The 71705-nt window shown below is 35.9% G+C and overlaps 7 protein-coding genes across 7 annotated transcripts; 4 read left to right on the top strand and 3 right to left on the bottom strand.

Moving 5' to 3' along the window:
* Nucleotides 1-19451: 19451 nt before the first annotated feature.
* Nucleotides 19452-23498, top strand: LOC127809935 (leucine-rich repeat receptor-like serine/threonine-protein kinase BAM1). Its single transcript, XM_052349114.1, has 2 exons — nucleotides 19452-22154; nucleotides 22775-23498. Exons 1-2 carry the CDS (start codon nucleotides 19559-19561, stop codon nucleotides 23239-23241), a joined length of 3063 nt encoding a protein of 1020 aa, XP_052205074.1. The 5' UTR covers nucleotides 19452-19558; the 3' UTR covers nucleotides 23242-23498.
* Nucleotides 23499-33589: 10091 nt separating this feature from the next.
* Nucleotides 33590-36087, top strand: LOC127809133 (uncharacterized). Its single transcript, XM_052347835.1, has one exon. It carries the CDS (start codon nucleotides 34961-34963, stop codon nucleotides 35897-35899), a length of 939 nt encoding a protein of 312 aa, XP_052203795.1. The 5' UTR covers nucleotides 33590-34960; the 3' UTR covers nucleotides 35900-36087.
* A 124-nt stretch (nucleotides 36088-36211) lies between these two features.
* LOC127809134 (cytochrome c oxidase subunit 6a, mitochondrial) lies at nucleotides 36212-38581 on the top strand. The gene is made up of 4 exons (XM_052347836.1): nucleotides 36212-36379; nucleotides 37666-37772; nucleotides 37963-38005; nucleotides 38199-38581. Exons 1-4 carry the CDS (start codon nucleotides 36271-36273, stop codon nucleotides 38231-38233), a joined length of 294 nt encoding a protein of 97 aa, XP_052203796.1. The 5' UTR covers nucleotides 36212-36270; the 3' UTR covers nucleotides 38234-38581.
* A 1290-nt stretch (nucleotides 38582-39871) lies between these two features.
* On the bottom strand, nucleotides 39872-42339 carry LOC127809829 (uncharacterized). The gene is made up of 2 exons (XM_052348960.1): nucleotides 42067-42339; nucleotides 39872-41864 (listed from the first exon to the last, which is right to left on the bottom strand). Exon 2 carries the CDS (start codon nucleotides 41824-41826, stop codon nucleotides 40171-40173), a length of 1656 nt encoding a protein of 551 aa, XP_052204920.1. The 5' UTR covers nucleotides 41827-41864; nucleotides 42067-42339; the 3' UTR covers nucleotides 39872-40170.
* Nucleotides 42340-45618: 3279 nt separating this feature from the next.
* LOC127809838 (EPIDERMAL PATTERNING FACTOR-like protein 2) lies at nucleotides 45619-47071 on the bottom strand. The gene is made up of 3 exons (XM_052348970.1): nucleotides 46276-47071; nucleotides 46153-46187; nucleotides 45619-46067 (listed from the first exon to the last, which is right to left on the bottom strand). The coding sequence occupies exons 1-3, from the start codon at nucleotides 46385-46387 to the stop codon at nucleotides 45846-45848; spliced, it is 369 nt and encodes a 122-aa protein (XP_052204930.1). The 5' UTR covers nucleotides 46388-47071; the 3' UTR covers nucleotides 45619-45845.
* Nucleotides 47072-53402: 6331 nt separating this feature from the next.
* On the top strand, nucleotides 53403-55878 carry LOC127809833 (probable xyloglucan endotransglucosylase/hydrolase protein 6). The gene is made up of 5 exons (XM_052348966.1): nucleotides 53403-53733; nucleotides 53847-53947; nucleotides 54072-54268; nucleotides 54810-55103; nucleotides 55435-55878. Exons 1-5 carry the CDS (start codon nucleotides 53541-53543, stop codon nucleotides 55529-55531), a joined length of 882 nt encoding a protein of 293 aa, XP_052204926.1. The 5' UTR covers nucleotides 53403-53540; the 3' UTR covers nucleotides 55532-55878.
* A 7497-nt stretch (nucleotides 55879-63375) lies between these two features.
* LOC127809835 (homeobox-leucine zipper protein HAT22-like) lies at nucleotides 63376-65026 on the bottom strand. Its single transcript, XM_052348968.1, has 3 exons — nucleotides 64437-65026; nucleotides 64018-64097; nucleotides 63376-63903 (listed from the first exon to the last, which is right to left on the bottom strand). The coding sequence occupies exons 1-3, from the start codon at nucleotides 64854-64856 to the stop codon at nucleotides 63627-63629; spliced, it is 777 nt and encodes a 258-aa protein (XP_052204928.1). The 5' UTR covers nucleotides 64857-65026; the 3' UTR covers nucleotides 63376-63626.
* Between the last annotated feature and the right edge of the window lie 6679 nt (nucleotides 65027-71705).

Raw genomic sequence — 71705 nt, 5'->3', positions numbered from 1 at the left:
TCCATTTTGTCTCATTAGTTAGGACTACCAAATACAAACATTAAATACATATTAGGCATTTGGTTTGAGCTATAATTAGTTTGCTTGGCCAATAATATTAATTCTCTTTGTTGGGTAAGTATATTCATTCATGTTTATGAAATGAAATTTGAGATTGAAAACTTCAATGCCCTTACCAACTCCTTTTAAGTTTTAAAAATTTGGTACACTAATTGTACCAAACAAGAATTAAATGAAAATACGATGATTATCTTTGAGATTTAAGGTAATTATATCAAATATTCCTGACTTTTGACGTTTAAAAAAAATATATTGAATACCTTTGAGATTTAATATTGTGTTATAATTTTTTTCTTATATTAGTTAACCCTAGTTAAATAATTTTAAATGGTTAAAATATCTTTATATTTTAAAAATTTTCTCTCCCCATCTCTTTGCAGATGATTAAACGATCGTCATCATCAAGAAATTGTTATCCATACTCTCTACATGCGGTGGTCAACGATGACTAGTCGTTTATTATTTATTTTATTTTTCTAAATTGAAAACAAAACATGAGAGATAAATTGAATAAATAAGAGAGAGAATAAAGGATAAAATGATTATTTTATATATTTATTTAATAATAATGGAAATTATTGCTATTTTTAAAATATGAAAAGTGGTTTTGCAATTACATTAAAATTTAGAAGTGATTAATATAGTCTTCCCAATTAGTTAATTAGGACAACTTTTTTATTCAACAACCCCACACAACTATATGAGAAAGAACAATACAACCACAACTAAACTAAGCAATTAGCATAAAATATGTCCATATTTAAGATGCTTGCATTAGTACGTATTATATTAGTATTCTTCCAATTATTTATGGTAAATAAATATTGAAGGAATCATATTAAAAATGCCCGCGTGTAAGTTGTAGCCACCGTCCATATAAAAACTTTACAATATCCTAGTAATTAATATATAGTTTGTAATACAATAAAATTATCAAGAAAGAGTACTGAACTTAACATCAAGGTGTAAAAATTAAGGTTATTAATTTTTAATTTGTTATAAATTGATTAGTGTATTTTGATTTTACTATATTTTATATTTTTAATTATTCTTAGAATACTTTTAAATTTTACTAAGAGAAAATTTCGTTGAGTTTATCTTGGACTTGCTCGATCTACAAAAAGAATGTGAAGTTCTATCTTTTGATATGTTTTTAGACAATTAAATTAGTCATGAGATTCAAGTTAAAGTGATGCAATCATAATGTAATTAATATGATATTTAATTCTTGAAACTCGTGCCACGTTGTAAAGTTGGTGAAGGGTCACAATTGCACTAATCAGATGCAAACCTGATGAATGAGTACAAACGGTTGGATTTGAATTCATGAAGTAATCTTGATGAGAAATGATACAATTTGGATCTAAATTTAGTCAAATATTTTATCTCAACTTGATGTATGCACCCAAATTAGATCTGGACTTGGAGTTCAAATCAAATCCTTAATATTGGCCCAAGTCTAAAATACCCATATTCCAAAAAAATGGCATTTTTTTAGTAATTAATGTGTTCCTCTCAAACAATGAATGAATCTAATAATAATTAATTAAGGAAGGTGTAAGTTAATTAAGCATATAGAATGTGACCCCAGCATGCTGCTAGTGCTTATATAATGACAAAGGCAGCCAGGTTGGTAGATGCTTGATTCACATAATAAATGACTAGGATCCAAAGATAGTAAAAGATTGATTAATGATGTTTCACGATTTTAACTATTCCTTTGAATCGATTTCTACGGCCCTAACTTCGTGAGGGTTTTAATATTATTTGTGGCTAATCTTCTTATCTAATCTTGTCTTTATAGCAATTATGAGCACAATCATTGACCTTTTTGATACGAAACGCTCGCGTGACAGAGAGAGTGTGTGCCAAATGAGACAAAAAACCACAATTTAGTATGTTATGGTTTCTTTATTGAGATTATTATTATTATATTAGATTAAGTGCGCGGTTGTTGTAAGTGTACTACTCCCTTTGATATATAGTCTTGTTGGGTGGAATACTATTTCTAACTATTTTTATTAAGGGTGAAATTAGAATAATTGACTTAATTAGTAAAAAAAAAAAAAAAATGATCTCCATCAATTTATATTTTACATATATAAATTTAACGAGTGTCATGTAAATAAAAGTCACTAAAGTAGCAATGAAGTCACTCGCACGATTGGTGAGCTCTTTGTCTATCACCCATTGAGAAAGGCTTGATAATGGATAACACTCATGATCTTGGTAGCATCCTTGACACGCTACCCTTTAATTGTAAAAATCTAGTTTGCCTTAATTTTATTATTTTTATTTCAATGGTAATTTTCAGAGTTGATTCGTTGCCTCTTCTTGACGCGAGCTAGCAAGGAAGTGAGGTACGGCCTTACCCCAATAGGGCCCACACTCTTCTCTCAAATTATTTGTATCGAGTAATTGTTATATTGTCAGATATAAATAATATAATAATTCTATTATAAATTTAGGGACATTTGTTAATTAATATATGGGGTGAAAAAGTTAAGATATGGAATGCATATCAAACTTCTATCCTTTACAACATGTTTGTTAAATTTATTTGAAATATTTTAAAAAAATCATTAATGACTCATTATCTTGATCTTTCAAGATATGCTTATCTCTCCTCCCTTCAAGATAAGCATATTTTAGTCTTTATAGATAAGAAAAAAAAAATACATCAGTTTAATAAAAATCTTAGAATACTTTTCAATCTTATCTTGATCATTCTATATCTTGATTCAAAATATATTCTAATCTTATTTTAATATTTTTTATTTTACTCGTTTTAACATACATCCCTTAAATGATAGTAATAGACAAGACAACAAGTATAAAAAAGCTCAACCCACAAGTGTTGTTTAAAGTCTTTCCCTTGGTCCCATTCTTCTTTTGTCTCTTTTTTTTTTCTCCAATAATTAGATTCCTTCCTCTCATTTTTCTTTTGTTTCTTCATTCTCCAATCAACTTTTTTTGTGCGTTTATTAGAATTAAGTATGAAAAAAATCTTTTTAGGAAAATCACATCGGACTATTCTAACCTAATTATTTTGCAAGAAAATTGGTCAAAACTGACCAATCCAGGCACAATTTGTGATGTGGTGAATCAAACTTGTGACAAAGGCACGCAAATTCATTCACCAATGACTAATTTGGGTGACATTATTACATGGAGATTACATTGATTAAATCAAAGAGAATTTAATTAAAAGAAAAAAAAACAAAGAGGATACTCATATATACGGTTAATTACACCAATAATAATCCAACTTTGTATTTTATTACTATTTGATCACTGAACTTTGAAATGTTACGTATTAGTTATTGATATTTCAAAACTGTTAATGCTTAGATACTGAACTTTAAAATGTTATCTATTAGTCATTGATATTTCAAAACTGTTACATTGAACTTTAAAATATTATCTGTTAGTCACTAATATTTCAAAAATGTTCCTCATTCGTCACTCGTGAACTTAAAGTTCAGTAACTATCAAGTGACGGGTGAAAAATAATTTTAAATTATCAATGACTAACAAATAATATTTTAAAGTTCAGTGACTATCCAATAACAGTTTTGAAATATTAGTGACTAATAGGTAATATTTTAAAGTTCAGTGTCTAACAGATAACAATTTTGAAATATCAATGACTAACAGATAATATTTCAAAGTTCAATAACTAAGCAGTAACCGTTTTGAAATATCAGTAACTAACATGTAGTATTTCAAAGTTCAGTAACCAAATAGTAATAGAATACAAAGTTGAGTTATTATTAGTGTAATTAACCTATCATATATATAATCACTTGTATTGATTGAGGCACAATAATTAATAAAAAATAATAAATTTATAATCAATAATTAGGATTATGAATAACGTTAATCATCTTTCTTAAGGAATATTAAATATATATATATACTTTAATAAATGTGTATTTATTATATTTTATTTTTAAAATTTAATATTTCCTAGTTATATTTTATTTCAAGATTATTTTTAATTTTCAAATGATCCTATCAATTAATTATATATTTTAAAATACGATATGTTTCTCATTAATAATAAAATTATATCTTGCTTTTAACACCCAGATAATTTTATTAGTCTAGTTTAAATTATTTAATTAATTAATAAAATTATTTAAATGTGAAAAAATAAAAGATAACAAATATATCTTATTTAAAATAAAATAAAATATATTTATAATCGTTACTGTTAAAGGAATAATTAAAAGATCAGCTTTTCGCCGGTAGAAATGACAGACGAGAGATGAATGGTCTCTGATGGCGAAGCATTTGGGGCCCACCACCTCATAATATGGACACGTGACACACTCTTGAACACGTCACCTTCACTGAGGATTAGTCTGGTCTACTGCCGTGTTGCACGAGAGCGCTCTCTAATGGGCGGCTTGGATTCCCTTATCTTCCCACCCACCTAGCAACACACATTCGCCGATTGGGTAATAATTTTAAAAGCCCTTCCCACGGGTTTTTATTAACTTTAAATCAAGTCACTATAGTATTTGATAATAAAAATAATATATAAACACAATGATTAAAATGTACTAAGTGTATTTACTTTTTAGACAATATTCATTTTTTACCCATTTTCTTCTATTACAAAACACTCTTATCTTGTTATATTCACAAATAATTTTAATAAATAATCCTTAAAAATTTATGTGGTACATACAAATTCATGATAGTCCCATTTAAAATTAACAATAAATCTACTAAATAGTATATTTATTGTTAATTTTAGATAAAATTATTATAAATTTAAGTTTATAATTGTTATCGCTCGAATATAACAATAAATTTATAAGACTAAAACATTGTTGTTAAGTAAAAAAAAAATATTCAAAAGGCGTAGAGAAATCTCCGCACAAACATTTCAATTCTTATATTAGACACTAAAGATAATAAACACCTGATAACAATATTCACACTAGTATCAGAGATATACATTTTCATAAATAATAGTATGTTTATTTATGGAAGAGCATGAAACAATTTTAAGCCTTTTAGAATTAAATTTTTTACAAATAATATTTATTCTGATATTTTGAAACTCACTAAAATTATAACTCTTATAAATTATATTTATCTCAATATTTTAAAATCTTTTTAAAATTAGAATTCTTATCCTTTTTGTAGAACCTTTAGAGAAATGTTCAAATATTGAAATCATTAAATTTACAAGCTGTGCGTGACCCCTTCTTTTGAAGAAAAATTTACACATTTTTAACTCAAAAAATTATTTTTAGTATTTGGACTTTTTTAATCTTTTAATGGACTTTTATTTAGGACACAACAATAACGTTACTCTATAAAAATTACTTATCAAACGTATTTGTGGACTTAAAATTTCTTCTACATTAAAAACAACAAAAATTTAACAACCTAAAGTTTTTCCAATTTTAAGAGTCTTGCCAAGGCTGTGAGCCACTCGTGAGGCTATCCTACCAAAGTGAGTGAAAATGGACGACTTGACTCCCAGTCTCCCATCATCATCTTTACCCCAACCAGTGGCTAAGAATAAATTCAAATTTCACTTTGTTAATCGTGTGGTAATTATGTCACATTTTTTTAAAAATTTTGTAAGTTTCAATGTCTTATTTGCTCATTTTACTATGATTTGATTACCACAATCATTATTACTATTATATGTTATATATTTGTTTTAATCTAATTAATTAATCCTCCTAATTTTATCCCTCCCAGCCAAGACCATAGAGTCAACCACTTGTTATGGCACTTGCTACTTAATCATACTGCCATAACATCACCTTTTGCTTTCACCCACTAAACTCATCACAACTACCCCTTTTTACCTTCTGCTTTTCTTCTTCCTCCTTTCCACACTTTTTTCTTTCTTTTTTTTTTGGTTCAAATTTTAATACTACATAATTAATTTTTAATAGTAAATATTTATTAGACCAACCAAAAATAATACGTGACCGCCACCTCAATGAATTTCTAAAACTAATGGATTCACCGATTAGAATGTGTAAAAAAGGTGTTTTGGTGTTGTCACAAGGGAAATATGTGATTAAGACTTGACTTCGACTCTCTCTTTTGAGTTGGGTTTGTAGTGAATGTTTGTATCATGACTTTAGGTGAAATACCCTTACTATTTGAACACAGTATTTTAATATTATACTTTGATATTTATAAAATTAAAAATATTTTTTTAATAATTAATAACACTTTTTTGTAAAATTCTCAACTACTTTTTAAAAATTATAAATTTTTTTATTACTCGTGAAAAGTGTATAATATTTTTATAAAAAAAAAAATTATTTGGTTTGTGCTTTGCTCATGCTTATTTGCTATTTAATTTTACAAATGAATTATTATTTTAAATTAATTTTATTTTTTATATAAGAGTTGATGAGTTAACAGTTATGAGATAAAGAATGAATTATCTTATTTGACAAATTGAACAAAAATAAAAGTAGAAATGCCAACCGGAAGTATGGGGTAGCGATGGGCCAGACTGCGGTTGCTAAATAGAAAGTGGTCATGACAAGCCCATCGGGTGGAGATGGGCCTGGCCCAATATTCCATTAGCAAAAGATAGTAACTATTGTATCCATTATGTGTTTTGATCGTGTATCAAGATCAATGAAAATTTGTTCAACTATCGATGGTGATGGGGCGTACGATCAGGGCCGGCTTAAATCACTATTGTTTTATTTTATTTTATAAAAATACCATTGTGGCATGGCTACTATTGGGCCGAAATAGTCGCCCAAGCCCGTCCAAATGGGTTTCTATGGGCCTATGGCCATTCACTACAACTCGAAACTAATTAAATCATAATCTGTTATGTATGACTAACAAATCACTAATTTAGGTTATCATAATAATACTAATATAATTAGTAGTAAAAATATAAATTTTAAAATTTATTAACAATAAATAGTTTATATCCTATTATATAATTCTTAAATCCTAAGATATGTGGCAAGCGCAATTTGGATAGGAACTGACAATTAGAGAGAGAATTAGACTGAATGAGAACCTCGTATTTTTTTTTAGAGAATTTCTTAATTATTCCATAGTAACTAGAAAGAGATTCTTTAATTAGAAATAATTCGATTCAAATGTATGGTACATATCCAGAAATTTTTGCATGTGACACTATTATTTAAATTTTATCTAATGCCCATTATTGTGTTAAGTTTAAATTATTTTAATATTGAAATGCAGAATAAAAAAATAGTGATTTATATAACTAAAGTTAGTATACAACCTTTAAAATATTGAAATATATATAATAATAATGTTAAATTGTTAATATATTCCTTGTGTTTTTTCTAAAAAAATAATTTACTTTGGAAACGTAAATACTCTAACCATACACAAACTGGTAAAATTCATAATAATACTATTTGAAATTAACAATGACTAATACTAGTGAGTAGACAAATATTATTAATATTTTTTCTCTGTAAGTAAGTATCTTATAAAACAAAGACTCAAAACGGCTATAACTTTAAGCTAAAATATATTGCGAGCCTCAAAATGAAAACTAAAAAAAACATAACTTTAATCTATCAGTATATATACATTCATCAAGAATATATACAAATATTAGAAAAATATTTATATGACTCCATCTGGAGATTATAATTGTTGTTATCAAAATATAATAATTAAAATTTATAATGTGGGGTCCACTCGAGCTCGGTATCGGGTGAAGTTAGGTTGTCGTAAGAGATGTCGCCTAAAGGGAGATTGCCGCTAGGATGCTCGCCACAAAGATTCGCCACTAGCTTTTACCACAAGACCTCGCCACTAGTTTTTGCCACAAAGTTGTCACTAGCTCTTGTCACAAGGCCTTGCCACTACCTCTTGCCACAAGGCCTCGCCGTTAGCTTTTGCTTTCGCCACGAGGCCTCCCCACAAGCTTTAGCCTTCGTCGCTAGGTCTCGCCACAAGGATTTGGTCCTATTGATGCTCAAAAAATAGATTAGAAGGCTCGTGGGAATCTTCCCCCGCGAAGACCCTCTGATGCCAAAGTCAGTCTCCAATCTCAATCACTATTCATGAAAATAGTAAAAGTGTAATCAAAGTGTTTAAATTTTATTGAAGTTGGAAGTCTTGTTCACTATCTTCTAGTTGGGTATTTATAAGGCGCGATTTTCAAGGGTATATGGAGTTGACACGTGGCAGTTGTTGAGTGGGCTTAGGCTTGGTCGAGAAGAGGTTTTTGCAGCCACTCTTTAACCGGGGGGCAGCTCGTTGCATGCTGCCGTAAGGCAGCCTAGCCAGCTCGCAGCAAGCAATCACAAGTTGGTTGTCCGTAGCTCGCGGTAAACAGCAGCGAGCAGGCGTGCTGTCGCAAAGTAGCTCGCAGTAAACAGCCACGAGGCTGACGCTTGCGACTGGCCTCCAGTCGCGAGGCTTGCACGCGGCAAGCTGCCGCTACCTTGCGGCAAGAAGCTTGGTACGAGGCTCGTATGCTGCCAGCTGCCGCGAGGCTGGCACGCGGCAAGCTGCCGTAGCCTCGTGACAAGCTCCTTGCCGCGAGGCTTTGCCCTTGCGACAAGCCACCACATAGCCAGCTATTGCGGCAGACTGCCACGAGGCTGGCGGCTGCGCATCAGCTAGCGACAACCCATTTTGTCGCCAGCTTTTTCTTTTTCCATTTTTTCTGACAATTCCTCATTTTTCTCTCCTTCTACTTTTCATGGCACAACAATTGCCCCCCACTCTTCTGTTTTGTCTTTAGACAAAATTGAAGAGTAAAAATATTAGCTAAGGAGTCGGGTCTAGCACTTTGACTCAACCAAGTGCTCTAGAATGCCCAAAAGATCTTACTTTGACCAAGGGCTGGAGTACCAAATTATCTCTGGGCAACCATGCCCTTGATAGATATACTTCACTACGGAATTCTTACCGAGTGTCCGAGCTTGCCGGGAGGCCTAGGCACCGGATCAGCCAAGGAGTCAGGTCTAGCTTGGGAGCATAGCACTGGACTCAGTTAAGGGATCCCGACGAGCCTATGGGCACAGTCTCCGGAGCGTTCGTTGATCCCATGATGGATCGTAGCGCTCTAGCTATTGTGTTCTCCATGTCCGTCTTTCAGGGTTAGCCTACTTCAGAGAATCTAAGTTTGGCCACTGGTTCGGCGCGAGATTCCTGCTAGACATCCAAGTTTGTAGGGAGACCTAAGCGCCAGATCTACCAAGGAGTTAGGTCTAACCAAAAAGGCATAGCACCTAACTCAAGCGAGGGATATGAGTGAGTCTGTGGGCATAGGCATCGAATGTTTTGGTGATCCCCGGCCAACCCATGGTCATAAGCACCATATTACAACTAGATGACTCAACTTCGATAAGCGAGATCATGGTAGAACTGTCATAGAGCTGTTGTCTTTTCATGCCTTCCTTGGGCCAGTCTACCTCAGGGGATCTGGGTTTGGCCAGTGGTCCGGCGTAGGATTCCTACCAGGCATCCGAGTTTACCGGGAGACCTAGGCGCCAGATCTACCAAGGAGTTGGGTCTAGCTAAAAAGGCATAGCACCCAACTCGAGCAAAGGATCTGGGTGAGTCTGTGAGCATAGGCATTGGATCCTCTGGTGATCTCGGGCCCGCTCGTGATCATCAGCACTAGATTTCCACTAGGTGACTTGACCTTTGGGAGCGGTCTTATGCTAGAGTTTTCAGGTGATTATTTCATTTCTTTTCCATCTTCATGTGGCCAATCTACCTCAGGGAATCTGGGTTGGGCCAGTGGTCCAGCACGAAATTCCTACCAGACATCCGAGTTTGCCGGGAGACCTAAGCGCCAGATCAACCAAGGAGTTAGGTCTAGTAAAAAAGGCATAGAACCGAACTCAGCGCGAGGGATCCGGGGAAGTCTGCGGTCATAGGCATCAGATGTTCTTGTAATTGATAAGGGACAATATTTCCTATATCCTAATGAATTATATCCCTATTTTGGCTTTATATTTATGCTTAAAGTAAATAATTATTCGTATTACATATTATTTCAGGATGAAGCAAGGAAGTTGGCTTCTACAATTAATTAGGGGCATAATAGAAGACATTGGATTACCCATTTTTTATTGCTCAAATTCAAAGGCCAATTATGGAGTCTAGAGGATGTTTCAAGTGCACTTGGTCCAACTATCAAATGGAATCCAACCAAAGGCCCAAGACCAATCAAAGGCCCAACAAAGCCCAATTTGTAGAAGACTTTTCTTTGTTTTGTATTTTTTTTTATAAGTGATTTACCACCTAAAGTCTTTTGTATTCTTATAAATAGTCCACCACCTAAAGTCTTTGGTATTTTTTGTCTTTTATTTAATTTTCTTTCATTAGTTAGGTGAATGTTTTGTGAGTGCTCATTAGATATAATGGAATCTCTCTCTCTTTCCCTCTATCGATCACTCCATTCCTCCCAATCTCTCAGCCCTCCCTGCTCTCTCTCACCCGATCTCTATCTCACTCTCTGATCCTCCCCCTGTCTTTCCTCTGCTCTTCTTCACTCGGCCAGAAGCTTCAGGAAGCTTCAATTTCTTTTGATGCATAGCACCAACACACGCGCACCGCCTCAAATTAAAACACAAATTAATTAATTTAATTAATTTAATTTCATTTATTTAATTGGGGATATTACAGTAGCTCTAAACCGCTCGATGTATTGCTTTAAGGATTCATCTGACTTATGCTGTAAACTCATTAGATATATTGCACTCTTCTTCTTTGGGAGATAGACGGAGAATGCATCTAGAAATTCTTTCTTCAACTGTTCGAATGATCGTATATGTCCTGCCGGTAATTTAGTGAACCATTGATGAGCTTGTTTACCCAGGGAGAGTAGGAAAGCCCTGCACCTAGTGACCTCATTCCATCCACGTAACACGACCACTACGACAAAATGCCATAAGTGTTTCTCGGGGTCTTTCCTTCCTGAGTATACCGAAAGTTGTGGCAGTTCAAACCTTGGTTGCCTTTGGAGTTTCTCAGATAGAGGGAACCCTTTCGAGGAAGTTACCCTTGGTATCATCATTATCTGCTTCTCTTCTAGCACCTCTTCTATGAGGCGTTTGACGTCAAACACGTTGAGTGTTTCCTGTTTCGCTTCATTTTGGCAAATAGATGGGTCATAAGGGACTCCTGGATAGGTGTTTTCTACTATCTCTCTATACATGAGAGTTTTTCTTGCCTTCATACTATTTTTCTTTCTCGAGTCTGTTACTTCCGGGACTTAGCTATTCAGCCCTAGAGTTCTGATTTTTATCCCCTACCGAGGGACCCTTGGGATCTTCGATGTTCTCCCATCGTATCAATTTGTCCTATATGGGGAATGTGAATGTCCGGCACTAGTTCATGTAACAAAATAGTGACTTCCTGTAGTTTTCTCATATTCTCCTCATTGTTTATCCTGAGTTCATCATTTTGTTGCTTCAGCTCCTCAATTTTTTTTTTGCAATAGTTCATAATCTGAGAGTAAGATTGTTGGTGGAGTTATTCTTGAAGTTCCCACAAGGTTTCCATTTGAAATTGAAGATTGCCCAAATGAGTGTTGTTCATGAATAGCGGGCGTTGCATGTGGGACTTCCTTTTCTCACCCTGTCGCATATCTCCTCAATCCAGCTACGTGTGCTTCTCCTTGCTCTGAACGCTCCATGCCCCCCACTCCGATGGTATGGTTGCATTCGAGCATATGAAAGTTCCCGGAACGCACTTCGTTGTTAGGGTGATCTACTGAAAATTCTAGTTGTAATATCCCAAGAAAAAAAAAAAGAAATTGAAAATGATAATAGGGATAATATTATAACCATAAAAAAATAACAAAAAAGTAAATGAAATTAAATTAGTTAAATCAATTAATTTGTTAAAACGTGTGGCTGTGCAGTGCGCTTGGAGAACAAGCATCAAATCTGATATTTTTCTCACATTGAGAGCAGTGGCCGAGAAACAGAGAAAGGTTGGGGGAAAGAGAAGTTGCGCGCGAGAGAGAGAGATGAGGGCTTGAGAGAGATCGAACGAGGGAGAGATGAGGAGGTGGCGGCCATGGCAGCGAAGCAGTAGCAGCCGCTGGAAGGCGACGGTGGCTGCTGGTTCGGGTGAGGAAGAAGACGCAGGGGAGAAGAGGGAAGCAGCGGCCGCGGGGAAGAAAGGAAGAAGAAGGAGAAGAAGAAAGAAGGAAGGAAGAGAAAGGAAGAGGAAGAAGAAGAAGAAGAAGAAAGAGAAGAAGAAGAAGAAGGCGCGCAGAGCAGTGCGCGGGAGAAGAAGGGAAGAAGAAGAAGAAGAAGAAGAAAAAAGAAGAAAGGAAAGAAAAGAAAATAAGGAAAAATAATAGGATTTTTGGGATTTTTCGGCATGAAAAGTGATCAGGTACGTGGGTAAAAATTAGTAGAAGCATTATATGTTTAAATTATAAATTTTTTGCGATTAAAATTAATTAATTTGAGTCCCGATTGTGTTATGTGCTAGGAAATGATTTAATTTGCCTCGGGAGCTCGAGAGAGGTCGGAATCAGCTAGTTTCAGGCAAGTTCCTAATGCTTTCCTCGTATTCTTTAATTCCCGTGAGAAACCCTGTGATTTCTCGTATTTTATACCCTCCCTTCGTCTGTTTCGACTCGTTTATTAATTATGGAATTTGGAGTCGTTTGATTTAAATTTAATTTATTAAGCTGGCTTTATTAGCGTGATTTAATTTAAAATAAATATGAGACTCGTTGAGATTTTAATTGTGGTGCGCTTACGAGGGATTTTAGACAGTTAAATTATTTATATTACACGGTAGATTTATTTAATTAAAGTCGCGATTTTATTTATTGCCAGCGAACGTTTACTTCGCAGCGGGTGCACAAGAAAAGCAAAGAACGGCCGTGTAAAGGCAAGCTCCTAACTCTCTCTTCGTGTTCTTCAATTCCCGTGAAAGACCCTGTGATTTCCTGTATTTTATCACCTCCCTTACTTTAATTCGGCTCCTAACCTTATTTGTTAAATTATTATTCATCTGTTTCAATTTAAATTAAATCCGAGACTTTTAGCATTTTATTTGTTGTGAGCCTATGGGGGTTTGTACCGCCCCCATTCCTTTTGGGAATGATGTCGGACCCAGCTTGGGAACTAGGTTCCTAGACGGGCGAGTTTATTTATGATTTTATCAGGATTATTTACAGTTTTTCTCAAATTTATTTATGGTTCGGTTAGAGCTATCGAGCAGTAGGGCAGGGGTCGATTGTTGGTGACGTTGGGGTAGTCTATTGTACGGCCCTGATGTGGACCGTCGGGTGGACACTCCTTGTCACTGACTGTTGACCGGTGCCGAGCACTGCTAACTAGCTCTGCCGGTTTGTGATTTACTGCATGATTAGATACCTTGTATTACTGTTCATGATTTGATATGCACATGGGTACGGGATGCATGTGGGATATTCATTTATTGAGTATGCTTGCACACGGACATTCTAGATTCGTTAGGTTGCATCCAGCGCGGCATATGCATGGCGTGTGGTTTACTATGTGGGCGGAGCATGGCCTGATGCCTGGATGTATGGGCGCCTTGTATCACGTTGATGCTCATTACGCCATTGCATTCTTATGTGCATTGCATGGATACTGGTAGTATTTAGTTCTCGGACGGGAGTACCGTTCCGAGGGAGCCTATGGCTCGGTTGTCGGGAGTACCGACGGATACAGGTGACGGGAGTACCGGCCTGGGACAGCGCGCGCAGGTATGTGGAGACATTTGTTGCCTTTCAGGGCAGCGGCAGGTTGGTATGGGACTTGGGTGCCAAGTGTCTTATGTGGGCCCCAAGGACCGGTATGTGCTTTTATTTTGTTATGCTATTGAGCTGTTGTGTTGTAGTGTCTCATGGCTTGTGTGTACCTGAGGGTTTATTTTGGGGAGAGTTTTCTGGTTATGTTCAGCCTTCAGCCTTTCTTTCTTTATGCTTGCTGAGTCTCTTGACTCACCTTGCTTTCCATCATTCCAGGTAGTGGCGGCGTGGGCCATAGCAAGGGTGTCAGCTTTAACGGCAGAGTCGGTATGGTGTACAGGCAGTCTCGTCAATCCCTATCCACTCTGATGTCTAAGTAGAATTTACTCTATTATTTTGTACTGTGCCGGGTGTTTTCTCGAGTCTTGTGTATGTCGGCACAGGAGTTTGTGTTTATTTATTTATCTTGTGACCGCTGTGTTAGCGGGGTACCCATAGTGCATGCATGTCTTGACCTTTGCTTCCGCTGTTCTTATTTTTTGTGTATGCATGCCGGGGTGGTCTTTGTCTCGTGTTTATTACTTTTCTCCTCCCGTAGGCGCTCCCGTTCGGGTAGTCCGGTTGGTTGGGGATATCCGGGCGGGGGTGCTTACAATGTTGGTATCAGAGCGAGTTAGAGTCAGTTTTTGTGGGACGAGTTCCTGTACACCAAGGTTGTCGGGTAGAGTTAGGGATGTCTAGGTGAACCGAATAGGGTTAGACTGTGTCCCAGTTGTGTTTTGCTGATTCGTGTAAGAGATCGTGTCCCAATTTATATTCGTGCAAGGGTGATAAATGCACGTTAGGAAGGGACTGTGAAATGGTATGAATAAGGTTTATTTAGGACTTGTGCCTGCCCCTAGGTGGTTGGGTAAGATGGTGGTTTCGCCTTAATATAGCTGCCTGATGTTTGGTGATGTATACAGATTTTGAGTTTTCCCAATAGGACCCGAAGGCCTAGATCCCAGTGTACCCTTACCCAACTCGGATGATCTCTCAGTATTGGATTGTTTATGGTGTCAGTGGGAACAGGAGTTTGCCTCTGGATAAGGAGGCGAGCAAGACGAAAATGAGTACTTAGCGAGTTGTATGTATCAGTTTGATGAGGTGTTTCAAGAGACGATTCACGAGATTTTTGGAGATTGTCGGAGAGACAAGTCATGTTCGCCCGCGAGCACATGAAGGACATGTGGAGGCGACTGACTAAAGTAGTGATGAATGATGGGAGCCTTACTAGGGATTGATACAGAGTGTGCCCAGGATTGGAACACTACCTGACACTCAGTCAGTCTGAGCCACTGTGAGGGTGTCGTCATAACCACCGGAGGGACTTGTTGGACTTAGCTTACTTGGCAGATGATTTGCCGGGCTAACTCTGAGGTGTTTTCTAAAGAGGTCTGGAGTTCCTTGGTCTCGCTAGGTGTTGTCGACGTCCTATTAAGACTAGCGTCAATGTCATGAGAGATGAGGTCATGGTAAAATGTGAGATGGAGGTCCATGATTGGATTTTGCTAGGGGTGGTACGGGAAGGTCCCACCATGTGAAAATGTGCTATAGGAGTTCGATGGTTAATGGTAGATCCGTAGGCACCGAGATGTGTGCTTGGTGTGAATGTATTTACGATAAGGCTAGGGTCGATCTTATTCCAAGAGAGATCTATGATGGGAAGTAACTGAGGGACTATTACAGGAATTATGGACTTGGAGTTTACAGTGGTTATGTTATTTGGAGATTTAGCATCACGACCTAAATAGGGTATAGGTCTTTAGTTCTCACAGGTGAAGTAGAGTTCAGGTGACGCCGCGATTGGCGTGTCGAAAGACTAAGGCTGTGAGGTTCTGTAACAAATAGGGTAAAGTAAAGGTGGTAACAGGTGTTTTAGGCTATCGTGGTGCATCCGTGATAATGTAAATTAGAAGTAAGGAAAACCCCTCTACGTTTGGTGTTGTGGGAGATACCCCGGTGTATGGCCACGGCCGAAATTGGATACAGGTCTAAGTAACTATTGGGTTCTGCTGCAAGGATAGTAGTTGCTATGAGTACGCGCGGTGCTAATCACGGACCACATGCCCTAGGGTCGGATTATTGACCGAGAGAGGAGATGAGACTCCTTTGGGTGCTGGTCAAGTGGTACATCGGCAGAAACATGAGATGGCTTGTTATGCCAGTCAGAGGAACGCTTAACCCACATCTTTAGGTTGCTTTTCGTTTTTGAGGCGACTTATGAGATGTCGTGGGAATGGAATAGTTTTTGATACGGTGAGGTGTTTTTAGTCGTACAGGCTATAGAGTAAATAAGATCGGTTCTAAAGATCGAGTCCCAACTACCGTATAAGGTTTTGAGGAGGTCAGGGTTAATATTTAGTGATCGAGAAGAAGTATGGCCAATTAGCTATTTGGAGTTAAGATCGGCGGCAGGTCAAGATTGAGGGTTGATGGTCACCGAATAAGTCAAAATTAGGTGTGTTGATTCCTTTAAGGAGGGGAGACCTGGCGACATTTAAGATCTCGAGGTGTATTGAGGGGGGAACGTGTAACCTTTGATAGTTCTGATTAAATGGCTACTCATGTTTATTAACAGGACCCCGAACGTACGCGGCAAATTGTGGGAGAAAGTACTGCCGAGAAAATGATGTGTATCTGGTTAAGAATCAGTTGGCAAAAGTCAGACTAAAGATGGGTTAGAAGGCTCTCGGAAATCTTCCCCCGTGAAGACCTCCGATGCCAAAGTCAGTCTCCAATCTCAATCACTATTCACGAAAATAGTAAAAGTGTAATCAAAGTGTCTAGATTTTACTAAAGTTGGAAGTCCTATTCACTGTTTTCTAGTTGGGTATTTATAAGGCGCGATTTTCAAGTGTATCTGGAGTCGACACATGGCAGTTGCTGAGTGGGCTTAGGCTTGGTCGAGAGCTGGCCACGCGGTGGCTTGCCGTATGGGCAAAGCCTTGCGGCAGACTGTTGCGAGGCTGGCGGCTGTGCATCAGCTGGCGACAACCCCTTTTGTCGCCAGCTTTTTTTTTTTTCCACTTTAAATTTGAAAATTCCTCATTTTTCTCTCCTACTTTTCATGGCACAACAATAATTCTCCATCATTTTATGTGTTAATTACCTCTTTAAAAATTATAAAACTTTTGATACGAATACTAACACTACAAGAATTTGAGGGTTTTACCCACACACCTAAGTGTGGGTAAAAATTACCTTATGTGTCAACTATAATTTTTCCTTACACATAATGCAAATGTCAAGATGTGTGGGTAAAAGGTGGTAGAAAATAACTTTTACCCACACATATATTTATGTGTGGGCAAAACTTAAGATATTACCCACACATATATGTGTAGGTAAATATTTTTGTATTTGTAGGTATTTTTATGTCGGGAAGTTGTAATTGTGACGTGGTTGATGACGTGGCTAATGACGTGGCTGTTGATGTGGCTTTAATTTTAGATAGTAGATAAAATTACTGTAAATTATTATTAATTTTAAATAAAATTATTACAAAATTGATGTGACATGTTAATCTATAAGAATTATTTTGAACTATTGTGAAATGTTTCTTTTAGATCTAATTTTTGTTGCTTCCTTTCTAATTCAAAAATAATAAGAGCACCATCATATCAATTAAATATGTATATATATATAATTTTATTATAATGTCTTCAAGTCCAAGTGTGAGCCCACCTTGGTATGAAAATTGATATAAGAAGCTGGAGTAAATTATACTCTTGCTAATTTTGTATTTCTTAATAAATTAATTAATTAATAAAATTTAATTATTGTTATTATGATTATTCACTTTTTATTTTTATTACAATTCAATCTGCCTTTTGATTTTTTTATCAAATTATGTTAATGAAAACTAACATGATACATATTAATATAAACTTCAAAATCATCTGATCATAGGATTTATGTTAATTGTGATATAAAATAATTATTGGACACATAATATAATATAATTTTCAGTTTTTGTTAACAAAAGTTTGGATTTGGTGAAACACCAAAAGAATAATAATTAAATTATAACAAATACTAAACTTATGATGGAATTTACCCTCAGTCACAGGTTGAGATGCCCAAATCAAAGGGCCGAGTCATTCACGAGTGGGTCAAAATTGGTACAGAGATGGATAAATCTGCTTTCGGTAGCTGATGCTGACTAACCCCCTTAATTAAATTACTAATATTCCTTGTGTTATGTGGCCATGCCCTTCAAATTTAGTATTGTATATTGCCCCAGTTGAAAATATTTTTATCTAATAATATGCAAAATTGATTTAGAGAAAACTTTTTATTATTAATTTGTTATGTTATGTGACATGTAATAATAATATTTGTAAAATTTATATGTATATATAAATAAAAAAGTAAAAAAGTTTATATATAACAATTTTTATTTTTTAACTTATATATAATTATTATTATTATAATAATCAATATTAACACACTATCTCACGATTATTATTATGGACTTTGCTACATTGTCCAAAAACTTTACATACACACATGTAATAACGAAAATACTATTTACTTTTGATTGTTTTTTCTTTATTCTCTCTTATTTTTTTATAATCGTATTTTTCTCACTATCTCATCTTGTGTCGATCGTTGTTACATTTTTTTTTTTTAAGCCACAAAGAAAGAGAATGTAATGTCGATCGATACAAGATAGGGTGACTAGCGATGACTATAAAAAGAGAAAAAGAGATAGCGATGACGGAAAAAGAGAAAGTAGAGAAAAAACGTTAAAAAAAATTAAGAGATATTTTTATAATTTTATTATTAAAATATTACATACAGTGATGCTTTCAATTGAAAGTAACAATTTCGTATTATTATTGTTATTATGTGATGGCTAATTTGGCTACACAGAGAATCTTGTTCCTAATTTTCAAATCAAAATTAGAGATTAGCGGGCGGGCTGGAAAAATCAGTAGAAATTTCTATGTGCATTGCCGATTTCTAGATTTGGTCAATTTGTGGGGACCACGTGGGCCCCAATCTGCTCTGTCACCTACCGATTTTCTAATGTTACCATAAGATCCCCCGGAAGTCGCGTCGTTTTGTGGTCTTCTAGGGGTAAAGGTGGAATTTCAAATCGGAGTCATGCGGATTAGGTTCCATGGAGCACACCATCCTCGTGTTCAGTCGACTTCATTTGACTAATTGACCAGTGCTTTATTTTCTGCCCTTACGAATATCATTACCGCCGCTAAATAGCGAGCGTAATTAGTACTAATTAGTAATTACTGATCATCATTTTGTTCCCTTCTCATGCTGTCGGCGTTAATGATAGTGTTAAGGTTAATTTTGCGACATAAGATTCGGAAATAAAAAGAGATTATTATTGTAAGGATGTCAGTGGTTACTAAAACAAAGACCAGATTTAAAAAATTTATTCTAATCGTTACTATTGCCAAGTTCTTGTAATGTGGTGTACTTTTAGATTTTAATCTATGATTAAGTGAAAATAATCGTTTAAGAATATGTTTAATCTATGATTAAATTGAATAAATTATTTTCTTTAAATAGAAGAAAGCTTCTTGCCTTTAGATGATGTGAGGTTGGCCCCACCGATCTTTTCTTTTCTTTTATTTTTTAAATAAATAAATGAAACTGAAATACAAAATAGAAAAGCTCTCGTCGGTTTCACTCAGTAGGTCTTATGACTGAGAGCTCTCTCTTTCCCTCTCCAAAAGCCAGCGAAGAGTAGAGAGAAATACAGAGAGAGAGAGAGAGAGGAACCGCCAAACTAGAATGCGATTCCTTCTGGTACTCTTCCTCCTCCTGATCCACCGGCAAATCCACCATTCATCGGCCGGGGAACCGGTTGCGGTGCCGGAATACAGCGCGCTGCTCTCTCTGAAAAGTGCCATTACCGGCGACCCGCTGTTGGCGTTATCGGGATGGAACGACTCCACCAGCCATTGCACATGGTTGGGAGTCAAGTGCGACTCCGACCGCCACGTGACGGCGCTCGACCTCTCCGGTCACAACCTCTCCGGGATTCTCTCCTCTGACGTCGGCCACCTGCGCTATCTTGTGAACCTCACCGTAGCCGCTAACCGGCTCTCGGGCCGTATCCCGCCTGAAATCTCGCTCATCTCCGGCCTCCGATACCTCAACCTTTCCAACAACGGCTTCAACGGAACCTTCCCCGCGGAACTTGCCCGCCTCCAGAATCTCCAAGTGCTCGACCTTTATAACAACAACATGACCGGTGACCTGCCTGGCGTCGTCTCTGAAATGTCGAATCTCAAGCACCTCCATCTCGGCGGTAGCTACTTCTCCGGCACTATTCCGAAGGAATACGGCCGCTTCCGCTCCCTTGAGTACCTAGCGGTTTCCGGCAACGCGCTCGTCGGCGCCATTCCTCCTGAGATCGGAAATATATCGACGCTTAAACACCTCTACATCGGCTACTACAACACTTTTTCCGGTGGACTACCTCCGGAGATCGGAAACTTGTCTCAACTCATCCGATTCGACGGCGCGTACTGTGGTCTCTCCGGCGAGATTCCTCCGGAGATCGGGAAGCTTCAGAACTTGGACACTCTGTTTCTGCAAGTGAACGCACTGTCCGGGCCTTTAACAACCGAGCTTGGTTACTTGAACAGCTTAAAATCTATGGACCTGTCGAACAACATGTTCACCGGTGAAATACCTTCCTCGTTTGCCGAGCTCAAGAACTTGACGCTGCTCAATCTGTTTCGTAACAAGCTCCACGGGTCGATTCCAGATTTCATCGGCGATTTGCCGGTGCTAGAGGTGTTGCAACTCTGGGAAAACAATTTCACCGGAAGTATCCCACGAAGTTTAGGGACGAACGGTAAACTTCAGATTGTGGACCTCTCATCGAACAAATTGACTGGAACTCTGCCTCCAAATCTGTGTTCTGGTAATCGCCTTGAAACGTTGATTATTTTGGCCAACTTTTTGTTCGGTTCCATCCCGGAATCGCTAGGCCAGTGCCAATCGCTAAGTCGAATCCGGATGGGGGAGAACTATCTAAATGGCCCGATTCCTAAAGGACTCTTGAGCTTGCCTAACCTCACCCAGGTTGAACTACAGGACAATCTTCTTTCTGGAGAATTTCCCCAAACAGATTCGATATCTCCCAATCTCGGGCAGCTTAGCCTCTCCAACAATCATCTAACTGGTTCTTTACCCGCTAGCATTGGCAGGTTCTCTGGCGTCCAGAAGCTTCTGCTCGACGGTAATCGGTTCTCGAGCAGCATTCCTTCTGAAATCGGGCAGTTACAGCAGGTATCAAAGATCGATTTGAGCCACAACAACTTCTCTGGCTCAATCCCGCCTGAGATCAGCCGCTGCAGGCTCTCTACAGTCATCGATCTCAGTCGGAACCAGCTCTCCGGTGAAATTCCTACCGAAATCACTGGTATGCGGATACTGAATTACCTTAATTTGTCTCGAAATCACTTAGTTGGGACGATTCCTGGGTCGCTAGCTACAATGCAGAGCTTGACTTCTGTTGATTTTTCATATAACAATTTATCTGGGTTAGTCCCTGGCTCTGGTCAATTCAGCTACTTCAACTATACTTCTTTCCTCGGCAATCCTGACCTCTGTGGCCCCTATTTGGGACCTTGCAAAGATGGTATTGCTAATAGCACTCACCAAAAACATGCCAAGGGTTCGCTCTCATCTTCATTGAAGCTCCTGCTTGTTGTTGGCCTGCTTGTATGCTCAATTGCTTTTGCAATTGCTGCAATTATAAAGGCACGATCGCTAAAGAAGGCGAGTGAGGCTCGTGCGTGGAAGCTGACTGCTTTCCAGCGCTTGGATTTCTCTTGCGATGATGTCTTGGATTGCTTGAAGGAGTGTAACATTATAGGGAAAGGAGGTGCTGGTATTGTTTACAAGGGGGTGATGCCTAATGGTGATCAGGTTGCAGTGAAAAGGTTACCTGTGATGAGTCGTGGGTCGCCACATGATCATGGGTTCAAGGCAGAGATTCAGACTCTTGGGAGAATTCGACACCGCCATATTGTTAGGCTATTGGGTTTTTGTTCAAGCCATGAAACCAATCTTCTAGTCTATGAGTACATGCCTAATGGGAGCTTAGGTGAAGTGCTTCATGGAAAGAAAGGGGGTCATCTGCACTGGGACATAAGATATAAGATAGCTGTGGAGGCTGCGAAAGGTCTGTGCTATCTTCATCATGATTGTTCGCCATTAATCCTCCATCGAGATGTGAAGTCCAATAACATCCTGCTTGACTCCAATTTTGAGGCGCATGTTGCTGATTTTGGCCTTGCCAAGTTCGTGCAAGATTCAGGCACTTCAGAATGCATGTCTGCTATTGCTGGTTCATATGGATACATTGCACCAGGTAAAGGTCGAAACAAAAATGAATATTGGGGTTTAAAGTAGATAATTCGCTTCTTAAATTTCTTAATATGGCAAATGAACTTGGAAGTTCAACAACTAACTTTTGACTGAATACTGTTTTTGGTTGCATATGAGACCTCACATTGATTAATTTTTGTACTTTCTGCTTATTGTGGGCTAATTTGACAATGTTGTTTCTGTTGGTATGAGACATGTGATCCTTGGTGGTCTTTGGAAGCATGTGTGTTTGTATGAGTAGTCTTTTTCTGTCTTTGGTATTAGGGGATTATCTGTAAATGGCTCACATGGTTTGTGGACTGATGGTTCAACATTGGGTCTATTGTGTCCCTAAATGGGGCCTCATATATGAAAATGATTTCTAACTACTTGCCTACAGTTCTTGTTGGGATTTAAAAAATCTACATGCTTTTGAGAGCAAAATCAAAGTCATTTTAGATTGGCAAACTCAAGATAGGTACAATTCAAATTGGGTCAACCAGTGTTCTCTCACTCAATTGTCTTCTCGAGAATTACTTCCGTCAAAACTTACTTAGTGAACTACTGTCCCAGGTTTGATCAATTCAATTGAAAACTCAACCTTTTTCTTCCCTTCTATTGCAGAATATGCCTACACGCTTAAGGTTGATGAGAAGAGTGATGTGTACAGCTTTGGTGTAGTTCTGCTAGAACTAGTAACTGGTAGAAAACCAGTTGGAGAGTTTGGTGAGGGAGTAGACATAGTACAATGGGTCAAGAAGATAACAGGGGGGAAGAAGGAAGATGTACTGAAAATCCTCGACCCAAGACTTTCCTCGGTTCCCATCCACGAGGTGATGCACGTATTTTACGTGGCAATGCTCTGTGTTGAAGAACAGGCAGTCGAACGCCCTACAATGCGCGAAGTTGTTCAGATGCTAACGGAGCTTCCAAAGCCATCCGACCCAAAACAGGGCAGTTCAACAGTTAGCGATTCATCGCCACCACTAACCAATCCTTCAGAGTCTACCATGGCGGCAAGTAAAGATAGGCAAGAACCCCATCAGCCGCCATCGCCCCATTCACTGCCTCCTGATCTTCTTAGCATTTGAAGGATTCTACCATGATGACCACTGCTTGCTATTAACTTTCCAAACGGATGCTGTTAGGCATGGCATCTGATTTTGTGTTCTTCATCCACCGTCGGTAAGGTAAGTTTCTGTGGGGGCTTTACTTTTCGTAAGCTGTTGTTAATGTTAATGCTTGAAGCTTTGTATGTACAGCTTGGACAGTTGGGGTTTCTTTCGAAAGATTTTGCCTTTTTATTGGCATGTGCTCTATCTATCCATCATCTTCCATGTTTATGATTCGTTATGGCACCGCTGTTTTTGCTCTACCCTGCCAGCAACGAAAACTCAAGCCTGATGGGTTGGCTTATGGATACATAAAATCATAAATGGAGGATGGTCCCCTGAGAGTGGATGGCTCTCTTGTCCTGTGGCCTTCTCCGTCAGAACTGGACCTGTATTAAATAGAACTGTTGCCTGGCATTGAGAGCGAGTAATGAATGCTGGCTTTGGCTTTGGCTTTGTCTTTGTCTTTCTTTCCCCTTCAAAGAAGCAATGCACTCTCCCTCTTGTTGATTCTACTTGACTCGACTAGGACAGGCCTGTGGCTGGGGGGGACCATGAGCCCCCAATCCTCATTTTGGAGGGAAAACAATTGGTCGGCCACAAAATTTTGTCTTTTCAAATTATATCCATTGCTTCTTTCTGGGCATTTTTCAAAAACTCTGTTAGGATTATAACTTCAAATTTTGTGGACGATATCGCGTGAAAATAAAACCAGATCTATAGAATAGAAAAGACTAACAAATCGTACAATTCGTATAATTTATAATTGATCGCCCATCCACTTCATTATAGCCACTAGACGAGCAGCATTATTTTAGGCCATTTAAATAAATAAACGAAATATAATAATTTTGTTAACAAAAGTGGGGTCGAGTTGATTGTCCTGATTCGCATTGCTGTGGTGTAGTTTTTTTGCCTTACTAGGCGTGCTGGCTGGCATGACAGATAGAGACCCAGAAGAAGACCCCTTCCTCAGTGTTGGCCTTCCAATTCTAGGGTTTTTGTAGCATATACTGGTACTTGTTATATCCCTTCTAGCATGAAATCTGTCATCTTTTTTAAATTATATATCGTATCATTTACTTTGCTTTTATGCTTCTTTTCTATTTTATGCATCAATAATCTTTTCTCAGTAATTTACATGGCCAACTTCATTTTTTTTTAATATATTTTTAATTTTTTTTTGTGTGTGATCACTTCAACCTTTTATTATTTTAATTACATTCTATTACTTATATTTTTAAATCAAATTAATTTTTTTTATATAATAATTCAAACTTTTTGTTATTTTTATTACATCATTATATTTGTATTTTTTAGTTAATCTGATCTTTGTATTTTAACATATAAAAAAAGTGGGTTATATTGATTCATCTCACTTTTAATTTTTTTTACGCATCAAAATATGAAAGTTAAATTAATTAAAAAATACAGATATAGAGATTTAATTGAAATAGCGAAAATTTTAAATTGTTATAAGAGAGAAATATTAAAATATAAAAATTAAATTAAATTATAAATATAAGTAGTGATGTAATTAAAATAATAAAAAAATAAAAAATGTGTACACCTTTGTAGTACCTAAAAAAATAAAAATAAGTAGTGATGTTATTGATATATTTTGAGTTACACAAAGGTGTATTAATGACAAAAATATTTCTTATAAAATGTATAAGGACATGTGAAATGCATGGAGATAGGGAATATTTTAATTATAATATTTTTTTATATAATTTAAAATATATAAAAATGATGTAATCTAAACCTGATTCATAGATTTAACCTATTTAGAGATGGCATCTCCTGTATACAAGTAGTAGTACATAAGAAGATATTGTACCGGTTCTGGCTTAGGTTTGCAAACAATGATTTGACACCTTGAAGGTTCTTGCCTCCGGTGTATAATAATTCGCGGTCCGATCCATCTGCGAATGATAGATACCATTCAGTTCAATTCAACTCAACGCTAAAGCCTTCCTCGTAAGCAGGACCCGACATTATTGATTAAATCATACCGGCCTGCCCGACCCTTTATTTAATAATGTCAAAATAAGATTTTCTACTTGGACGACTATCATTGGACAGAGTGTATAAATGAAAATAATGGTTTGGTTTAACCACACCCACCAAAGGATACCTACCCACCCTAACATCACTATCTTTTTATCTTTCAAATATTTAATGTCGGGTTTGAGTTTATTCGACAAATTCTTGACACGAAACGCATCTCCCAATTAGCTTTTTCTTGTAAAAAATTAAGGAGGGTTTTTGTCCTTCACAATTTTTTTGACACATAAGTTAATTATTATGTTTAGAAATAAGACATTAACAATGTAATAAATGTGTTACAAATATTATACCTTATCCATTGATCAGCACATCTTTATATAGATAATTTGTCTTGAGAAGATGACTAAGATGAGACCACAATGATCGAGTTGGGATCCTTTGGATGGGTTGATACATTGGTTATGGGCCTTTATTTGGGCTCTAATATATTTTGGGACACCTTTGCGTTTGTTATTATAAGGGCTTGAAGATAAATCTATCTCTTATCGAAATCTTTTCTATGTTGAAGCTCAATTTTTAAAATGGGGTCATTCTAGATTTTGTAAAAATACATATCATCATCAGTATTTAATACACTTTGTTTTTAATATTTGAATTTTTTTATTAATTAAAAAAATATTTTAAAATATGATATAATTATTATTAACTAATAAATGACTTTTGTGATACAATTAATTGGACGCTTGCTGGAGGCGACTAATGATCCATCCATGCGGCATGTAAATAGAGACATTTGCGATCGCAGATCATTTGTGAGTCAAACCGGGGAAGAAGGCAATTGGGGTGATGTCGGGAAAAGCCTAAACAACTTTAGAAAAAACAAAAAAAATAAAAATAAAATAAAAGCCTAAAGATGACTGACAGGTGACAATGCCTTTCTAACTTTTGGAAATATTCAACCCGAACACTGACCCACCTAGATATATATATATATATATATATATGATTCAGGTCCGATAATTGCGGACCCATTGTGACATATTTTTGTAAATATAATAATAGATTAAGTTTGTGTTAGTCTGTTTTGTAATTATTTTTTTTTTGATTTGTTTAGTCTCTTTTTTTAATTGCTCGAGATATGCTCTAACTTCATTGTTGTCGTCTTACTATTTTTTCTGTTAATATATTTTTATTTAAAAGAAAAATAAAATTAAGTGCCAAAACATTAAATTCAAGAATTTGTAGTCCCCAAAGGGTTAATGGGCTAACTCATGATGGGCCTTTCCGGCTTTGCAGTACCCAGAGGGTTGATGGGCTAGCCCATTAAACAATCCAACTCATCTGAGCCCAATTCGTGATGGGCTTTTTAGAGAGCAACTGGGTTGCGTTGGTTATGAAGAGGGTCTGTCCGCTTCAAGCTTCCGCCGTTCGGACAGCGCAGCGATGTTGGGTTGGGTTGGGTAATAGCCCAATAATAGGAATTAGTAAAATAATAAATATTACTCTTTAATCTTAAAGTTTATCTTAATTATAGAAAGTACCCCTCATGTTTTGCAAATTGTAAAGATCACCCTTTCCATTAAAAGATATTGCAAATTCACCATTATAGCTCTAGTTCTTCTCTATAAACTATATATAAATAAATTTTATTGGACAAAAATCTATGGAAAGTACAACTTCCAACAAAAATATATTGTAAAAAATTGCTTTAGTTAAGAGCAATAAATACACATTTAATTTAGAAAATATACATTTATTATATTTTATTTTTAACATTCTAACAATTTTTTTGACAGGTGATAAATATATCATGTTTTGAATAATTTAATTTATCAATAAAATTATTTGAATATTAAAAATAAGATTTAATAAATATATTTTATCTCAAAATAAAATATAATAATAATAACAAAATTTTTCTTAGACAAAATATGTCCTATTTATAAGATGGGAGATCTATTGATATGGCTTTCAACCTATTAGGAGTACCCACTCGAATGAATGTAAGATATATATTTGAATGTTCACTTGAGTTAACGAGGAATTTGTTAAACAAACATAATTGAATAACGCCTTTTAAAAAGAAATATGAACAACGCAAAAACCAGTATTTTCTTAATTTTATGAAATCATTAGTCAAGAGTGAATCTTATTAGTGTTGTGTGTCTTTATGCTAGATTTAGATGACATCTAGCGAACTTGTTTTAATGTATTAATTATATTTTTGTATAAATCTATAAAAAGTAAAGTTTTATTTATTAATATTTTCTCCAATCAATTATATGAATGGGTTCCTAGATCTTTTGTGTGAGAATCTTATTCTCGAGGTGTTGAGACTGTGTGACAGGATCCTCTTGTAACAAAATATCTTAAATTATTCTTAATCCTTAGATTCTTTGGATGAGGACTTTAATTAATTAAGTATGGACTAGCACATGAGTTACTACTTCATTCGATATAAGGATACCAATGGGAGGATGGTGTGTCACGTGCCATATGACAAGTAAACCTGTGGGTGGTCATTAGGGAATGATCAGCCGAATGTGACGTCGATGACTAACCACATGACATAGTGGATAATGGTCATGTCATCAGGTTGCGATGGTGTGTTGATCCTTAGATTTGAACTGGTATGGTTGTTTTGTGTATTGATGTGTGTGATTTGCTAATGAGCTGAACCATCTAATTGAGAGGTGAGAACGTTCATTTATGTGGTTTCGTATTGCTGGTATATGGAGACAGGTGTTGGGAATATGATTTGTTGCCCTTGTCGGTATTTGATGGGGTGAACATCCTATGTGATATATTATTTATGTGACATGACAGTCCCTGGCTAGGGCAGATTGAAAATCAGGAAAAGTATTTCCTGATGAGGTGTCGTATAGTCACATTAATGAGGTCAGATACATAGTTATTGTGTTTGTGAGTTTGCCACTCCATGACTCTCGCTCAGTCGGAACGTTGGATGATGGAATGATTATATATAGTAGACGGTAATTGTCAACTATAATAAGTACACTTGAAGTGAGACTTTACTATCACCTATACTGTCATGAACCACGACCAGGTGCTATTTAGGAACTCTTGGAATACCATCAGGATTTGAAAAAGTTCCGGTGATGGGTCAAAGGGTTGACCGATATCGAAAAGGGTTTTGGTGTTATTTGATTGTTAGCGGGTAGTAAATCTAAAAAGTCACACACCATATACTGTTGCGTTTGGTATTGACATCGTGTACCCGATATGTCTTTAGAATTGAATTAAATAAAAAACAGAGACTGTCTCTACCTCTCTTCTGCCTCTCGCTTGACACATTACTTTCTATTCTTCTTCTTATTAATAATCACATAAATTATGCGTGTAATTGTTACGCGTATAATTTTGAGACACAAGTACCAATAATACGTAGATCCTCTGTATCTAGCATAGGAAAATGTGACCGAAACGATACCCTATTGCATACTAGGTGTGCACTGACTAGGACCACAATATCTTGAGATAGATTCTGTCTTAATATAGAAATTGATTCTATATTTCATCCTTTCATTAAACAACATGCATATATTTATTTATGCATTCAATTATTGTAAATGCGTATTTCTTAAATACCTAAATTATGTATAGCGTGTATGTTATATTTCGCTACGTATATCTGATATACAATAAAAAAAAATTTACCTATAGGGGGCATTTGGTACGGAAGCAGTTTTTTAATTCCTGAAATTCATGATTCTTGAGAATGTTCTTGGAAATCTTTGATTCTCAGGATTTATGCAATTCTATATTTGGTTAGATTTAAATATTCTCAGTTGAGTATTTTTTTCTGAAAATTTTACATTTCTATATTTGATTTAAATATAACATTCTTGAAAATTCATGTTCTTTTTTTAAAATTATCCTTATTTAATTTTTTATATAAAAATGATAAAATTTTCTACTATATAAAATATTGGGACCCACAATATCTTTAGAAAGTCAAAAAATATCATTTTTTTACCAATTATGTATATATATGCATGTGTATATATATATATAATATATATACATAATATCTATGTTTGTATGAACATCTATTTTAATATATATAATATTTTATAATAAATAATATAAATATATTATAATATATTTTTATATTTAATATATAATATATATATGTATATATAATATATTTAATATAAATATATTACATATATATAATATGTTTGTATGGGGTTATAAAAGGATAAGGGGTGCTTTAATTTTTTTATTTGTTAAAAATATTTCCAAGTTTATGAAACTTGGATTCCCAACCCCCATAAAAATCTTTTCGTGGAAAAGTTGCTTAAAAATTATTGCTGAAAATCTTATTTTTTCAAGATTTTTTTATAAAAAAATTATACAAAATATGAGAATACACATTTCAAACTTAACATTTTCAAAAATCTTAAAATTTCTCCTATACTACACCGACCCATAGTCTTGTAGTAGTGATTTCTTGAAATCCCATAGTCTTGTAGTAGTGATTTCTTGAAATCCATGGATATTTGATGGAAGGATGATGAAAGGTAGTCTTGTAGTAGTGATTTTTTGAAATCCATGGATATTTGATGGAAGGATGATGAAAGGGAAAGGCTTAAATGAATAATGATGATGATAATGATAAATGGAGTGCCATGAAAAGCACGTAATTCACAAATTGCTGCAATTAAATTAATTAATTTAATTAATAGATGAACTGATGAAGCCATATCCGGTGTTTTTATGCCATCTGTCTGTCGGCAAATCTCTTAATAGAAGGAACGAATGGCTGTGAAGAAAACATAAGATGCACGTGAAGAAGTCAGTCAGTCAGCAAGTGGGGTTCGAGTTGCGATCCAAAGAGGAAGAAGAAGTGATGGGTGTGTGTGTGTCTCTGAATGAATATGTTCAAGGAACATCATGATGCTGCTATTTGTCAACCAGCCGTCCATCCTCCTATCATCATCTTCATGCTACCCTGATTAGCTTGTTGATTTGAAAATTTTTTTAAAAAAAAAATTTATTTGTTCAGCCTCATAATCCTATAATCATACGTTCGTGTGAGTTTAGAGTGATGAGTGGGCGTTACTTCTTTTTCTCGTGAAAATATTATTGATGTATTCTTAGTAAAATTTTATTAAAAGATAAAAATACGATCTCTTAAACACTAAAAAATACTTGTCTTGAGGAGAACATAGTCTCCCAAATACCCAAAAACGATTTTGGGAGATCATTTCTCTAAGAGATTGACTCATCTTTAGACGAAAAGAATCAGTCACGAAGACACGATTTTCTAAAGACCTGAAAAGTATAGTCTCTCAAAAACTGATTAGGGAAGCTTTTACGGTGTTTTGGGGATTGTAAAATTTTGGAACCGATCATGTAAATTTTCTCTTGATTTAGAAGGGTCTCCAAACATAGAGCAAATTGGATAATTTCAATGTCCAAAGATTTAGTCAAAACTTTTATAAAAAAAATAAATATTATTTATAATAATAATAATATTAATAGGCCTGGAGTATTTGCGCGAGATTGGTCTGCGCCATTTAACCATTTTCTTTCTTGTATAGTCTGAGCACATTGATGATAATTTTTTTAATTAATAAATTTATTATTATGTTTAATCGATAAAAATAACATTTAAATAAAATTATGTATCCATAATTTAAACGAATGATACTCGTCACAGAATATAATCGTAAATTGATTGCATCATTTGGCACTCTGTGTTGGAGAGCCAATTCCACACCAATGCCAATTAATTATGAGCTATTAAAATAAAAAATAATTTATTACAAAATATAAATTTAAAAAACCAACAGCATTAGGGAATCTTAACATTTTCTGTCTCGAGTTAAAAATTTAAAATAATATTTTTTAATAATTAACATACAAAATCTTAACATTTTTATATATTAGTGATTAAATATTATATTTTTTTTAATTATTAAGAAAGCACAAGAAATTAGTTAGTCTATTTAAATATTATCAACTAATTATTTATATAGCGTGTCATTTACAGAAATATGTATGTTCATACACTCATTAATATTTTATTACTAAAGATTTAAAATAATAATTTTTAATAATTAAAATATTAAATCATTTTATATATTAAAAATTAAATATTATATTTTTAAATTGTTGAAGGAAGGTTGGATGTATTAAGCCTTCATTTATTTATCGGATCTAACGGCAGCCGGCATGTTTCATTAAGCAAGACACACAATGCAACCAAATGAAGCATTTTGGCTTTATTTCCTTTTTTTTTTCTTTCTTGTTTCTTCCTAAGGGAAGAAAGTTCTTTTCCCTTGCCTTTCTCTATCAGCATATACTCATCATTTTCTATTATAATTAAAAGAAGGTTTTATTTGTAGCTAAAAAATGTTCCATTTAAATCATAATAATCATTAAATTAAGTAGATCATATCCTAGCTCCACCAACATGCATAATGGTGATTAAATGAAATTTTTTATTTTTTTTCTAACTAGAAATGGCCTAATGCCTCATTCTTGATGTGATTTTGTCCATTGACATCCTAACTATATAAAATATCACATTAATGATAATTTTCTCTATTAAATCTATAACTATACATGATATCAAATTATTTGAACCATTATAAGTCTCATACTTATGGTCACATGACTCCAAAAAGACAGTCACATGTTTTTTAGTGCTCTTATTTGAAGCAAATCGTTATTCACTTTTGAAGAGGCCAAATTTGAATTGATTTGGTCATGGTTTGATATGTGTGTTGTGCCTCTAGAAGATGGAGTGGCATGAGTTCGTGGGAGGCTTGTTCTTTAAGATATGGTCTACTACATCTAGTGGGAGTCCAACAACTAGTGTTTTTGTAGTCAAGAGCATTCAATGAATTAGTTGGTTCATCTGATCCAAAATACTATTTGGATACGGCTCTCTACTTTTTAGTTTTTCCAATCCCTTCGAGGGTTGGACTTAGTCCGCTTATGGCACATTTCTTGAGATTGTCTTAATCTTTTAGTTTTCCCAATTCCTTCAAGGGTTGGACTTAGTCCGCTTATGACACATTTCTCGAGAAAAAATACTATTTTACTTAAATTAGTTGATGTACAAAATGATTAAAGGCAATTAAAAGCATTAAAAGACAAAAATATCCTCACATTGAAATTGCTGCTTCACTTCGAAACACGCATCCAAATAAAGGTCAGGCGGATTTCATCATAGATGAAGTCCGCCTTAACTGAATGGGGGAACTTCAACTATGTTGATGTTCGCCTGCCCAGTAGCGGGCAGGCTGCTGGGCGGATGAAGTTCGCCCGCATAGCAGCAAGCGAACTTCAACATTCAAATTAAAGTCTGCTAGCTACAGACTTTATTTTAATTATTTTTTATATTATATTTATATTTATAATTTAATTTAAATTTTATATTATAATTTTAATTATTTTTATTTTAATTTTTATTTAATTTTAATAACAGTGTGCTGAGCGGATTTCATCTTAGATGAAGTCCGCCAAACTTTGGTCAAGCGGCCTTCATTTCGTTCGATCATTTCGTGCGTCAACTATTCGAGCACTATAGCACGGTTCTTTCTCGAGATTGTCTTAATTTCTTAGATAGTCTCTTATACCTTTGAAATTTTTCCTAAACTTTTAAATTTTTGTTTCTTGTTTGAGATATGCTCTAGCGGTATTTATTTATAATTTTTTTTTATATTATAAAATTTTCAGTTGTAGAAAAAAAAAAGTCTCGTACCGCCCAAATTCATGGGGCAAGTAAAATATTTTAAGAATGTTAGAAATATGGTAAAAAAAAAAATCAAAATACGTAGGCTTCATGTTGTATGGAATATTCTTGCATTAAAGAGTCTCACTAAGGCCATACGAAGAGGCTGAGCTAATTAATTATTCTACCATTGGAAGAAGAGAAACAAACCAAAGGTAAAGTTAAAGAGGCCCTTTCACCGGCGGCGACCCTCTGGCACTCCGCCAACCTTTCGTCTAAATAATATATTATCAAAAGAGGCCCTTTCACCGGCGGCGACCCTCTGGCACTCCACCAACCTTTCGTCTAAATAATATATTATCAAATTTTAACATCAATATAATAGCAATTAAGTAATTTCCAAAACAGAATGGTTACCATTAAACTAACAGTTTAGTCTTGATAATGTCATAAACTGGAACCCACGTCAGAAGATTCACAAAAATGATGTGCCTAAGCCGTGTTAACCATTAAAGTATTAGATAATGGTGATTTGCACCGTCCGCTGGGTCGTTATATATAAATATATATAATCCCCTCCGTCACCACTACACTGCTGTAATATGTAAAGCCAGGGAGGGAGAGAGAGAGAGGGGATGGAAGGGGGAATGGAATGGTGGTGAAATTGAAAGTTGGGGGATTTTATAATGATAGGCAGTACTGAAAAATGGGCGAAGAGGACAAGCTGCACTTGCTCCACTTTATCAATCAAAAAGCCAAGCCGCCCCCACTCCCCAACATTCCTTAGCAGATGAAAGGTCACTGTCCCTCTCTTCCCTGTTCTCTCAACCACCACAACTATGTAGACCCCTTCACATGGCATTGAAATCAGGGCAAACAAACCCCCCCTCCCCCCAAACAAAAAAAAGGCAGACAGAATGGAGCCAGGCATCCCCTATTTTCCCCTGTTTTATATCACTTTCCGGGAAGAGAAAGAACCAGAAACAGAAAGGAGAAGGAGAAGGAGAAGAAGAAGAAGAAGAAGGAGGAGCTGTCTCGTGGATCTTCGGAGCGTGCACCAAATACCCACAATCTTCTTGTGATGTATGTACATGGGTTCTTTGAGTAGTTGCTTCTCATGGCCTATACATAAGAGTGAAATATACAACAGATCTTAATTTGTCTATCTTCTCTGTTCTTCTCTCTTTGAAAATGGTTGATTTTTATGCTCTGTGGATGATGATGCCTTGTGGGTTGGTTTCTTGATTTGGGTTTCGGATATCCATCCATCGATCAAACAAAGCGCCTCATGCGATCTGATCAGTGTCTGAAGTACACTTGTCCGATGTTTGAGATCTAAACATTCTGCAGCTTTGGTTAACTTTACGATGCCAAATTCTGTTTCAAAGCAGAGCATTAACATAGATTTGCTGAATAATAGAATATTACTTCTCATATTCATTGTGTATGGTCGAAGCTGGAGCCGACGACGTTTACCTCTGTTTCATTGGCTTGTGGGAAGCAAGAAGTGGAGTGGCAAATGGGGCCTTGTTTTATTTACTTCGGCCAACTGTTCTTTCCATCTGAAATCACTCTGCCAACCCAACTCCGAGTTCCTGCAGTTGACGGAAGATAGGAAACAATAAAGAACAGTAAATATTAACAATAAAGAACAATAAACAATTTCATTCTATGGGTGTTTACATTTTAAAATTTAAAAATACCATTAAAGTTATTTTTTAAATAAAAAAATTAATATTTGTTTTTATAATTATCTTTTTTTTTCTTTTTTCTTTTCCTGGTTTGCTTAGACTCCACAAGTCCACATGCATGTAGACTTTCACTCGGCTTAGAACTCTCAGTCAAAGAAGCGTTCTTTCTCCCCACAGCCCATTTTACTCCGACGACTTCTTCGGTCAATTAGTTTGCCATCCATCATTCAAAAACTTTATCTCCCCGGTCGAATGACCCGCACTTTATCTTCGTCATCGTCAATCTCCGATGGGAACGGAAGCATCGGAGCGGCCGAGACGAGCCTGCTTCTCATTCGCAGCGTACGCCAAGAACGTCATCGACCACCTCAAGGCCTGCCACATTCCCGTCGAGAAAGGCCTCACCGATGGCGATTTCGAGGCCGTGGAATCCACCTTAGGCTTCACATTCCCGCCGGACCTCCGCTCCATCCTCCAGGAAGGCCTCCCCGTCGGCCGGAGCTTCCCCAATTGGCGATCCTCCTCGTGGCAGCAGCTCGGAATCCTCGTGAATCTCCCAATCTTGGGCTTATCCAAGGAGGTATCGAGAAACAACTTCTGGGTCGGGTCTTGGGGCGAGAAACCGCGAGAAGTGGAAGAAGCAATGAAGCTGGCAAATGGGTTCTTGAAGAAGGCTCCAGTTCTTGTTCCTATATATGGCCATTTTTACATTCCCTTGGTTCCGAGCTTGGCCGGGAATCCCGTGTTCTATGTCACCGGAGGCGACGTTCGGGTGTGGAGCTTCGACGTGGCGGGGTTCTTCCAAGAAGTTGATTTTGGGAGGGTATTGAAGGCGCCGGCATGGGCGGCCACGGAGGCACGGAGGGTGGCGTTCTGGACGGAGGTGGCGGAGGAGCGCGGCCGCCAGCGGAGGTGGGGGGATTTGGGAGGGTGTTTGGAGGAGGCGCGGTGGACGCTGAGGGAGGGAGGGTGGAGAGAGGAGGAGGTGAGGGAGATGACGATGATGGACGGTGGAGATGGCGAGAAAGGTCCACACGTGCGGTGGAACAGGGAAGGGGTGGTGCGGCACCTGCAGGTGGTGTCAGAGAAGCTGCTGCGTGCGGGTTGGAGCACGGAAGACGTGGTGGACTCGCTTGGGCTCGGCCGTCGCCGTCAGCAGGTTCAAGGCGTGGAGCCTTGGTTGGACTTTCAACCCAGCAAGGATTCTCTTCGTCTAGAGACTCTATAAGTACATATTATGTAATCAGATAGATGCGAAACAATAGCCGTAGGACAAGGATCAGGCGGTTGATGGAATCCTTTATTTTTGGAGACGTATATGTAACTAACTGAACTAGCTAGGCTCATTCCCTTTTGTTACATTAATAAAGAAATATTTTTTGTTTATTTTTAATAAACAAGTGAGACCGAATCGTTAATCAGAGGGCCCAAAAGTCCCAAAATGGCTGGGCTTGGGCCCCCAAATCAAAACCCATTGCCCATTGATCTTGCCAACAGTATTTCTCAACGTAGGGCACGAAGCCTCTTAGAAAGAGGTCTCCATTATATAAGTCCGGGAGAGAGAGAGAGAGAGAGAGAGAGAGAGAGGGAGAGGGCGACATGGCAACCGCAATCGCGAGATCTGCTTTCCGGAGTGCACTGCGCGGTGGCCGACGGGCGCCGGCTTCGAAGAGAACCTTTGCTTCTTCTGCTGGACACGACGATGCCTGTATCGATTCTCTCCCCATTATATTTATATGTTCAGATTATATATATATATATATATATTGATGATCTGAATGCCTGAAAATGATTTTTTGAATTTGTAATCAATATCAAATTTTTGAGGGTAAAAAACATAAAATTATTGGTAGAACTACTTGAGTTCGCCGAATCTTCTTGAGTTCGTCGTGAGGACGGGGCGATTCTGCTCGAGTCCTCCACGAAGACGGCCGATTCTGCTAGAGGTCGCCGGATCTGTTCGGGTTCGCTGGATCTCCACGTCTCCGCCGTGAGGACGGCCGGATCGGCTCGGGTTCGCCCGAAACGTCGAGGTGATTGGCGCCGCCCGCGGTGACGAAGGCCTTCTCGGTTGGGTGGGGAGGAAGAGAGTGGAAGGGGGTGATTAATTCCAAAATTTGGGAATGGAATGAAAATTTTGAAAAATACAACAATTTCAAAGAGGCCTTTAATCTGCGACAACGAGGTTTATTTCTTGAAGAGTTGATAACGTTCGATTGACTGTTTGCGAGGAATAGGGCGATTGACCAATAGGGGATATAGCGTGCGCCGATCGGTTTTATAGCTTTTATTCATCTTTTTGAGAAAAATGATTGATTTGAACCCAAAATTATGTAAATTTTGACTGGAAATTTTCGGGAGTGTTAGTATGCGTGTTCATTTAATGGGTTCTGAAATTGTTGCTCCTAACGATGTCAAGAACATTAATCACCGTGCACTAAATTATTTCTCGGTATTAACATTAGGTGTCCTGTACTGAAGATGTTATTTCTTTCTGTTTGGGCCACTTGAATTAGTTAAAACTCAAAGTAGATATCCTGGTATTCGGCGTTGAGAGCCTGTTCTGCCTGAAACAATATGATCATTTAGATATTTCACACACATGTAGTAGGCCATGTTTGTAAACCATTATGATATGATCCTCTTATTTCTTGTAAGGATGTGATTGTTCATATCTGTCTTGGTTAATGTATATGAATGACAGGCTTTTGACATTTTTATCTATACCACAGCATTCTGAATTCAAGGTTATGCAGCATGATCCATACGACATATCTATTAATATATCGGAACACTTGCAACCTACCAATTGTAGGTTTTATAGTACCGTTTGAAGTACATCTTCTGCATTTGGCATACATTATATTTGACCGACATATGCAATAAATAAGTATAATCTTCCCAATGGAAATAAATGGTCCATTGTGTGGATGATTCCAACCCTACGATATGATAGATTATGCAATTTTGATTTATCGATTGTTTTCCTCTCAGATGAAACGGCAAAGTGGGAGAAGATAACCTATGCTGGCATCATCACGTGCTCTGTTTTGGGATTCATTAACCTCTCAAAGGGCCATCATCATGATGAAGAGCCTCCTGTAAGCTTTCTTTTTGACCCGTTTAAAGTTCTCTGTTTGGTGTCTGTCCCTGTCATGAAGTTCTGGTATCAAGATTGAGGTGCATGCATGCCTAATCAGATTTTTAAGCTGCTGCTTTTTTCTCACCTTTGTAGTCATTGACATGCCTTGTGTTTTTTTCTTCTTCCTCTTGGTCTTATTTGTGATGCAGTTATACCCATACCTGCACATCCGCAATAAGGAGTTTCCTTGGGGTATGCTCTTGATACCTGAAGTGTGGACTTGAATCTATTCGATATTTTGATTTTCAATTTTAATAGCATTTTGCTTAATGATTTTGGTGTTGTTTTATCATACAGATTTCTTCCTTTTTCTTTTTTGTTTCTTTTCAGTCATGTTCGTGTAATATCCTTTAGCAATAACTTCTGGATCTTCTATGATTTGCAGGTCCCGATGGCCTTTTTGAGAGGAAGCATCACTGATATTTGAAGGCAATTTGATGGAGACTTGTTTACATAGGAATAATGATTCTTCAATTTAGTTAGTGTCACTGTTATACAGCTATTCGCATTTTGCCTTGCATTTTGCTGGTGGCATTATGTACTTTTTTATGTTTCTTTCTTCTGCTGAGCAGTTCTTCCCTCTTTGAAAATGGTTGACTTTTATGCTCTGTGGATGATGCCTTGTGTGGGTCGGTTTCTTGATTTGTGTTTGGAAGATCCATCGATCAAACAAAGCGCCCCATGCGATCTGATCGGTGTCTGAAGTACCTTGTCCGATGTTTGACATCTAAATATTCTTCAACTTTGGTCAATTTTACGATTGCTGTATTCTGTTTCAAAGTAGGGCATTGCATGGTTGAAGCTGGAGCCTATGTTTAGAAGCAAGAAGTGGAGTGCCAAATGGGGCCATGTTTTAATGTTTTATTCTCTTCAACCAACTGTTGAAATCACTTTTGCCAACTCTGCATTCCAGCAATTGAGGGAAGAAACTGTAAAGAAAAGTAAAATAAAAGTTACTTAAAACAATAAAGAAAAGTATGGACCAATAGTTTGATAAATAATAAAAAAAAGAAATACATATATATGTAAATATGTATTAAAAAGGGTTGCACAAAACAGAGCAATGATGGATGCATGGATGGATTGGAACCTGGATGGATTGGAACCTCGAGCTCAAAGCACACTCCATAATTGTTTTCAAGCCACAAATCAAGTGATTAAGTCATAATAAGTTATAATTTGTATTAGTAGATCGTGAGTTTAATTTCTTGTCTTACATAGTGAAATAAAATTTTTATTTATAATTTATTTTTTTCATCAAAATTGAGAGTACAAATAGTGGGGATCCCGTATTGCTAATCACACTCTACAGTTAAAAAGAGGCTAAAAAGAAATTATTGTTATGGTTGCTCTCTAAATTGAATTGTATGAACGGTACGGGCATAGAGTATGTAGTGAAATATATAGAGTATGTAGTGAAATATAGAATGAAGTGGAAGAGACTAGGAGGGTGTTTGGCTCCTTATAAACTATTTTTTAATTTATAAGTTATATAACTTATTTTGTTATGGTTAAAAATAAGTTCTTGTTTATTTTGTTGACCAATTAAGTTATAAATTTATCTTCAAATATTTCAGATATTTATAACTCTATCCCTTATTTTTTATTCCTTTGCCATTCTCATTAGTATTTACAACTCTGTTGTGTTGTCGTCGCTTTTAGTCCCATCTCCATTTCTATCCCATTCCTAGTTGCCCACCACCTCTAGCGTTGCTTTTTCCGTGTTCGTCCCCTCCATGTCCGTCATTGTAATCCCTTGCCCACGTTTCCATAGTTTGCCATCTTCTCCATCGTTGGAGTCCTCCCCATCTCTGTATATAAATATATATATTATATTAATATATTTTTTAATAATTATATATAATTTATCAATATGTAATTATAAATATTTTATTAGTTAGACATTAATTTATAATTTATTTTTATTAAAAATTAATATTTTTATAAATTTTATTTATATTATTTAACATGTTTATTTTTGTTTTTGTTAAGTTTTAATAATTTATCAATTTTTTTAAAACCAAACATATAATTATGTAAATAATAACTTATAACACATTTATCTAAACACTTTAGGAATTTAAACTAAACTCAACTTTTAAACTTTACACAATTTAAAAAATATAAAAACTTATAAGCCCCTTAAAAGAAAAAAAGGCTAAGCCAAACAGCCTGGAGATCATGTTTTGCCACACTAGTAGTGCTGCAAAACAAAGGTTGAATTTTTCCACGCTTTGCTGGACTACCTCTGCAAATGAAGAAATGGAAGATGTAGAAGACAAAGCAACATTAACTGCTACAGATGGCCATCTGATGATAAGCCAACCTTATTCCTGGTGAAGGTGGAGAGGCATCACTCACGCTGCAACTGACTCATTGTTGTTGTTTCCTTCAGCTTTGATTTCTGCCGATGTTTCCAATCCTTTGGCAGCATTTCCCCCTTCTTGTTGGCCTGCAGGATGGGAAGAATCAACTTGAGCATTGTCAGTCGCCTGTGAGGTAGTCTCTTTCCCGTCTTGAGGGACCGCTGATGATGAATTAACTGCTTCGGTTTGGCTAGTCTCTGAGTTGCCGGTTTTATCCGAGTTTGTCATCTTTTCTTCAGCTCCTCCTGCTCCGGAATTATCATTCGAATCCTTGTGCTGATCTGTGCTAACACTCTCATTTGTTGTGGATGCAGATTCAGAATCAGTCTCTCGCGTTGCAGATGCATCGGACTCTGCATTCTGCCCATCCGAACTGACAGAGCCAACATCATTGGAAGAAACTGCATGTTCCCCATTTGAATCCGGAAATGAAATTGAAGTTTCAGCCCCGTTCTCGGTTGTGGAGGAAGGCGTGTTCGTTGTTTCAGATTGTTCTTCTGTACCGGTATGCGTATTATCCCCTTCAGATACTGCATTTCCTCCTGTTTCATTTTGCTGTGGAGTGAAATCAGATGATGTTGTTTCTCCGGTAGATGCTGCAGATTCATTGTTCTCTTGCCGGTGTTGATCCGATTCTTCTGTTCCGGTTGTATTGGAATTGGAGCTATCCGCTGTCTGAACTGGGTTCTTCTCATTCCCCTTCCCCTCATTGGCCATTGTATCCGAAGGATTAGTCTGTTCAGTTCTCAATTCATTCTGATTTGTATTGCTCTCCTCTTCTTTCTTATCTCCTTTGTCTTGTGGCTGCTCTTGGCCATTGGAGCGCTCCACATCTCCTTTCTCACTTGCAGTTGTATTGCTCGAATCCTCGACAGCTCCAGCAGAGGAAACCCCTTCTTTACGATCTTCGCTTCCTGCCCCTTCATTCGTCCCATCAGTTCGATTGCTAACCTGATCATCAGGTTGATCAGATGTGCCCGAATCCTCAACCTTCTCATCTTGCCCCTCCTTTTCTTCAGTCTGGACTTCTTTGCTTTCTTCCTTCTCTTTCTCTTCGTGGTCAGCCCCCCTGGTCTCTTCCTTATTTTCCTTTTCTTCATTCTCCCCCTCTTTGTTCTCTTCAACATCATTCCCTCTGCTCTTCTCCTCTTTTATTTCCTTGTCTTCACCTTCACTTTCACTTTGTTCACTCTTCTCTTCTCTGTTACCTCCTTTTTCAGTCTCATCATTTCCGTCCATCTCCTTTTCCTTTGCTTCACTTTCGGTCTCATTTTCTCTCTCTACAACGTTCTCTCCATTCTCACCTCCCTCTCCTTTATCCTCACCATCTTCACGCTTGCTTTCGTCGTGGCGATGTTCATTGTCTTCTTCGTCCTCTTCCTCTTTGTGCCTCTGGTCCTTGATGACTGTTTCCCCTGATCCAGGATCAAGGCCCTTCCTACCTAATTTCAGAAATTGATCCCCGTTACTCAGCTTCTCAGAGACTTTTGAGCTGCCTTCAATGGAACCACCCTTCTTCTTGTTCGAGTTCTGAACTTGGTAAAGGAGCCATATGCCAACTCCAATCAGCAGGCATATCTGCACGGCATGCTTCACCTTGAAACCTCTAGATCTCTGGTTCCTACTACGCGGGGACTGCCTGAACATAATGGATTTCCTTAAATCCCAAACTTAGACCTCAGAACCTACAGAGCAATTCAATCCTTGTCAAATCATCAAATCTAGCTTTCAAACCCAAGAAACAGGAATCGATCCCAAGTATAGTGAAGAACAATAGAAAGCATATAAGTAGAGTCATAATAGATCTGAACCTGGTTATGTAATTAGAGACACGCAGAGCTTCAAGATCAGATCAAACAAGGATAATGCTAAAGATCTAAGACTTACCCAGTACGAAGGCAGCTTCGGCGGGTCCTGCACTGAATCTGAGGGAGGAGGATGACCCAGAAGCGAGAGAAAATCAAGGTTTTAGAGGCCGGCAGCAAGATGGTTTCTTGAATGGTACTTCAACAAAATTAAAGATTTTCTAGGGTGAGAAGTGGATTAATTTGGAAGGTGGGTTTTCAGCTGTCAAAGAGAGGTGAGCTGTTCTGATCTCTCTTCTCCTTCAACCTTAGATTGGGTCTCTGTTTCTTTCTTCCTACTCTCTCTCTCTCTCTCTGTGTTTTTATATACATTATTATTTACTTCACCGTTTCCCACTTGTCATTTTTAATGGTTCGTTGACGCCGTTAATGCCCGTGAAAATGATTGGATATTTTCGATTTTAAGCTTGTGTTTTTCAAAAAGCTACGTCGTTTTGCTTTCCGGTATGCTTAGACGCCGACATCGTTCTTGTTTAAGGCTAAGTTGCACCGGGGATCCGTTTTGGTTTATATTTTTTCTCACGCATACCCCCTTCCACTACAAATGACGGTAATTAAACTATAATTATAAATTATTTGTTACAGTCAAAATCAAGTAATGATGATATTAACAAATCTGACCGAGAGTTCTAAAGACAACACAGAGCATATTAAAAACATAAACGAACAAGAGACGCAAAATTTATAGTGGTTCACCCCAAAAACAGGGGCTACGTCCACTTGAGCTCCGGTGAGAAGAGCTCACTCCACTATATATGTTCAATCCGATTATAATGAAATCGAAACCAAAAACAACTCTTATTCTCTATACAAAATGCTCAGAATCACTAACAGATTAAGAACTTATCTTAGATAAAAAAAAAAAAAAACACATATGAACAAGAGAAAGATGAACTGTACAAAATTTACAGAGAGAAAGCAAAAAACTCTAAATGACAACTCTCTCGGCCAACCCCTCTATTCGTTCGTCTTCCACCGATCGAATCATCAATCTCAAGGCGACAAATAAATAATGCAACTGGATGGCTGAGATCGCACAAGATAAAGGAGGCTGCAACGGCTTGAATAAAATCGTGCAAAAAGAACGACTGCAGGCTACGCAATAAAAGCCAAAAGCCAAAAGCTTGGGCTGGGCCGATGGTGGCTGCCAGATGGCCCTCTAGTGGGCGCCCAGAAGAGCAGCCCACGGTTGCCAAATTGCTCTCTCAACCTTGGCCCTTTTGATGTTTCATAAAATATAACATTATTCATTCATAATTAAATCTAGTCTAGTCTCAAGAACTAAAGAGATAAAAGAGAAAGAAGAATAAGAGGAGAAAAGGGAAAATTAGATCTTTTAATTTTAATTTCTTCAAATTGCGTTTAGACCAGAACTATATAAGTCTTGTTCCACTAATAACAACAATGGGTTCTGTCTACCTTTTCTTCTTTCTTTTCTCACCATTTTCTTTCTCTAGTTCTAGTGATTTTGAAACCATCAATATTGGTCGAAAATGATAGGATTTTGACAACCATCATTTATATATATTGATGAAACTATCACTAGCTAGATCATCAATTTTAGTAACGGATTTTGCTAGAAACAAATATGGTTATCGAAACCCCATCTACCGTACGCGTTCGATAATGGTTCATCTGCATGCCATGGACTTTCTTTTTTTTATGTTTTGTTTTTATTAATTTTAATTTTATATGATTTAGTTATAATTAAATAATTTAATTATGGTTTAATAATGTCATGTTCCTTACTTATGGTTTTGTCCTGAGGCTTCGATCCTGCCACGTGCCACGTTCCCAGACAGCCATCTTTTTAGCAATTCTCCACCTTTCTTGAATTACCCGGAAAGGCAACGCCGGCCGCACCGACAGACGCTGAAACAAGAGATCGGCGTGATTCAGTCGGTAGAAAAAATAGGGAAAATTTGCAGAGAATTATACCTAGCTACCGGACCTTCACTTCCATGCCGATCGACTCGGCGCAAGCCGTAGGTAATTAAGATTCGGATCGATGTGGATAAGATGAATACGATCGAGTTTAATGTCTTTGAGTGGCCGGGCATTAGATCCATCCAGTGGACGCAACACTAGAACAGTATTCTACAATTTTGAGAGTCTAACTAAGTTTGCATTCCTGTGCCTTCTGATCCATTTTTGTCTTGCAGCATTTTGACGACCTAAAAATAAAATTTTCTAATTATAAATTTTATTGTTGTGTTCAGTAGGCAATATATTCTCTCTCTCTCTCTCTCTCTCTCTCTCTCTCTCTCTATATATATATATATATAAAATAAAAGACTTGGTTACTGTAATTGTTTCCTCTTTCGCACTGAACTGGACTGCCCCTTCCATCGTCCTCCCTCTATTCCAGATAAGATGCTGTGATTTTCCAAGAAGCATCATTATCATCAAATTATATATATATATATATATATACGCTTCTCACTGAGAAAGAGAGAGAGAGAGAGAGAGGAATGGGCACAGAAGAGGATTCTGTCTGCGTGCTTCCACGTAAAGTTGGTTTAGCAAAAATCTGCGAAAAAGATGAAATCATCATCAATCTCTCATTTAATTAATTAATGGTACTACGTACGTACACTCACTGTGCCTTTCTTGTGTGGTGTGAAGTGTCCAAAGATACATCCCATCCATCCATCGCTGCCAAACAGTTGTCACTTCGAAAATTATCTGTTTTATTTGCTCCAACCGCAGAGATTCCATTCCATATGGATTAAAAACCAAACCATGATACCCTTTCCTTTTTGTTTTTATCATTATTATTATTATTATAGAATTTTGGAATTTAATTTAGCTTCGAATTGCTTCTCAGGTTTAAACAGCAACAGTTTGAAGGGTTTTTTTTTTTTTTTGGGGGGGGGGGGGGGGGAGAGGAGGGGAGTGCAATTTTGTTCACCCCTTTAACTGGATAAACATCACCTTCACAATTTTTATGAGAGTGAAAAAATAACGAAACGACAATCAATATTTTAATACCGTTTCGTTACTTTTTTTATCCTCACAATTTTGTGGGAGTAATGTTCACCCCTTAAAAGGGTGAACAAAATTGCACTCGGGGGAGGGGTGCAGAATTGATGAGGATTCCTTGCAAGTCAAGAAAACCCTATATAGGAAGCCAACCAGGAAATAGCCTGGCTAGCTAGTGTTGTTTATCGCCCGTATATATATGTATGTATGTATATGATTATATAATATATATATGTATTCTATTTTTGTTACTACTTTTATTGGGTACTGTTGATGGATTTTGATTTTCACAGCATTGCTCAGAAAAAGAAAAGATCTTGGGCATTGGTATGGATAAAATCCTCAGCCCCTTTCAATGAAATCTTCTGCTTCAGAATTTCCTTGTTTCCTGAGTAGCTTTCCATGCTTCAGCGATGCGTCAAGATTGATTATTCATTGGTTCACAATTTTCCTGGAATATATGCTTCTTATCTTTTGCATGCATGTTTTTGTACACATCTCTGTATTTGTCCACCCACCCACAAATATATATATATATATTATTGTATTTTATCTACAGTACATGCACGATTCCCATGGAGAATCTGCTGATGCAACGAAGATCAGCAGGAAAGTTGACGATCAATTACTTAACCATAATACTTCATTATTAAACGCGCATAAATCAAAAGCATTACAGAAGAGCAAAAACCTAGCTAGAAAGACCAAATTAAAGAGCAGCACTGTGGAAATCGTCTATACTGATATGATCATCTAGTGTACAAGATTCACAAGCTCAGCAACCATATATATATATGAAGATGGGAATTCAATCGTTGGTCATGGGTTGAAGAAGGAATTCCCACATTTGCACATCCAGCTCAAGGGCTTATAATTGGAGCTGTCATCGGCTCTGGCATAGTGAGTTGACAATGAATCGGAAGAGTTTCTTCTGTTCCCAGTTCTTGTTTGTGGGTTTATAGGCACCTGAATGGCCTGACAGTGCCCGCATGAGGAGCATCTTTTCTCGCACTGTGGCGGCTTCGAACCTATCTTCTCTTCCTGCGACAATAGAAACCCTTAATTAATTACCTTTACACACTGAATATATATATATATATAGAGAGAGAGAGAGAGAGATTCTGACCTTGGAACGGTCAGCGGATCTGAGAAACGCTCTACCTGTTACAGAGAACTTGTTGTTACGATATCTTCATAAGTCTGAATGTGTTGGAAACATGTATGAATAACTCTGAATGATTTAATTTACCTTCAGCGATAGATGGGAACTGGGTCCAGCTTGAGATCAAGAGAAAGAGAAAAGGGAAGGAGAGATGGTGAAGCTTATGCCTTCCACGCATGAAATTTCTACAGGAGCCCATTTCTGGGAAAGGAATAGGGAAACACTTCTGGATTTGCAGAGTTCGGACGATGATGATGATGATGATATTGATGAGAAGGGTGGGAGAATGAGATGGGAAATATATATATATATATATATATGTAAGTGTGTGCTAATTGAGAAGTACTGAAACTGAAATGGAAAGGGCCATAACTCATAAAAGGGATTCGAAGAACGAATTGCACTATAAAATTGAATGCTACATCACTGTCTCTCTCCTATTTCCTAGAGCGTTGAGATGATGGAACATGGAAGGGCCAAAGTGTATTGCAGAAGGGTTGATTCAAGGAAAGCTGAGAGCCTCAGAAAGGGAAAGGAAACCTCAGCCTCGTTTCATGAGCCTTCTCAAACTACAAAGACATACGCATAATGCAATAAAGAGAAGAATTATTGAAGAAGAAGAAGAAGAATTGAAGAAGAAGAAGAAGAAGAAGAAGAAGAAGAAGAAAAAAGGGAGAAAGGAAGAAAGGAAAGAAAGAAATATTGGCTTTATCATAAGATACAAGACAAAAGCCAAGAACAGCAAGAAACACAGTAACGGACATCTGACTCCAGCTGTTCATATCTGGGTTTTTGATTTCCTTGGTATTCTTCACTTCCAAAGTTCCAATATATTTTGTCCCTTTACTTGGGTTTTCCTCCTCGTTCCGGGTTTCAGTAATCTATATATCTCCATGTACGTACATGATGTGTATATGTATCTCCATATATCAGAAGGCTAAAGGCATATGCAGCCCCTTTTCTCATTTAACCATTTAGCCCTCTTAAGTTTGAAAGGGACCTATTAGCCCTTTAACTTTTAATTTGAACTTATTTAAACACCCTAACTTTAACTTAAAGACCCCTCAGCCCCCTCATGGTCCAGTCACGCGTGCTTTTATGCGCTGACTGGACCATGAGGGGTCTTTAAATTAAAGTTAGGGTGTTTTAATAAGTGCAAATTAAAAGTTAAAAGGGGCTAATATATATATAGGTCTCTTCCAAATTTGAGAGGGCTAAATGGTTAAATGAGAAAAGCTGAGGGGCTGTATATGCCTTTACCCTATATCAGAAGAATCATATCTACATGCATATTATTATACAATTCATTTAATATTAATTAAATGGCATGGAGAAATGTGGAGACTCTGCGCAATTGAAAGAAACAAAAGCCAGAGGCATCTCTCTTTAGTCATCAATCAGGTTTAGTAATTCAATCTGCTTTTGGGTTTCGATCGGCGTACGTACACTCACTGTGCCATCTTTTTTTGTTGATCTGTTCTCCATTTCCGCCCTTAGACAACACGACCAATAATAAATACCGTCATATATAATTAAGTGGGGGACTTGCAAGATTTGATTTTTAGATTATGGGAGTGATTGTTATGTTTTTGTTGGTAATTTTTAATCCTAATTTTTGTATAACAATTATGATAAATAGTTTTACAATTTTTGTAACTAAAGGAAAATATATTGTTTTAAGGTAAATTACACTTGTACCCTTTGAGATTAAGCAAGATTTAAGAGACAATCCCATGATTTTAAGAAGTTGCATTGATGTTAGTTAAAAATCCAAAAATTATTTTGTTCTTGTCATTACTTAATTGTCATTAAATGTTATATAATACCCAAAGTGTCCCTTGTTTTTTCTTTCTCCCGTGTCTCCTTACATCTCTCACTCTCTCTTTCAATGATAACAGTAACCTAGATTATACAAAAACGAAAATAAAAAATAAATACGTTATGAATAACAGTAACCTAGATTAGGTTTTTGAACGACTTCTACTTTGGGGTAGGGGCTATTGTCATGTCTAGCACACATAAGCCTATTTATTGATTGATAATTGGCTATCAAGAGGTATGAGAAGATTTAAACCCACAATTTCATATTTTACATGAAATAGTTGTCACCATCTAAGTCAAATAAAATAATTTTGTTACATTCTTTAATTATATAACATTACTCTTATGAAGTACATAATTATTCGATTTACCTTAAAAATTTATTTTAATTAATTTTTATGTAATTTTATAGAAACATAATTCATACAAAAAAAAAAAAAAACGTTTAAAATCATAATTATATTTTTATATAATAATTTATATAAAAATAGACTTATGATTCCTGGGCCTTCCAGAGATTCTAACTAGACAGCTCGGCCCATTGAGTAGAAACTTATTTGAAGTTGATGAGTCACCTGGGCCTTTTATGGGCTGGGCTGAGGAATTTTAGTCAGAGCCAACCTGGCCCGAGATTTTGGACGGGCCCTGTATCCTCTATATTATCTTCTTCTGAACCCAATCAAATAAGGATGACCCATCCAAGTCAAGACAGGACAAAATGAGTTTTTGGCAAAAATTCAGATAAAATTATCATCATCTCTAACGTTACACCCACACAAGCTGTTCCACTATTATTTTATTTCGAAATGTCATTTAAATACTTTATTTTGATATTTTTATTAATATTTTGTTATGATGTATTATATATTTACAATAATGTGACATAAAATAAAAAACATTAACATAATTAGGGTTGCAATCGAACTGAATCGAGTAAAACTTCATTGAACTCAACTTAGCTTGGCGAATTAGTTTCTAGGTTGAAGCCTTAAAGCTCGGTTTGAACTTGAGCGCATGCTAGCAAGGTTGAGCTCGAACTAGCTCGGGCTTACCGGTATTATATTTATAAAATTATAAATATATATATATTAATGTATTTATAAATAAATTTGTTTATGAACTATTTATGAATTTCTAATCAAATATATTTACAATGCTCTAATCAAGTCTATTGATATTCACAAGTATTTAATTGGCCACGTTTGTGAACTTTAACAAGCCGAGCTCTATTGAGCTCAATGTCGACTTATTTACAAATCGAATTCAAAAGTTAGGATCAATCTTGACTTGTTTATCTTAACAAACAAACTCAAATGATTTTTTATTGAGTTAAATATCAAGCCATTTATGATCAATATGATTCATCTATTATCTTGAATATAATTTAAATATAATATATATATATATATATATATATATATATCAAATTTGAATGTAGAAATAACATGAATTAGTAGTGCTTAGGACAAAGGCACTTATTACAAAGAATCATTTGGGTCACCAATGAACGGACCATAATTTCAGTTTGGTGGGTGGATAAGGATGGACTGGCAGCCTCACATCCTCTCCAAATACACTGAATTATAAGATAGATGAGATGAGATGAGATGAAACATTATATATATATATATATATATTAGCTTCTACTTAAATTCTGCATATGTAATGGTCTATCTAAATCTCTATCCATGCTGCATGCATGGCCACCCACATTATGGAAGGCCGATAGAGACATACTACCACAGACACACATATATAATTATTTTACAAATCTAAATTTTAGAGAAGAAATTAAGCTTTGCAGTCTAATCAAGGGCTTACAAGGGCATGTTACCATTTACAATAATTGGGAACAAATTAAAGTGCAACCATGCACATAACCACCGTTTCAATTTGGAGTTACTCTCATCGTCGTTGCATGGTCTAATCTGTCACCCCCATTAGCTGCAAATACCCATGCAGCAATTAATTACAACCTGTCCACAGCTTCATTGATTAACACAAATGTTATTTCAACATTTATTTATTTATTGTGATATTAACTACGTACAAGGAACCTTAATATATTGGAATAAACATACTAAACATATATAGATAATTTGGTAGCAACTAATTTGGATACCTTAAACGTGTCATCCTGTTACCATATTTGAAAAATCAAACTTGTCTTTACATCCCCTTTTCAAATGTTATAGATACATAGTTAATTGGGTAAAAATACATAAACAACTATAACACCAAAGTGATAGATCAAACAAAACTAAGTCTCAGTGTTCAAATTTTTTAAGGGTATTCTTCTTTATCTTCTATGTCTTTGTGGTGCCCTAGTAGTATAGGAATTATGAGTGTAATGAGATGTTAGACTATATATATATATATATATATAATACTATCAAGGAGATCTTATTATGTAAAAGCGTTTGTAATTTTTTACAATTAAAAATATTTTTATTTTTTAAAGTGTTTATAATATTTTAAAAATAGCTAATAAATTGTGAACAAATATTATTAATTTTTTAAGAATATATTTATAATAATTATGTAACTATCAATCTAGCATTACCGATAATTAAAAACTCCAAAATAAAAAGGCCTGGCAGCACAAAATCTCTTTCAACTTGAAGGGGCCTGGGTTGGGCCCCAGTATTTACAACAAGCACAGTATACGGCTGGGCCGCAAGCCCAATTGGTACGACGCCGCTTGACTTTCTCTGCCAACCAGGTTCTGCCACGTGGGGCAGGCCTGAAACGGTACTGTCGTTGGGGCACGAGCGGCCCAGGAAAACGTGGGCGGCTGCCCAACCAGTGGTTGGGTTGCAGACGTGGCGGATAGCGATTGGTTGGAGTTATCCCCGTCCCGTGTCTTTTCATTTTGTTTTTTTCTATTTCATTAATCTGGAAAGAAATGGGAAAAGCGGACCTCTTCGTCTTTAGCCATAATTTCGTGTAGTCTTGGCTCTTTCGCTATCGGCCTTAAAGGCATGTTTGGTTGGCCCAATAATACACATCACTTCGTATCATCAAACTTAAAAAAAGAAATATTCTTATTAATAATACGATGGTTTGTACGTTCTTTGTAATTAACATCATAGTATCAAATTGACCAAATTACTGATTAATAAATACTTTAACATGAGAATACGTGTTGAATTTTTTAATTTTTTAAAATAAAACTTCACAATTATTATCTTTCGATTGCGAGTTTTATGTTTGTAATTTGATACGAAAGTCAAGAAAATGTTTTTAAGGCTATTTTTGAGAAGATCACCCCATTGTCGGTGATCTTTTTTTGTTGTAAAACTCAGTGAAAGATTATCCCTTTCCCTTTCTCCATTTCTCTCTGTCTCTCACAGACATCTTCCTTTCCATGTTTTTGTCATCTGTATCTCTATCGATCACTAACAGCAAAAGGCAAATATCATTCTTTCCTTTCCTTCCTCCTCCTTTTCGCTCTCTTTATTAATGATTGGAAGTGGGTTCGTCAGTGTGGGTTTTAATTAACAAAATCCACACAAGTGGGTTCTTGATCTAAAATCCATTGCTTTGGGCTTCAATCGATCGGAGAGGCAAAATTGAGTTCTACACAGAATGGAATCTAGACTTGAGAAAAAAAAAAGAAAAAAGAAAGAGAGGAGAGAGCAAGCAGAAGATGCAACGAGTATGAGGTAGCAAGAAGCGTAATTTGAGCAAAAACAAAAGAGATCACATCAAGTCTACTACGTAACTAGTTGGCTAGTAGACTTGATACCTTTAGGATACCTTTACTAAACAGTAGAAAGTCATGTTTACGGAGTTTTTTTTTTTTTTTAAATAATATTACTTTTTATTATAAATTAAAATTTATAAAAATAGTATCCACCATTAAAATTTGGATCGTGTTACATGTACATACAGATTTACACACAACCTTATACATAGGCATAAAATGACGAAAAAACCCCACCCATTTGCCGTCTCCTCTTTACTCTCTTTCCTTTGTTCACGACAGATGAAGCTCGATCGAGGTTAGGTGACACTGCGGCGATGAGGATGCATCAAAGAGGTGATAGTGGCAACGAGGCGAGATGAAATAGCAGTTGTTGAAGGTGGCCATGAAAATGGGAGAGAGAGGTGAGGGGGAGACGACCAAAGTGATGAATTTGCAATTTTAGGTGGGGTATTTTTATCATTTGAATGTGTGTTTGTCAATTTTTTTGTTAAACTATTTTGCACAGGTCGCATTTCCCTTAAAATTTTTTAGCATCCACCATTGTGGGAATAGTAATATGCCACCCATTTACCTATTTGGATACTGTTATAACAAATTTTCATATATTTTATATGTTTATATCTTAATTTTTGTATTTAATTTAATTTTAAATAAATATTAAGTATTTATTATTATCAAAATACAATAATAAACTTATTAAGTAAAAAACGTCAAGTCGCCCAAAACTATCGTTGCTTGAGACGGTCGTTGCCCGAGTCTAGAAGGAAGAAAACTATCAAAGGACGTTAAAAGAAAACAATTAGAAGATATATATAGAAAAATTTTCACGTAAACACTTTGATGTTTAATTAAGTTAGACATGGAAGATACTAAAAATTGTAGAGCAGAGTTTCCACCAATATTAAGGACATACTTTTTCAGAAATGAAGATCTACTTATTTATAGAGGAGAATTGAGCAATTCTAAATCTCCTTGATTTGATAATTTTTTATAGATAATGTTTATCTAATATTCTAATATCTTATTATAATTAAGATTCTTAGTATATAATATTTATCCCCTTTGTACCAAAGTTTTATTAGGATTCTTAATACTTATCATTTTTATGGAACTTTCGAGAGAATTTGGAGATATCGGAGTTATCTAGTTTACACATTGCATGAGACCCTAATTAAGGAAAAATTTATATGTTTTTATCTCGAAATGTTATTTTAGACTTTTAATCTTTTTTGGGGGGTTTTTAATGAGAGTGACTCATTGCTATCTTGACCAATGCCACAACCAGATGCCATGCAAGGAGAAGTGTTTGTGAAACACACTTTCAATAATCTTTGAATAATGTTAAGAGTTATTATGTTATCAGACACATCTTTATTATTAGAATTAATAGATCATTTGTGGTCTTCTTTACCTAAAATCTTTTTCAACAAGGATCATGACTCGGAGCATTACTCATACTTATGATACTGTGTCTAGTGGTCATAATTCAGTAATTAATGTCACAACTAACTTGTTGGAATGACAAATGAAAATTATGTTTTTCAAGATTAATGAGGATGCCATTGAACCATTATCATCATCAATAACCAATGAAGGAAAGGAACAGAGTCACAAGGTTGGGTAGAGACGAGCTCAGAGATAGAATGGCGGGTCCAACGACGGCTTGCCATTAGCTGTATGAAAATAAAACCTGAAATGGCGCTTTCCATTTGAATGAAGCAGTCCCATCGCCATCGTCTGTTGATCCTTCTTCTTCCTGCAGCTGCTCGCGTATATATATATACACCCACAATATGTTCTCTTCATAAAATCCAACGACAAAATGGCCACAATATTGCCTCTGCACCCGTCCACTGTTCGTCTCTCCGTTTTCCTACTTGTTCTTGCCTTTTCCTGGTCTGCCTCTGGACGGCCAGCCACTTTCCTGGAGGATTTCAGAATTACTTGGTCCGATTCTCATATCAGGCAAATCAATGGCGGCCGGGCCATCCAGCTTGTTCTCGACCAGAACTCAGGTAGAAAACAACAGCCACTATGGCAGCCTGCTACCTTCTATTCATTAAAAACTCAAACATTGTTAATCGGTCTCAATTTCTCTGTCTGGTTCGTTGTTTACGTAATTCTATAGGTTGTGGGTTTGCCTCCAAGAGGCAGTACTTGTTCGGGCGAGTTAGCATGAAGATCAAGCTCATCCCCGGCGATTCTGCCGGGACGGTGACCGCCTTTTATGTACGTTCGGTCTCTTGAAAATTAAGCTTTTCCTCTATCAGTACACACAAAGGGTAATAATTGCGGGTTTTTATGGAAAAAAACTTGAGCTTGTTTGGATTTTGTGTTTGAAATGGAATTGCAGATGAATTCGGACACTGACACGGTGCGCGACGAGCTGGATTTCGAGTTCTTGGGGAACCGGACGGGGCAGCCGTACACGGTGCAGACCAATGTGTATGCGCATGGGAAGGGAGACCGAGAGGAAAGAGTCAACCTTTGGTTCGATCCTGCAGCTGAGTTCCATACTTACTCAATATTATGGAACCATTACCATGTTGTGTAAGTTGATTATACATACATACATATATATATATACATATGTGTGTGTACATATGCAATCTTTGTAACATGATCAATTAACCATGCATTGGAGATATATATATAGTTCATAATTTTATTTATATATTCTTAACAATGAGAACGAAACAATCAGTTCAAGGGTTTATTCTTTACAACTTAAGAACTGTGGAGGAGGTTCTATTTTCAGTAATTTAAACTTCTACTGAAATGGAGTGAGAATCTCAAATTTTATCGTTTTGAGAGAGAGGAGGAGGGGGGGGGGGGGGGGGGGGGGGAGACTTTTGTCGGTTCTTGGAACTGGTGGAACTTGGCTTTCCAAAGTCGGTTTGGCCTTTAATAGCATATAAGTGGACACGCATGGAGGATATAGCTTTTAAGCTGCCCTTAAACATCAAATCAAGAGGCTTTCTAACCACACAAATTAACTCAGCCGACACTCATGACTCATTCACCCCTTGCTGTCACTATACACCACAGTAGTACTGATTATCTACCGACAATTATGGCCATTGCACTGCAGCTTTTATGTGGATGAAGTACCCATCAGAGTGTACAGGAACAACCAAGCGAGAGGCATCCCATACCCGAAGCTCCAGCCCATGGGAGTCTACTCGACGCTTTGGGAAGCCGATGATTGGGCGACGAGAGGGGGGCTTGAGAAGATCGATTGGAGCAAAGCCCCTTTCTACGCGTATTACAGTGACTTTGACATTGAAGGTTGCCCGGTTCCAGGCCCCAACAACTGCGCTTCCAACCCCACAAACTGGTGGGAAGGGGCTGCTTATAAGCAGCTCAGCCCCGTCGAAGCCAAAAGGTAATTTCGTACTGTCACCTATTATACATTCACAACTAACCCATTTAAGGAGACCGTAAGTTCCTCTTTTTTATAACTATTATATGTTACGATTTTGCTTTGGAAAAGACTCTTGCTGGATGGAGAGTGTTTCTTTGTTTATATATTATTTGGCTTAGTAGCGCCTGCATTTGGGTATGTCGTACACCACCTAAACTAAAATCATAACTAGACCACATCAACTACACCGTATGTGAGAAACCCATACCAAATCACCTGTAAAGATGACTAATCAACCATTTGATCTAATACATGTCAAGCCTTGATTAACATTTGATTATACTGTTGACAGGTACCGGTGGGTTCGGACGAACCATTTGATCTATGACTACTGTAGTGACAAATCGAGGTACCCAGTTGCCCCACCAGAATGCGTGGCTCGAATCTGATTAAATAAGTCTTTCCTTGATCCATCTCCATGTTGTCGGATTCTTGGGCACAGTTGTGATGTTATACTGGGCCTCTGTGATGGAAACCATGCACAGGAAAAGGGGGTATAGAGGATGAGATCTACAATAAAATCAAAATGTATTTCCTGTACTTAAAAAAGTTTGCGATTGTGAGGGGTTTCGTGTCCAAGGAGAGATGACAATGGCCAGTGTCAACTCGTGTGTGCACTCTTTGGACATTGTGTGCCAATAATTATGCTTTTGTGTGATTGTGAGATGCATTGTGTTCTTAATTTCCAGTGCTGTTACTTTACTCGAGTAATGATGATATCGCAAAGTTACAGATTTGAGCTGTGTTTGTTCTATTAATGTAACACATTTAACGTTTTTAAGACAAAAATAATGATTCCTCTGGGCTGGATAACTGTCACCGGAAAAATCTAAAGACATTTTTGTCAGTTCTTATATTTTAATCAAACGCAAAAAAGCACATGAAATACGCCTTATCCTTTTCCTCAAAACAAAGCAATGGATGAAGCAAATAGCCAAAATAATCTGAATTAGTCTGCAACACAACACATTCTAGTGGGAAGCTTGATGAAAATTTAACATTAAACAACACGAAACACCTCAAATTACAGTAAGAGTAACGTAAGCACGAGGCTATGATAGAGAAAATCATAATTCATTTTTAGAGATAAACATAATTCATTTATATGTACATGCATGGGTGTTACTATGATAGAGAAAACCATATAGTTTTTAGAGAATATAAAATATGGATGTTACTATGATAGAGAAAGTAAAATAATTTTTAGAGATAAATTATTTTTAAAGTATACATAATTCATTTTTTTTTTGTTGCTAAATGCATACATAATTTGATTAGTATTAATTAATGGGTATGTAGATACTCATTATCTAACATGAGGAATGGGATTAGTAGAAAACCAGCTGGCCACCAAGGATAATGACATGTTTACAAACGAAAGAATGAAATACATGGGTATATAAATGACGAGGATGAAAGAGATGGCTGCAAATATTAGCCTAAACTCTATACGATGTCATTTTTATTTGTGGTCTCACTTCTCGCTATCCTTTTTTTGTAATAATTTGACAAATTTTAGCAAATAATATATTTAATACATTCAAATAAAATCTCTACTTTTATCTATCTTTATCTCTCTCTCTCTCTCTCTCTCTCTCTCTCTGTATATATATATGTATTTCTCTAAAATAATTGTATCATTTTTCTTAATTTTATTCATATTCCCCACTTGCGAATCAACTGATAAACTTAAAAAAAGAATAAAAAGGCAGCGAGAGACAAATACCCGAGCAGCCCCAACAATGAACAGGACAAGCACATACAGTAAGTGTCCCCAGAAATCATCCAAGAGAACTCTCCTCCTCATGGGTATCAAATAAATATAAAACCTTATCTTAACTCTAAGGTATATAATATACAATGTCACGCATGGATGAATCAAACCATATTATATTCACAACCAGAAATGTGACTTTACCAGAAAGCCAGAGCTTTAGTAATTAGTCGAAGGCGATTAAGTCATCTTTACTATTATATATACAAAGAACTGTATGTCACTCAAACCCGAAATGATGCTGCTGATTATAGGCCTATTAACCCAAACCATTTTATCATTAATTTTTATATACGTTCTTCAAAACTAATATTTTATTATATTTCTTACATAGAAAAAAAGAAAAAGAAAAAAAAAGGAATTGTGCATGAGAAATAGATGGCCAAATGAAAGCACGGGTGATGGCTCTTTGGAAGACAAACTTATCATCGGCATGCAAGAAAAGCAAACAAGAGAGACAACTCATGCACACAAACTTGTCAGTGCACCGAAATAATAATAAAAGATCTTCGTTTCTATTAATTGGTTCCACGTTAGACGAAAACAAACGGAGTGTAGGAAATACAACTAATTAAGATCAAAACAAACAGTTGAGAACAAAAGGAAATCAGAGATTCCGAAAGATTGATGAGAATAGAAAAACATGTAAATTCTAAGACAAGAAGAAGAAAACTGCTGAGATCGATACATATATGTTGTGATTCTTTTTCCGTCTTCTTCCCCTGATCACTACCGATTGTGCAGAGGATTGGCGCCGGCCGGAACACTTCTCTTTCCGTCCAAAACGTCGCCGCAAGAACCGTTACAAGAAGAATTGGAGACGGTGTCGGCGTAGTTGGGAGGCCCAGAAGCAACTCTTTCAAGTTGGGAGCTGGTGAGAATGAGAAGAATCACTAAGACGATGGCAAGAACCCTCATTTCCTCTACTGGCTTCCGATATCCACAAGCCTTCGATGAGTTTGAATTTTGGTGACAGTAGCAGCTTGAAGAAACTTGAATGGAAGGATAATTAGATATTGGAGCTAAGAACAATGCATGAAATGTGAATTAGCCATCCTCATTGCCTCTTGATGATCAGAGGCCACTGTAAATTTATCTGTTCTCTGCATATCACAGCGATGGCGGATGGATGAAGAGGATATTTCATGTGGATGGTTCGTAGGTGGAGGGAATATTAATGTCTGATTTGTCGGATAGTATTTGCTTCCAAAGGAGTGGATGATCTTTGGAGTTGTATTAAGCCTATGGTATAAAGCAAGCTTGTTAATTAATTATGAAGTTATGGGAAACAATATATAAAAGTATATATTATCTATATGATTATATAAAACATTAAATTACACATTAAGAAAGAAGGCCATTCAGACCAATCGATGTTACATCATTTTAATAATATTGTTTTATAATAATAATATTATTTTCCTTCTTACAATTATAAACCGTCAAAGTTGATAAATGTTAAATTATAATTATTATATGTATATGTATATTAAAGAAAACACTCTTTTCTATGTTATCATTGCAGGCCGAAACAGGATTTGAGGAAGGCCTGTTGGTGAAGACAAATCTGGGCCTATGGTGGGCTGAAGTAATAGGGGCCCAATAAGTTTCAATGCCCATATAATTAGGCGGTTGACATCTGTGGACTGTGGCTTATTTAATAGCAAGAAAATAAAGTCGATTATTACTAATAGTGTGAATATAATCATATATTATATCAATTTTAAATATCTAGAGGAATTTAAATTATAATAAACAGGTTAAAGGAGCCATAATCATAAGCTTAGGACTTAAGAGTTAAAATAATATTTACTTAAGCTTATGATCACTGGACCCCACCATCCCACATGTAGTCATATATTGAGGTAGGATTCACACTCAAGTATAGGGAATACAAAAGTTACATCAATGTTTGCGATCGAGAAAGGGATGGCTTAGACGAGCCTTTTAGATATTAAATAAAAGAATTTATAAAATTAAACAAGAATTAAAAGTCTTCGGTTTGAGTGTTGTATGAGATTTAAATAATCTCTCCTCATGATTAAATAAGAGATTTAAGATGGCTAAAAGACAAGAAGATATAATATTAATACTGAATGTTTTCTGTGAAAGAGTGCAACAACATATGTTTCGAAAAGTAAAAGCAACCTGTGTCCTAGTTGGTATATCAGATTTAGTGTGTTGTTTGAACAAGTTTAACTATTATTTATTTCCCTTTTATTTTACAGAGCCAAGATCGACAACATTTCTTATGGCTTTCAACCGATTAATATTCTTCTTTACTCTGTTAATTTGAATCGCTTACGATGGTTTGACTTACGAGTATATTTATGCACTTTAAATGATTGTTTTAGTGAATATCCTAAGGAATTGTTAGCATAATTATTAACCTTGGACAATAAAAACTCACATAATCTTTAGAAACATTCATAAATTGACAGTTCAATTTAGCATAGGTTGTCTACCAGTTTAATAATTACGAATTGATATTACAAATGTCAATATTCAGATAAAATGATGGCTTGAGATATGCAAGGGCGGAGCCAAGTGAGGCCTAATAAGGGCAACTACCAAGTGAGGCTCAGTCGGGACAGTTGCCCTTATTGGGCTAAATTTTAATTTTTTAAATTTTATATTATTTTTAATCTAAATCCAACTCCCACAATCAATTCAAAATTATTGTATTAAAGTTTAGCTCAAATGGCCTAATCCACTAACTTCTAAATCCTAATTCATTTCATTTTCAAATTTATCTTATTTTTTACTTTCTTTTCCAATTCTCACCCATTTTTTTTTTACAATTTTTGCTATAGTTGAAAAAGTATTTTCTGCGATAAATATTATGAAAAATTGATTGTATAATAGGATTAGAGATTAATGGATGAATGATAACTTAATTGTGTATGTTGAAAATAATGTATTTAATAAAATTAATAATGAGGCTATTATATGGCCTTATCAAAATATAAAAAGTCGTAAGGAATAATTGTAAATTTTTTTTATATTTTAATAATATTATTATTATTTTATTTTTAAAATTATATTTTTTATTTTTAAATTTTCTCCCACTGAATCAAAATTCTACTTGTCCCTAGAGATATTGCTATGCTTTTGCAACCTAAGTAATCATTTTGATAAATATTCAGAGTTAACAATATAATTATTAACTTTGAATGATCAAAGTCAATATAATTTTTAGGAAGATTGTTCGATGTTGATGAAATTTTTTTTTGATAATTGTATATATATATTTTTTTATGTCAAGAGATTTATATATTTGTATATTTATTTATTTTTATTAGCTACTTAGATTTAAAACTGAAATTGCTTTTGATTATTTTTAATAAAATTCTTAGTTACAAAAAAAATAATGCTTTTATTAGTTAAATAATGATTAATGAAACATCGAAGACAATTCCAGCTAGAAGCTACATGTATATGTCAGAAGCGTCTGGACGGGGTACGTGGCCAAACGCTGGTAATGCTGTTAATTTCTGTTAACAAACAGTTTGGCGTCAGACAGAGAGATGGAGGGGCATTTTGCTAGCCGTTGAGGGCCTACATCCCATCGTGCTATTAACCTCCGACAAAGACTTCTCCCAAAGGTCTTAACGTGCCGTAGATTTGGTCAAAGGCACGGTTAACCACTCGGGCGCTGCCACGAACGCGGAGTGATCATGGTTCGTCGAAGCCCGGTGGCTCCACGTTTAATCATTGCGAGCCCCAAATGGCTCTCTCCTCTCCTGCTGCTGCAAACTGACCGACTTCAGGACCTAGGCCGAAGGGACAAAAGCCTCTGAAAGGGAGGTGTGAATGACATCTTCTCGCCACCTACCCATCATCTCCTAATAAAATTAGAACCATGTGCATACAGTTTTAGACACAACTTTATATATGTATGCAAAATAATAAAAAAAATCTTACCCATTTGCAGTCTTTTAACTGCTCTCCCTTCTCAGTCTGTGGTGGATGCGAGGGCGGATCCTGTGTGAGCTATCCTAGGTGAAGTCCAGGGCAATCCACAATAAAATAAAAATTTTTAAGTAAATTCTAGGTCAAATCAAATTCAGTCCATCTTCAACCCAACCCACCTCAAGTTGCTGGATTCGCAGTGGATGAGACCCAATCAAATTTTATCATATCAAACTTTATTTGTGTTCGAGATGAAGCTACGATGAAGCCTCATCAACACAAAACAACAATAGTCAGATGGTGAGAATGCAATAATGAGATGACAACGACGATAAGGATGCATCGACGAGGCAACGAGATGACAATAGTAACGAGAATGCATCGGAGGCAGACGACATGGGGTAGTTGTTGTTAGAGGTGGTTATGGGAAGAGGGGAGAGAGGCAGCAATCAAGGATAGGGGTGATGAATTTGTAATTAAATTAGTTTGTAATTAAATTAGAAATATTTTTATTATTTAAACTGTATTTATCAATTATTTTGTATAAGTAATATTTTTCATTAAATTAATTCTATGCACAACATAAGGGTGTAATAATTGATTGATTTAGTAATCTTTTTGTAATCATTCATCGTTTTCAAAAGCTCTCATAATTGGCGCCGTTGATTGATCAGTTTGTCTCCATAACCCAATGTTCTTCTGATCACCTGCGTAAAGGTAAAGGGTCAAAATCAAATCAATGTTATGGTATGAAACAATAGAGAAGAAAAGAAATAAAGAAATTTAGGATCACCATTAAGATAATTAATACCTAGCTGGAAGATATATTCTTTTTCATTTAGGATCAAATCTCCTTGTTAGACAAGAACGTAACTAAGAATAATTCCGAGAAAGAATTTATCTCAAATTTATTAATTTAGCTTAAGAAAAATTAATAGATTATAGAAGTTAATAGTATCTTACTCATCCCTATAAGTAACACTCAAGGGATTATTAGAGATAATGCCATCAACTTCAACCATATAGACTGCGTAGAAAACTGGCTGGGGCTTGACTGCCCGATTATGAAACCACTCCACTAATACTGTCGTTTTGTGTGATTTGAGAGTTGAAATCATGCTTACAGTTCACATCATGAATTAAGAGTGGAACCTAATTAATTAATTAGTAGCTTTCGACGGCCATGTATATATGGATGACGAAACAACATTTGTAGCATTGCCACCGAACAGGATTCCATCGAGATAATACCATGCCCATAATGCAGCGAGAATTGACACAAGTTAGCCGACCATTTGGCCACCACAGGACGTGTGTCATCTCTATTTATTATATATATATATATATCCATTTTGTACTCAATTACGTGGGGCTAGGCTACCCAAGAGCCCTTTGTTTAAGCATATTTTCGGGTATAAAATTATTAACCAATGGGTACATGAAAGAGTTTTTTTTTAATACAATATTCATCAATTTTTAGATGAAGTTATTAAGAAAATTATCATCACAAATTTGGTGATTATAAGTTGTTCTAATAAATGATTTAGGTTTTCATGTATAATTAGGAATAAAATAAGTCTGTGCCTATAGAAATCATTTTTATATATGTACGTTATTATCTATGTTATATCTATATGAGGTTACGTACGATTAGCGGCATGGGTCATGGTGTAGGCAGGACCCTAAAAGATTTGGCATCTCTTGCGGAGCCATGACCCCATCTATATATGCACATCTTTTGTTTCGTACGTCTAAGTCAATTTCCATTGTCTCCCTCTTTCTATCTCTAAAATGAAAACGATATGTATTAGAGGTGTAGATTTTATTACCTAAGTCTAAGTAAAAAAATGAAAAATTTTAAACTAAGGTTGATTTAATAGTGCCCGTCATTTGTATATAGTTATAAAAATTTTAGGTAAAATTTAGTATAATGATAAAATAAATTTAATTTAAATTAGAGTTCATGAGTTTAAATTTTAATAGTAGATCACAAATAGATGTTTGCATATATATCAAATACGATAAATCTTGCATTATCAAGAAATGATAGTTACTTTACTTCAATGAGAGATGCTTTGGTGCTAATTAAATTGGGCCGGAAAGTTTGGGTGTTCTTTCTCTAATCTCCAACTACAATATAAGAATTGTCCTAAATTATATGGTTCATATCAGGGCATGTAGGGCTTTTTTTTTTTTTTTCAATTATATCTATCAAATCTTGTTAATTAATTTCTTAATTTCTCAAAAAAATATCAGGCATGGTAAGGTTTAGAATAAGAGAAAAGCCTTGCTTCCACCCGTACCTCGTTGTGATTTACTATGCAAAGCTATTAGCGAGGGAAATAATTTGCATGGCATGTCGACAAAGGCCATTGTGTCATATGACATGTTGATCAATAAAGCCACTATGAATCTCATGCGTCAGCTTCCATCAGAATATCAAGTTTGTGATGATTTTTCTGCTTTCTTTGTGTCGGCAGAAGAAAAATCAAAATGACCCGACAAGAAACATCAAATCCTCGTAAAATTAAAAGGAAGCATACTCTATATAAAGATCGTAAGAACAAAATAAAAGGAAGCATACTCTATATAAAGATAAGGAGCAGATTGATCATAGTAATCCCATCACAGATATTTACAGACTTAATCATAACTGATAATTTATATTTCCTACAAATATCACTAAATTTAGTTAGAACCTTTACTCATTTCACACACACACACACACACACACACATATATATATATATATATATACTCTGAGAATTTTAGCTTTTTTATACTAATTCTAACAACTTTTAACAGGCTGCTGAGGGATTGAAGGGAGGAAAGAGGTGAGTCTTGGGAGGCATCAAAAACTGGCTCCTCGAAGTGTTGTCCCCGCCGGCGACGGTTCTCTCGCAGGACGGGCAAATGGAGAGCGTCGCCGCCGGCAGCTGCATGTATAAGGGATGGGCCAGTTTCAGCGCCTTGAGCTCTTGTACCTCCTTCTGTAACCTCTTGTTCTCGTCCCTCAGTTTCTCGCAGCATTTCTTCAATAACTCGCAGTCCACCTCAGTTTGCTTAAGCTTTGTTCTGTAATTAAGACATATATATATTCATGACTAGTTGTTCAAGCCGCCATGAACGTACGTAAACTGTGTTGATCGTAAAGAATTGTTAACATCTATATGGTATGAAGATGCAAACCTTGCTCGCCTGTTCTGAAACCAAACTTCAACTTGTCTCGGCCTCAGATTCAGCTTCCTTGATAGCTCTTGCTTTTGTCGCTGTAAGTTCAAGAATATATCTATTTTATTATTATAAAAGCATACCGGAATCATGGCCCTTTGTATTCATTCTGCTTATATAAAACAAGAGAAAAAAAAAAAAAAAAACCAAAAATTTAATTTTTATTTAAACTTGTAATCTTTATATTTAAGTCCCAGTAAATCAAGAGCAAAATTTTCATTTCACAGAGGTTGATTTTCCATCAAATCACCCTTAAACATATATATATATATATATATTCATCAGTTTCTATACTTAAAAAGAGGGAAAGAAGCAAAAATTAAGCTAAAAACCAAAAGATGGGTTAAAACAGAGAGACAAAAAGGGAGAGGGAGTACAGGATTGAGGGTGCTATGACGCTTGAAGCTTTCCTCTAGAACCGCAGATTGGTCTTTGTTGAGTCTAAGCTTCTTCCTTGCATTAGCACCGTCGTCATCTTCATCGCTTATTACTATTCTCGAAGAAACCCTCTCTATCTCAGCCTCATCACTGCCCAGCTCGCGCTCCCTCTTAACACTACCATTCGAAAACGATGAGACAGCCTCGTCGGAGAGTTGATTACAGGTCTCTCCACCGAGCCCCAAAGTCAGCGCCGGCTCCAAACCCGCCGCCGCCGCCTTCCCCAGCCAAGGAACATCGAGCTTTGGACACGGCTTTTCCGGCGTTTGACACCACCAGGCCCTGGACGGACTTCCGGCCGCCGGCCCAGTGCCAAGGCCTAAACGGAGGCCAGCGTTACCGAGCTCTGCGAGACCCATGTGGGGTTTGGGAGATGAAGAGTTGGAGATTTGGTCAAAAGAGATGGAGGGCGTCGGTTTGTTTGGGTGGAAAATGAGGGGGAAAGAAGGGGAAGGAGAGTGATTGGAATGAAGAAACACTTTAATTGTGTTGGATTTTGGGGGGTTCAGTGGGTGGGTGGCCACCGATGATATGATTATTAATCAAAGCATGGAATGGAGTAGGAACATGAATTTGGCGTGGAGAAAGAATTGAGTAAAAGTCTCAATATTTCTCTATTCATAGGCTGACCATTTGAACCTATAGATTAATAATTAATATAAAAATACTTTTTCCGGGCTAGTACAGTGCTAAAGCACTTGTTTCATGGGAAATATCAAAATTTAAATCAATGTATTGACTTACAAAATAAAATTATTATTGAAAGTCAATACTTAACTAGAAGACTCCTAATAAGGTTGAATGATAAATTTTATATGAATTGTGTAAAATATTTAATTCTAAGTATATATATACTGTGTTTATATCCAAATTTACTCGGGATGTATTAGGGGGAGAATATCACCCGTTTTTAGGGATTAGTCAGTGAAATTTGGACCCAGGTGAATAAAATATATATATATAAATATTTTTTAATATAATATTACATGCTGGTAAATTTTTCAGTATCCCTTTTTAATATTTTTATTAAATTTATCAATATATATTGTTTATAATATATAATAAATTGTAACTAAAAAAAACTTAATATAACAAGTACGAGACACTTATTGGCACTTATTATTGTGCCTTTCATGATTTGTAAGTAATGATCGGAGTTTGAATTTGTCTTTAGGAATTTATCAATGAATTTGATAAAATATCATGACATAACAAGTAATGATAGGATAATTATATTTTAATATTAGCCAACATTTGATGGTGGCCCATAAGGATATTAATTACCAAAATAAAATAGAATACTATTATTATTAGCAACATTAAAAGGTGGACTCAAAATGAAACCAAGACGAGTTGGGGTACCCAATAACGCACACTTTTGTTTGTTTAATTATTTGATACAATTTGAAGCAACTCTTGTCATTAATTTATTGCTTTACTCTCATGTGACATGTTATTTTTTTTTAAAGACAAAGAGGTAGCTAGGCTGAGTTTTATTTCTTAAGAATGAGACGATGCTAATTATAAATGGATATTTTTGAAATCAAATTTATATATAATAATAATAATAATAATTCGTAATTATCGAAAGACTACTCTTAATTAACATGCGACCACCTATTAAAACTAATAAAATTCGGGTCGTAACATAACGGGTCTTAACTATATACCGTAGTAGATTATTCTCATCACTTATTTTTCTATGCTTTTGCTGTGACGTTGCTGGTGGTCTTAATTAGCTTGTTCCCCACTCCACGCGTGTTTTAACTAATTTTGACCAATTTGTGTCCTCATTAGTTTATTAATTAATGTTACACAGTTGGTGACTAGTAGTAATTCAAAATTGGGAATTACTTCTGCAAGTCGTAACATTTTTATTGTCACGCGAGACGGAGACGTCAGAAAAATATAAATTACTTATCAAAATGTTTAAGATAATAATGTTTAACATTACCCTAATCTAAATTATTTCACATCAAATTAACCCTTGAACAGTTCAAATTAATGATTAGGCTCGACAGGGTGAATTTGGGCTACAAAACTAGAGTGTTTGGGGGGATCAAGTGAATTAAAAGTTATTATTTTGAGGTCAAAATCAACCATTTCAAAAAAATCTCAAGGGTGAATTTAAGATACAGAAATTTCAGAGGCTAATTTGACCAAAATTAAAAAGTTGAGGGCAATTTGGCCTTTTCCCTATGAAAAATGGTATTGGAATAACAAATATAATCCATATCTTTTATTACTTAAGTATTTGATTAATCTTTAATATATAGTTATTGTTATGATATATCATTTTATGTATATGAATATATATATATATATATATTTTGTTTATTTATTAAATGTTGGATACTTGCATGATGTGCCAGATAATAGAGAGAAAATCATCGGATATTTAAATTTTAGTCTAAATTGACTAGTCCGATCTAAGACTTGAAAATAGTCTAATTCATATTCTATTTTACTATAACAAATTTTAGATTAAGAGGCATTTAAAAATATTTTAATAGATAGTTTATTGGGGCATTTTAACTATTAGGGCACTAATAATAATGTCGCGTGTAATTGTGCCCCCAAAACGTATTGAGACACTTACAAATGCCTAAAAAATAACTATAAATTTAAGTTTGTTGCGACACTTAAAAATACCTCAAAAATCACTATAAATTTATTTTTCATATCCCCCACAAGGTCTTCTCTGAACTCTAACTTACTTCTCCCTCAGCTCAAATCTTTAACTTTTCCTTCTTCTTGCACACGCATAACCACCTAATCTACACACCATCTTATTAATATATGTGTCTATGTTTATTTTATAGTATATCTAAGTTTCATTAGAATTATTATATTAGGACATTTAAGATTTGTCTATTAGAACACTTCATCAGAGTGTCTTGTTAGAATTATTTTAATGGGGCATTTAAAAAATTTTGCCCTATTAGATTTACATTTAGATTTGTCTATTAGGGTATTTCATTGTCATGCCTCATTATAATTGTTTTATTGGAGCACTTCTTTAAGTTGTGCCTTAAAATGGTATTTTATAGAGCACTTAATTGTTGTACTTCATTAAAGTTATTGTATTGTGGCACTTTTTTAGATTGTACCTTGAAATGGTATTTTAGAGAACATTTTCTAAAAATATCCTAAAAAAGATACCTCAACAAATCATTTTTGTTGTAGTATTTAGAAGTTTCAATGTTTGCTAAAAAAATTTCAACTACATCCAAGAAAAGATTGACACAATAAACTCACGACACTCTTAAATGTGTAAATAAGACCCATTTATTGAGTCATTACCATTTTTATAAGCCCTGACTTTAAATCGATGTGGGTGAGAAAATCCAGACATTGGGCGTGACATGATGATTAAAAGACTTATTATTATTTTCATAAAAAAGATTTGTTATTATCATATTGTACTTGGATCATGATTAATCAGCGTACATAGATTAAAAATTAGCGGGAACTTTTATTGGGCTGGGCTTACAGAACCCTGGCCCACAGACCCAATTTAACCATCTTCAGAAAGCCCACAATACCCTATTTATTCACCCACCCATGAAATTTTGGGCCAAGGCCCATAAAAGGCCCACTAATAGCAGATTATCAATACTTACAAGTAATTTTAATCTTGTCTTTTTTTCAGTAAGTAATTTTAATTTAAGACGAGGGAAATATTTTAGTCTTAATATTAAAGTTAAGAAAAGTTTTATAAATAAATATCAACTACACATAATAGTGTTTAAATTTCAATTCGAAATAAAAAATCAAATTGGACCAGACTCAAAAATTCGGTTTAGACAAAAACTGAAAATATTTGGTCTAGTTTGATTAGGTCCTAGTATTGGACTGAGGACCATATTAAATCAGACTAAACCGGTTTGGTCCAGCGGTTATACCATCCAATTTTCAATGGAGTTAGAAGAAACTAGGTTATACCCCACTCACTTTTTCTTTATTTTGCATCATAAGTCAACTAAATTGAAAATCAATTGATAGATGAGGATATATATGGTACGTTTTAATTTTAAGGGTTCTTTAGTCCAAAAGGAAAAAACCTGCAAATTATGTAAATACAAAATTTATGCTAAAATAAAAAATTAAGAAACAAAAATAACTCTTGGTATTACTCTTCTTACTCGATTCCTCGTCGCTTGTGTCATTGATTTTGGTAAAGGAGATAAATCGTAGACAGAACTTTGATACTTGTGTAAATCGAGAAAAAATTATTATCTTTTTATATTATTATTCAATTTTATAAATTTATGTTATTTAAATATTCAAATTTAACACTTATAGTGGGTTGATATATATGGTCTGGGCTGTCAGACTCTTTCAAAGTAGGTTACATGAGAAATTAATAAACAAACTAAGCAGAAGAAGAAAGATGGTGAATTGGTGACTAAAGATGGCCAAGAAAAAGCCAACTCCAATTATGCATGACAGATGCCCACCGAAAGAGAGACGATCAAGGTTGACTTTGCCTCTATTGAACCCTTCCTTCCTGCCAGAGTCAAAGCTGGGTTACCTAGTGTCTATATATTATATATATATATATATATATAGTGAAAGAGAGTGAAAATTCAACATTGAAAAAATAATATATCCAAGTGCGATGCTTAAATAATTTTGTAGTCATGCTGGGTCAAAAAAGTTGAAAATAATTGAGTGTTTTGCTTCTAAATGAGAACTTATAATTAGTTAATAATATAGAGGCGACTAAGGTCAATTTCGTGACCTCCATAGATGTGACAGTGGCCTTTCTCTGGGTCAATTTTTGCTAGCAGCCAAAGTACAGTTGCCCTTATCGCCTATTTTGTGGGGCCTTAATATTTTGACCATATCGAACCAAGCAAATGTGCTTACATCCACACCATCTTTTGCTTATTTAAGGTCTCTGTTTTTTATTTTGGTGATAAAAGCAAACATAGTACTAATCGGTTATTACGTCTCCTATTGTTCGGTAGAGGCATGCATGGTTTAATTTGGTTGATTTTTAATATTTTTAATACGTCAAATCGCATATGTAATTTTCTTACAATATTAAATTTTATGATTTGGTTTAGTGAATGAAAACCGCAATAAACCTCACCGACTTTTGTAATTCGACGCGGTTTGATTTCATGGTTTGATGTAATTTGATTTTCGTGGTTCGCTGTGATTTGATTTTTGCGGTGGGGCGTGATTTGGTTTTGCTTTCTCCTTAAAAATCCAAGAGTTACACATTTGTAGATTAGGCTATGTAGCATTTTTAGATGATCAACAAACACACTACATTAATTGATCTTGCATTAATCTTTCAACTAGAAAATGAAAAAAATAGAAGAACAAATTTGGAATTTACTATGAGAAATTTTAAGGTTTTTTTTTTTTCCAATCAAAGTGAAGATCGGAACAATAAAATCATCGAATAATTGTAACGAACGAGCCTAAATCAAGCTCTATTGTCTTGAATCCTCTGAGTAAGCTAAATGACCTTGGGCATAATTGTAACGTCTCGTAATTGACAATTTAATTTAATTTTGGAATAATTTGATTTAAAAGAAATATCAAAATAATTTGTTGTGATTAAATAAAAATAAATTATGTAATTTTAAGGAAATAAGAAATTAAGGTAATTGATTAATTATTTTAGGAATATTCTGGAGTAAGAAAAAAATTGAAATAAATTAAATTGTGGAATTTTTAGAAGTTTCGGGTGTTGGTGTAATTAATATAGGGGGTGCGAGTGTAATTTATGGAAGTTTGGGGGTGCTAGTGCGAATTGTGAAAAAGGTTAAAAAGTCACCTTAAATATAACTTAATATATATATATGTTGAAGAGGCATGTGGGCGTGGGCGGTTCGCGCGCGAAGCGACCAGGCAGTCGGCGAGGGATCGATTCGCGGAGGCATTCGTGCGCGAGGGCTGATTTAATTAGCCTTAGGCATCCCAAAACAACGCTGTTTTGGGATAGAGGCGGTGGCCTCCAGCGGCCGCTCCAGCGCTGCCACGTGGCCGCGCCTCCACCGCCCATTTTGCCCCTAATTTAAGCCTGATTTCGGGCGTGTTTTTGTGCAACTGAAAAGCAAAAAATTTACAGAAAAGAACCAGCGTGCTCGTGGGAGAATTTCAAAAATTTGGGCCAAAAATTCGGATTAAATCCCGTTTAATTCCAGAGTTAATATTCCAGGTATGTAGATAAACTAGTAATTAATATTCTGTACGGTCAAAATTTTGTTTAGGGTCCAATTTTATTAATTTTGGCGAATAATTAGGATATTGTAGTTTGTATAATTTTATCGCGTTTGGTCAAAACGAGCCTAAGGCTATCTTCGAAAAGACAAGTTCTTTATACCCTTATTGTCGATTCTTTCGTTGTCAATTTATTTGACCTCCCTTTGTTGGTTTCGGTTGTTAATAAATTATGAAATTTTAAACGGTTTGTTTTAAAATTTAATTTATTCAACTGATTTCGAGAGTTTTATTCATTGGTTGCCTACGGGGGTTTGTACCACCCCCAAGCCTGTGGGAATGATGCCGTACTCACCCAGAGCTAGGTTCTTAGCTATTCGGGTATTATTATAGCTTTTGATTGTTTATAGGCTAGAGCGGTTGGGTAGTGGGGGCAAGGATTAGCTGTTCGGTGACGGTGTGACTGTTGTACGGTCTATTTTAGGCCGTCGGCTGGTCCCTTCTAGTCACTGACTGCTAACCGGTGCCAGGCACTGCTGACTAACTCTGTCGTTATGTGATTATAGCATGCCTGGTTATGTTTTATTCTTATTGCATGGTTTGGTATGCACATGGGTACGGGCTGCATGTTGGGTTTATCATGATTTGGTTATGCTTGGTCACGGACATTCTAGCTTGGTTATGCTGCATCTAGCACGGGCATATGCATCGCGTGTGATTTACTATATGGGCGGAGTATGGCCTGATGCCTGGATGTATGGGCGCCTTGTATCACGTTGATGCTCATTACGCCATTGCATTTTATATGCATTGCATGGTTACTGATAGTATTTAGTTCTCGGACGGGAGTACTGTTCTGAGAGAGCCTATGGCTCGGCTATCAGGAGTATCGACAGGGATACGGGTGATGGGAGTACCGACCCGGGACAGTGCGCACATGTTTGTTGGAGATTTATGTTGCCTTTCAGGGCAACGACAGGTTGGTATGGGACTTGGGTGCCAAGTGTCTTATGTAACGCCTGATTAGT

This window comes from Diospyros lotus, chromosome 9, assembly GCF_014633365.1.
Source record: "Diospyros lotus cultivar Yz01 chromosome 9, ASM1463336v1, whole genome shotgun sequence".
NCBI lineage: Eukaryota > Viridiplantae > Streptophyta > Magnoliopsida > Ericales > Ebenaceae > Diospyros > Diospyros lotus.
This window is presented reverse-complemented; position numbering and strand designations above follow the sequence as displayed.

Coding starts and splice junctions, on each gene's coding strand:
- LOC127809935 (XM_052349114.1), top strand. CDS start 19,559: ATGCGATTCCTTCTGGTACTCTTCCTCCTCCTGATCCACCGGCAAATC. Junction 22,155..22,774: donor ATATGGATACATTGCACCAG/GTAAAGGTCGAA, acceptor CTTCTATTGCAG/AATATGCCTACACGCTTAAG.
- LOC127809133 (XM_052347835.1), top strand. CDS start 34,961: ATGGGAACGGAAGCATCGGAGCGGCCGAGACGAGCCTGCTTCTCATTC.
- LOC127809134 (XM_052347836.1), top strand. CDS start 36,271: ATGGCAACCGCAATCGCGAGATCTGCTTTCCGGAGTGCACTGCGCGGT. Junction 36,380..37,665: donor TGCTGGACACGACGATGCCT/GTATCGATTCTC, acceptor TTTTCCTCTCAG/ATGAAACGGCAAAGTGGGAG. Junction 37,773..37,962: donor ATCATGATGAAGAGCCTCCT/GTAAGCTTTCTT, acceptor TTTGTGATGCAG/TTATACCCATACCTGCACAT.
- LOC127809829 (XM_052348960.1), bottom strand. CDS start 41,826: ATGTTCAGGCAGTCCCCGCGTAGTAGGAACCAGAGATCTAGAGGTTTC.
- LOC127809838 (XM_052348970.1), bottom strand. CDS start 46,387: ATGGGCTCCTGTAGAAATTTCATGCGTGGAAGGCATAAGCTTCACCAT. Junction 46,188..46,275: donor GTTCCCATCTATCGCTGAAG/GTAAATTAAATC, acceptor TCTCTGTAACAG/GTAGAGCGTTTCTCAGATCC. Junction 46,068..46,152: donor GATCCGCTGACCGTTCCAAG/GTCAGAATCTCT, acceptor CTATTGTCGCAG/GAAGAGAAGATAGGTTCGAA.
- LOC127809833 (XM_052348966.1), top strand. CDS start 53,541: ATGGCCACAATATTGCCTCTGCACCCGTCCACTGTTCGTCTCTCCGTT. Junction 53,734..53,846: donor TGTTCTCGACCAGAACTCAG/GTAGAAAACAAC, acceptor GTAATTCTATAG/GTTGTGGGTTTGCCTCCAAG. Junction 53,948..54,071: donor GGACGGTGACCGCCTTTTAT/GTACGTTCGGTC, acceptor ATGGAATTGCAG/ATGAATTCGGACACTGACAC.
- LOC127809835 (XM_052348968.1), bottom strand. CDS start 64,856: ATGGGTCTCGCAGAGCTCGGTAACGCTGGCCTCCGTTTAGGCCTTGGC. Junction 64,098..64,436: donor GTCATAGCACCCTCAATCCT/GTACTCCCTCTC, acceptor TTGAACTTACAG/CGACAAAAGCAAGAGCTATC. Junction 63,904..64,017: donor TTTCAGAACAGGCGAGCAAG/GTTTGCATCTTC, acceptor TCTTAATTACAG/AACAAAGCTTAAGCAAACTG.